Source organism: Rattus norvegicus, chromosome 20, assembly GCF_036323735.1.
Source record: "Rattus norvegicus strain BN/NHsdMcwi chromosome 20, GRCr8, whole genome shotgun sequence".
Taxonomy (NCBI): Eukaryota; Metazoa; Chordata; class Mammalia; order Rodentia; family Muridae; genus Rattus; species Rattus norvegicus.
In genome coordinates, this window is record NC_086038.1 from 31326524 (window position 1) to 31398612 (window position 72089).

General features: G+C 40.5%; 2 protein-coding genes and 1 pseudogene across 13 annotated transcripts in view; 2 read left to right on the top strand and 1 right to left on the bottom strand.

Annotated features, from left to right (window-relative positions):
* Window positions 1–1415: 1415 nt before the first annotated feature.
* Window positions 1416–31565, bottom strand: Zup1 (zinc finger containing ubiquitin peptidase 1). 7 transcript variants are annotated; one of them, NM_001008308.1, is made up of 10 exons: window positions 31427–31500; window positions 29354–29923; window positions 26430–26540; window positions 22961–23082; window positions 17958–18126; window positions 12980–13168; window positions 12647–12812; window positions 10844–10995; window positions 9964–10184; window positions 1416–1633 (listed from the first exon to the last, which is right to left on the bottom strand). In NM_001008308.1, the coding sequence occupies exons 2-10, from the start codon at window positions 29907–29909 to the stop codon at window positions 1586–1588; spliced, it is 1734 nt and encodes a 577-aa protein (NP_001008309.1). In that variant the 5' UTR covers window positions 29910–29923; window positions 31427–31500; the 3' UTR covers window positions 1416–1585. The 7 variants fall into 7 exon arrangements, 6 of the variants coding, with proteins under 6 accessions (NP_001008309.1, XP_038954517.1, XP_038954518.1 ...); XM_039098589.2 differs by lacking the exon at window positions 31427–31500 and adding an exon at window positions 28355–28487 and having other exon boundaries at window positions 29354–29494; XM_039098590.2 differs by lacking the exons at window positions 29354–29923; window positions 31427–31500 and having other exon boundaries at window positions 22961–25423.
* Window positions 31566–39123: 7558 nt separating this feature from the next.
* Window positions 39124–72089, top strand: part of Kpna5 (karyopherin subunit alpha 5) — a 65147-nt gene continuing 32181 nt past the window's right edge. For 2 of the 6 annotated variants that reach the window (XR_010060651.1, XM_039098595.2), the window contains exons 1-8: window positions 39124–39289; window positions 43210–43343; window positions 44845–44946; window positions 45061–45160; window positions 48850–48944; window positions 51479–51610; window positions 53451–53539; window positions 66476–66575. Coding sequence is in view for 3 of the 6 variants with exons in the window: in XM_039098595.2 (XP_038954523.1) it covers window positions 39286–39289; window positions 43210–43343; window positions 44845–44946; window positions 45061–45160; window positions 48850–48944; window positions 51479–51610; window positions 53451–53539; window positions 66476–66575 (756 nt within the window). In the remaining 3 variants the exon portion in view is untranslated. 6 annotated transcript variants of the gene reach the window in all.
* LOC103694427 (heat shock cognate 71 kDa protein pseudogene) overlaps window positions 70325–72089 on the top strand; it is a 2080-nt pseudogene continuing 315 nt past the window's right edge.

Here is a 72089-nt window from a genome sequence, read left to right on the forward strand (position 1 = left end):
TAATCTAGGTGACAGAAACACAACAACAGTAATGTGAAAGAGAAATTGGTTGTCAGTCAGGACAGATGGAAAGGCACCTCCCAATGTTAAGTTTTTGTTCTTAGAATACGAAGTTCAGTCTTCGCTGGATAACTGAACGTCATGTATCTTGGCAGGTTCTTACCCTTTTAGTAAACATCTTTTTAAATTGCTTAATATCCATCTCGTCTCACTTCCTTCTGCTCTGCACCAATCAGATGCACTCTTTGTAAACTGAAATTTGCAACTTCCACCTTGATTATTCTTGCTATGATAACTGATTCAAAATTGCAGCCTCTACTTGACTTGGCTCCAATCCATGTAAAGTAAATTATAGCCCCTTTATCGTCACAATAAACAACACGGAGACTTGGCATTTTTATTAAACGCTTCAGGCACTAAGCTGGGCAGGCTCTGGGCCACTCTAACCCAACTATGCTGGCCTGGCCTACTTCCCAGTCATGTGCCCCATTGCTCACCGTCTTAGTCTTGCCCTGGCTGCTCCTGACCATCGGCGTGCTCATGGTGAACCTCTATCTCTCACCTGAGCACCTTTCTTTCTCCTCTCCTGTCCAGCTAAGTCTGATCACTCTTTACTGACCCATCAGAACATGATGGAAAACAATGCTTTACAAAACACTCAATCAGGAGATGTTCATAGTAATGACAATAACAAAATCCAGACTGCACCAGATCTCCGAGCACAGAGATCGAGATGTAGGCAGTGGGCATATTTAAACAAGAGAACCCTTGATTTTAGAGTTTGTTACGGATTAAAGTGATTACTAAGCAGCGAGAAGGGAATCTCATGACACAGATGATAGAAGTGGCTCCCAAAGCAGCTCATGTGTTCAAAGTCTGGACTCAACTGGATCCAGCTACTGAACTGACTGTTCCTAGTTGTGCCTTAGGCACTGGATGGATTTATCCGCTGCACCTACTGCAGAATCACTTGAGGAAGGAGGTCGCTGTGGTGTGCTCTGAAGGAGCTTGTCCCTGTTCCCTTCCTGCCTCTTCCTCTGCTTTGTGGCCACAGTGAGTGGCTCTGCTCCAGCACCACTATCGCCTTAAGCCATGATATTGTCTTACCAGAGTGAGCCGACCAAGCACTGAAACCTCGAAGCAAAATAAACCTTTCCTCCTCCAAACTGGCTCTCCTGTACCTGTGTCAGCAGTAAAACCCTGGCTAGCCATGGGCTCCATCGTGGAGAACAGTTATATTCTTGGACAAACCACTAATCTCTCAGAGCTTCAGCTTCCTCATGGGGCCTCAAACAACCATTCTGAAATAAACAGATTAACAGCTATTAATACTAAGAGTGGCTCACACAAGTAACTCATGTTAGCGTATCACTATAAAACAAGTTTCTGAGACATGGACGAGAAACCGAAACCAATAATGTAAACAAGGAATTTATTCAACTGATTACCAGACAACGAAATGCTAAGGAGTACAACAGGCATTTATAACTTAAATAATTTATCACCGACTTCAGTGAAGTCAAATTCTTCAACTGTATCAGAGTTCAATATCGGAAACAAAAAGGATAATTACAAAATATCTGGGTCAAGGAATCTTCTCCGCTGTAAACACTTGAGAAGCTTGTTTCCTGGCCTTGAAAAAGAATTGAGAAGACAAAAGGCTATGAATTACAATCTAGAAATTAACTAATTATTGCATATTATCACTTTACAATATTTAATATCATTTATTGTTCTCTCTCTCTCTTTCTCTCTGTGTGTGTGTGTGTGTGTGTGTGTGTGTGCGTGCGCATACATATGCCATGACACATGGGAGCTCAGAGCACGAGTGTGGAGTCGGTTCTCTTTCTGCCGTGTGGATGCTAACGATAAGTACCTTTGACTGCTGAGCCGTCTTGTCAACCATGCATCTCATTTTAACGTGTAAAATAAAACCCAGATGTTTTCCCAACATAACAATGAAAATTCCTAGTGAAAATTATGACCTAAAACTTAAAAAAAATTAGTAAAATATATTTTAAAAGTAGCATCATAAAAAAATTCTAGATAAAGACAGAAAAGAATGAAACAAAATATGTGTCAATGGACTATGTCAAATGTAAAAATGCTGGCTCACAAGGAATGGGAGATGGGAAGGGAGCAAGACATACCAGGAACCAAAGAAGCAGCTAAAAGAAAGACAGAGCAAAGAACCTTTTGAAAACTTGAGTACCTCATTAGTGCCCTAAACATGTCCCTTAAAAATCATTTAATCCTACTACTTGGGAGGCAGAGGCCGATGGATCTCTATGAGTTCAAGGCCAGCCTGGTCTACATAGTGAGTTCCAGGTAACCAGAGCTACAGAGTGAGATCCTGTCTCCAATGAATGAATGAATGAATGAACGAACGAATGAATAATGTCCTTATTTGTTATGAGTCTGTAGTTCAGCTGCCCCCTTCCCTGACTGAAGAGCTCCTCATAGTTGGCTTTGGGGTGAGGAGAGTCAGTTTTCTTTAAGGATGTGGCTCCTGGTGGACTGAGCATGCTCCAGGGGCTGCCTCGTCTCACACCCAGGAGTATATGAATGGCACACACTGGACTCCATGGGTTATAAGAAAAAGAAAAAAAAGACATGATTGGGGTACAGTGGGAGTTGATGGGGGAGGAGTTACGGGGACTAGAAGTAAAAACACATGATCAAAATATATTGTAGGAAATTATTACTGTTTTTATATTTCCGAAGTTTGGTTTACAAACTAAAACATATTAACCTAAGCTGACTAAACAAATTTTGGTTGAATCAAGTTCAAAGTATTGGGATAACACAATGAAAAATTAAGACTGCAGTGAGGGAAATTAACAACCATTATCAAATGTGAAAAGGAGCTGGGCATGGTATTCAATACCAAAAGTCTAGTACTTGGGAGGCTGCGGGAAGAGAAGGAATCCATGGCTAACCTTGGCTACACAGTTCAAGACCAGCTGGGCCACACGAGACCTTGTCTCAAAAGTTAAAAAAAAATTTTTTTTTTAAAAGTAAAACAGGGTGTAACAGAAAAGGCTCAGCTGGCTTACGAATGCTGTCCTTACAAGGATGTATGAGTGGCTTCCAGCACCCACCCGGGCAGCTCACCTGACCTACAGCTCTAGCTACAGGGGCTGCGGCAGCATCAGAAGGAAACCACCCTCGTGGATGCACACAGGGATACACAGAAATACAAAAATAAGATTTTTAAAATTGAGAATATGGCTAATAGCTATGTATTTATTTTTTAATTAATCTTCATTAGAAGATATTTATTCCTTCACTAGAAAGTGTTTAAAGGGGCTGGGGATTTAGCTCAGTGGTAGAGCGCTTACCTAGGAAGCGCAAGGCCCCGGGTTCGGTCCCCAGCTCCGAAAAAAAGAACCAAAAAAAAAAAAAAAAAAAAGAAAGTGTTTAAAAATCCAGACAGGGTCTGGAACAAACAGTAACTAAATGTATTCATGGCAACCATATGACAGTTTGAGGAATAAAAGAAATTGCAAATTCCAACCACTCTGTACATGGTTATTAAAATGGGGACAGTGAATGGTTCAGTGGGAAAAGGCATTTCCTGCCAAGCCTGATGAAGCGAGGTTAAGCCCTGGGACTCATATGGTAAAAGGAAGAGAAACAACTTCTGAATTCTGTCCTCTGACCTACACATACACAAAAGAAAAATCTTTTAAAAATTTAATAACGCAGGCCATGGTGGTCCACACCTTTAATCTCAGCACTTGGGAAGCAGAGGCAGGCTGATCTTTGATTTTTTTTCAACACGCCTGGTTAACATAATGAGTTCTAGTTTACAGGGATGCATTGTAAAACCTGTCTCAAAAATTTTTTTTCTTTTGGAAAAATAATCAGAACTAAGAGTGGGTTGACAGGGGTGGAAGAAAGGCAGAGAAGAGCAGAGGTAGTGAAAACAATCAGAATGTGTTATACGCATGTACGGAGTATTAAAAGAAAAGAATAAGTTAATAAAACTTACTAAAAATATCTAAGCTAGGGCTGGAGAGATGCCTCAGTTCCTTCAGGAGGCACCAGCGGGGCAGAGATCTGGATGGAGCTGCCTGAACTGCGGGTCTGACTCTGCTGCTCTACTCAGTATGATCATCCCCACAAGACTGTAGAGTGACGTAGCTGAAGGGCCCAAGTGAGGACGCCTCAGGCCCTCTTGGGGGGAAGTAGAAAGCAACCACGGTGGGGAGGGAGAGAGGGACAGGGTAGGGAAAGGGGCTGGGGGTTGGGGGAGAGGGGAACATCATCTGGTATTGGGTGGGAGAAAAGGACTAAAGCCCCAAGGGCCAGCAGAAAGAATGGAAACAGGCAACCTTGGGAGGAAGGAGGTTGGGAGGACCCTCTAGAATGTACCAGAAATCTAGGAAGTGAGAGACTCTCAGGACTCAAAGAGGGGGACCTTAGATAAAATGCCCTACAAGTGGGGAGAGGGAACTTACTGAACCCACCTCCAGCAGAAAGACAGGGCATCAAGTGAGGGGTGGGGTTGCTATCCCACAGTCAAAGCTCTGACCCACAATTCTTCCTGTCTGAAAGAACTGCAGTGATGGAAATGGACAGGAACCTGAGGAAAAGAAGGTCAAGCTACAGGCCCAAAGTGGGGTCCAGCTCAAGGGGAGGCCCCAAGACCTGACACCATTACTGAGGCTATGAGTTGCTCACAAAAAGGGACCTATCATGACTGCCCTCCAAGAGACCCAACAAGCAGCTGAAAGAGTTAGATGCAGATATGTGCACCAACCAATGAACAGAAGCTGCTGACCTCTTGGGTTGAATTAGGGAAAAGCTAAAGAAACCTGAGGAGGAGGGCAACCCTGTAGGAGGACCAGCAGTCTCTAACCTGGACCCCCGAGATCTCTCAGACACTGAATCACCAACGTGGCAGCATACACCAGCTGAGATGAGGCCTCCAACACATACACAGCAGAGGATTCTTGGGTTTGGGTTCAGTCAGACAAGATGCACTACCCCACAAGAGACTGGATTCCCCAGGAAGGTTAGAGGTCTGGTGGGGTGGATAGGGTGGGGACATCCTTGTGGAGACATGGGGGAGGAGTATGGGATGTGAAACTGTTGGGGGGGGGGTTGTGGACTGGGAAGGGAATAAAATGTGAAGTGTAAAAATAAATAAAAAAAGAGCGATGTTGTGTACACTGATGTGTGTAAAGTGCTTTAAATAGCTATAATTCTTTTTTTTTTTTTTTTGGTTCTTTTTTTTCGGAGCTGGGGACCGAACCAAGGGCCTTGCGCTTCCTAGGCAAGCGCTCTACCACTGACCTAAATCCCCAACCCCAATAGCTATAATTCTTAAAGGCACAGCTACTGTCTAACACTCCCCCTCACAACAAAGGAACGATGTCAAAAGTAGAGAAAAAACGGTTTAGTATTCTTATAGCAAAGGTGACCCACTTTCCAAAGTGGAAACATTAAAGTCAATCAACCCTTTGTTCACTCAGAACCCATGATGACATCTGATCATCACTGTATTCTCAAAAGTTACTGTGCACTGGTAAGCAAGCATCAGAACACTCAACAATGATTAAAATGAACCCTAACTTCATCTGGCCAGACTGATAACAGGATTGAAAAGCCAGAAATGGAAGATTAAAGGCATTATAGAAAAATCTTTAAAGCATAACTGAATAGAATAGCCTAGTAAACTACCCTTGCTTTTCTATTCCAAGTTGAGAAGCTGTAGCGAGTTCCCATTCACACACTGGTTCTTTCCCCCAATTCTGTTATTTCCCATGTCCCTCTCAGGTATTCTGTTTCATCTTTTAGGGAAACAAATATGAGGCACTCAAACAGTCCTTTTTATTTTCTCATACATCTCCAGACCTTGAGCTGGACAAGTGCTCAATGGTCCTGAGGGCGCAGTGCTCTGGAGAGGGCCCAGCAGCTTAATATATATTTCCATGGGATGCAATGCCCTTTCAAGCTTCTGTGACCAGAGCAGTCACATGCACAATCCCAAATACAGACACACACAAATACATACAATTAAAAGAGAAAATCAAAAAGATAGATAAACCCTTAGCCAGACTAACCAGAGGGCACAGAGAGACAGTATCCAAATTAACAAAATCATAAATGAAAAGGGAGTCATAACAACAGAAACTGAGGAAATTCAAAAAATTATCAGATCCTACTACAAAAGTCTATACTCAACAAAACTGGAAAATCCGATGAAATGGACAATTTTCTAGAAAGATATCAGGTACCAAAGTTAAATCAGGATCAGATAAACCATCTAAACAATCCCAAAACCCCTAAATAGAAGCAGTCATTAAAAGTCTCCCAAACAAAAGAATCACAGGACCATGATGGGTCTAGTGCAGAATTCTATCAGACCTTCATAGAAGACCTAATACCAATACTCTTCAAACTATTTCACAAAATAGAAACAGAAGGAGCACTATCCAATTCATTCTTTGAAGCCACAATTATGCTTATACCTAAACCACACAAAGACCCTATAAAGAAAGAGAACTTCAGACCAATTTCCCTCATGAATATCGATGCAAAATTAAAATAATCATTCACCATGATCAGGTAGGCTTCATCCCAGGGATGCAGGGATGGTTCAATATACGGAAACTCATAATGCAATCCACTATATAAACAAACTCAAGTTAAAAAAACCACATGATCATCTCACCGAGAAAGCATTTGACAAAATTCAACACCTTCATGATAAAAGTCTTAGAAAGATCAGAAATTCAAGGCCCATACATAAATATTGTAAAAGGAATATACGGCAAACCAGTATCCAACATCAAACTAGATGGAGAGAAACTTGAAGCAATCCCACTAAAATCAGAGACTAGACAAGGCTGCCCACTCTCTTCCTACACATTCAATATAGTACTCGAAGTCGTAGCCAGAGCAATCAGACAACAAAAAGAAGTCAAGGGATACAAATTGGAAAAGAAGTCAAAATATCACTATTTGCAGATGATATGATAGTATACTTAACTGACCCCAAAAATTCCGCCAGAGAACTACTACAGCTGATAAACACCTTCAGCAAAGTGGCTGGATATAAAATTAACTCAAATAAATCAGTAGCCTTCTTCTACTCAAAGGATAAACAGGCTCAGAAAGAAATTAGGGAAAAGACACCCTTCACAATAGTCACAAATGACATAAAATATCTTGGTGTGACTCTAACCAAGCAAGTGAAAGATCTGTACGACAAGAACTTCAAGTCTCTGAAGAAAGAAATCAGAAGATCTCAGAAGATGGAAGGACCTCCCATGCTCATGGATTGGCAGGAATAATATAGTAAAAATGGCCATCTTGCTGAAAGCAATCTACAGATTCAGTGCAATCCCTATCAAAATTTCAACTCAATTCTTCACAGAGTTAGAAAGATCAATTTTCAAATTCATTTGGAATAACAAAAAACCCAGGATAGTGAAAACTATCCTCAAAAAATAAAAGAGCTTCTGGGGGAATCACCATCCCTGACCTCAAGCAGTATTATAGAGCAATAGTGATAAAAACTAGATGGTATTGGTACAGAGACAGGCAGGTAGATCAGTGGAATAGAATTGAAGACCCAGAACTGAACCCACACACTCATTTGATCTTTGACAAAAGAGCTAAAACCATCCAATGGTTTTCAACAAACGGTGCTGGTTCAACTGGAGGTGAACATGTAGAAGAATGCAGATCGATCCATTCTTATCACCCTGTACAAAGCTTAAGTCCAAGTGGATCAAGGACCTCCACATCAAACCAGACACACTCAAACTAATAGAAGAAAAAGTGGGGAAGAGACTCAAACACATAGACGCAGGAGAAAATTTCCTGAACAGAAGACCAATGGCTTATGCTCTAAGATCAAGAACCAACAAATGGGACCTCATAAAATTGCAAAACTTCTTTTAGGCAAAGGACACTATCAATAGGACAAAACAGAAACCAATAGGTTGGGAAAAGATCTTTACCAATCACACATCCAATAGATTGCTAATATCTAAAATATACAAAGAACTCAAGAGAATCAAATAATCTTAATTAAAAAAATGGGGTACAGAGATAAACAAAGAATTCTCAACTGAGGAATATCAAATGGCTGAGAAACACCTCAAGAAATGTTCAACATCTTTAGTCATCAGGGAAATGCAAATCAAAACAACCCTGAGATTCCACCTCACACCAGTCAGAATGGCTAAGATCAAAAACTCAGATGACAGCAGATGCTGGCGAGGATGTGGAGAAAGAGAACACTCCTCCATTGTTGGTGGGATTGCAGACTGGTACAACCATTCTGGAAATCAGTCTGGAGGTTCCTCAGAAAATTAGACATAATATTACCTGAGGACCCAGCTATACCTCTCCTGGGCATATACCCAAATGATGCTCTAACATATAACAAGGACACGTGCTCCACTATGTTGGTCGCAGCCTTATTTATAATAGCCAGAAGCTGGAAAGAACCCAGATGCCCTTCAATAGAGGAATGGATACAGAAAATGTGGTACATCTACACAATGGAATATTACTCAGCTATCAAAAACAACGACTTTATGAAATCCGTAGGCAAATGGTTGGAACTGGAAAATATCATCCTGAGTGAAGCAACCCAGTCACAAAAAATATACATAGTATGCGCTCACTGATAAGTGGATATTAGCCCAAAAGCTTGGAATACGTAAGAAAATTCACAGATCATATGAAGCTTATGAAGAAGGAAGAGCAAAATGTAGACGCCCCATTCCTTCTTAGAAGAGAGAACAAAATTCTCAGGGAGGAAATACAGGGAAAAGAGTGGAGCAGGGACTGAAGGAAAGGCCATCCAGAGATTGTCCCACCTGGGGATCCATCCCACATGCTACCACCAAACCCAGACACTATTGCTGATGCCAAGAAGTACTTGCTGACAGGAGCCAGATACGGGTGTCTCCTGAGAAGCTCTGCCAGAGCCCTACTGATACAGAAGAGGATGCTTGCAGCTAAGCAATGAACTGAACAAGGGGACCGCAATGGAGAAGTTAGAGAAAAGACTGAAGGAGCTGAAGGGGTTTGCAACCCCTTAGAAAGAACAATATCAACCAACCAGACCCTACCAGAGCTCTCAGGGACTAAACCACCAACCACTGAGTACACATGGGGGGACCCATGACTCCAGTTGCATGTGTAGCAGAGGACAGCATTGTCCAGCATCAATAGGAGGAAAAGCCCTTGGTCCTGTGAAGGCTCGTTTCCCCAGTGTAGGGGAATGGTGTAGGGGATGGCATGGCACTGAGGTGGGAGTGAGTGTGTGGAAATGGGATCATCCTCAGAGAAACAGGAGGAGGGGTAAGGGGGTATGGGAGAGGGAGGAAAAGGAGATAACATTTAAAATGTAAACACATAAAATATCCAAGAAAAATAAAATTTAAAAAAAGATGAGCTCAATAAGGAAAAAAAAAATTAAAACGTTAGATTGCGGGGCCTTATGTACTTCTAGGCTTGGTGTGCTAGGACATAGCTACAGCTTGTAACCTCAGTGGAGGTCTGCTAATACCTAGAAATTCCTCAGGAAATTGGAACTCATCACTTACCTACAAAGGCTAAAGGCAAGAGTTATTCTAGAACTGAGCATAACTAGAAGGCCAAAGCATAAAATATAGCTTCAGAATCTCATTTTAATAAGACCCATGAGTTAGGCTATGAACTGTTTTTATAACCATGTTATTGTTTTTACCATTCAGTATGGATTTAAATTATAAAATCAAATTTTTTTATGAAGATGAGTTAAAACAACTAAAAGGCGTTTAAGTACCATCTAACTTTAAAAATGTGTATTCCAGAAATTCAGTGATATTAAAGACAACTGTATTTGTCATCTCATGAAATAGAATGAATTGTGAGGAGATAAAAAAAAAGACAACAGTGATTTTTAACTAAACATTTTAAACTCCTTCACTCAATATAGAGAGAGATACTTACAGCTCTCTCCTCTGGGGACAGGATACCCTCCACTGCTACTATCTGGTACTGCTTATGCTTCAGATTTCCCACACATTTCCGGAGCTGCCTGAGACTACCAGCCTCCATGTCTTGCTTTAACAGCTTCTGCATTTCTCGAGAAGGACATCCAGGATCAAATATTAGCAAACATAATGTTCGGTTTTTTCTCTCTTCAATCCCAACAACTGTTCGACTGTGACCTATTTAACACATAAATAACAGTTAAAATGTCACATCTATACACAGAAATTACTGTATATACATTCAACTTCTCTACGTGGCTTCTGTGTGTTTAACGTGCACATGCACACGCACATGCGCGCGCACACACGCACACACACACACACACACACACACACACACACACACACACACACACACACACACATTCAGTTTCTTTTTTTTTTTTTGGTTCTTTTTTTCGGAGCTGGGGACTGAACCCAGGGCCTTGCCCTTGCTAGGCAAGCGCTCTACCACTGAGCTAAATCCCCAACCCCACATATTCACTTTCTAATAAGTGCAGTCTGAAGATATACCATAGTGACAGGTGGAAAAGACTGGAAGAGGATAGGGATGAACAAACAGAGCAGTGAAACTGAGCGCAGGAGGCCCCGGGATGCTGGCGTCCCAAAGAGGGACCAGAATGAAAAGTAGCTCTGATAATCAGCACAACACTTCCCACCTGTCCGTAAGCAGGAGTCATCTGCTATCTTAAAAATACCAGGGGTTGGGGATTTAGCTCAGTGGTAGAGCGCTTGCCTAGGAAGTGCAAGGCCCTGGGTTCGGTCCCCAGCTCCAAAAAAAAGAAAAAAGAAAAAAAGAAAAAAAAATACCACAGTTGTGTATGTGAGCTACTAACCCTGATGCTGGAGATAGACAGGAGGTTTGGATGTACACACGACCTTTGGCGCCCCTTCCGTCTCTGAGGAATAATAGTTCAGTATCCACTCGAATAAGCGAGGGTGTGTGCCTGAAGGACCAGTTGACTTGTGAAAATCAATAATGCGGCACCTGAACAATTGACAAGGCAGATTATTTAGTGAATATTTTACAAATTTTTACATAAATGTAATTATTCTAATAAAAAATCTAGAACAAATTTGTGTTTCTATTACTTCCGTATGAAGAAAAAAAGTAAATATAAATTTTTACTTTAATTTAGAGATCATTTTGTGGGGAAAGTAATTATTCAAATCACCATAGTAATTCAAATTATTCAAATCATTTGTAATAAGACTGACAAATGAGCTAAAAGTTACAAAGATTTCATAACATAAAAAGTATCCCTGAATAGCAAATAGACCATGCTTGACTTTTAAAACTCATAAGCAATAACCTGGGACACTATCACCTTTACTCTAATGTCGCTAGCCCTGATGATAAATAGAAGCTCATGGTTCTGCTGACGAGATGGTTCGGCGGGTAATGGTGTTTGCTGTGCAAGCATGGTGACCTGAGTTCAATCCCTGGAACCCACATCACAAATTTGTCTTCTGCCCTCCACACACTCACTCACACAGTAATAAAAAGTTAGCTGCTTAGAGAAATAGCTTGGTAGCTAAAAGCACATGCTACTGTTGCAAAAGACCCTCATCCAGTCAGACTTGGCTGACAACTCCAGCTCCGGGAGATCCTAAGTCACCTGCACTCGTATCCACAGACATGCAGCTAGATACAACTCAAAAATATAAAATAGTGTTAAAGAAAACTGACTTCTTGCAGGACTGTTCTGTACTCAGCAAATTTATGACAGTGTAAACAGAAAGACAGATCAAAAAAGTCAATCAGTAAGTTTTGTAAATCTTTACTTAAAAGAAAAGATTCTGCATTCTGGTTTTAATCCTCAGTGTAAGTCATTAGTACTAGTGAAAACTATTCTAAATCTTTTCTTCCAGAAAGAAAGGAAGAAAGGAAGAAAGAAAGGAAGAAAGAAAGAAAGAAAGAAAGAAGGGAAGGAAGAAAGCAAGAAAGAGAAAGAAAAAAGGAAGAAAGAAATTCTGAATATGTTCAATTTTCTTCAATTGCATAGTGAAGAGCATAGGAAAACATGTGGAAATTCACATTTCTACACCCATGTCTCTCCTAGTTGGCCCCAGACTATGGTGGAGTCATCTTGAATAAATGAGACTGTTAAGGTAAGCTCACTCATGTGTTACTCCAAAACTATTTTAAAGTATAACCAAAAGCATCTAGTATTTTGACTATTATAAACTTCTGCCCATCCTTGTCTCTCACAGTAATGAGATATACAAACTATTCTAAATGTTACAGTTCTGCTGTAGTTTGAATGTGAAATGCCCCTGATGCTCACGTTACACTTGGTGACTAGCAGTGCTATCTGGGAAGGTTAGGAAAGCAGGAGAAGCCCCTGCTGGCGGGAGCAGGTCCCTGGAGGCAGGTCCTGAACCTTTTCAGCAGGCTTCCATTTCCTACTGAGGCGCTGACTGCCCAGGCTGTGACTGACAGCCAGTCTCCTGCGTCCTGCCACTGTGCGTCCCTGTTTCCCACCATAATGGAAACTGTAAGTCAAAACAAACCCTTCCCCACTGCTTTTGTCAGCATGAAAACATAGCTAAGACAGTTGCTAACTTCAGTCACACTGAACTTAATGCTGGTAACTTGAAGGAACACAGAAATGTCGCTGTAGTCCACAAGTACATACTTGACTTTCAGTGAGGTCAGAAGTGTATAGATCTCACATGCTCCAATCCAGGCCTTGGTCCCCTGCAACTTGTTATTAAGTTGAGAGGCCCCCTGAGGATCAAAACCTTCATTCCACGCATCTTCAATCATGGACTGAATTTTTGGAATACAAGGAACTGACATACCTGAAATTATGTAAGCAAATAAGTCACAAGGCCAGGTACTAATACACTGAACAATAATCTAATGTAACCACAGACTCTACTAGACTAACCCACATGAATGTCTAAGACACTTGTTCCTAATACCTTCTGCATATCGTGAACTCAGATAGCAAGAGTGCTTTACGTACCTTTCAAGCAGTCACTGTACACTTCATTCTGCAGTAATGATGAAAGCAGCATCTGGAAATTTCTATAACCGCAACCCCAACCTTTGTCCCCAAAAGATGAATGAAAGTGATCCACCACTGTAGACAGCCACACACACCTTACATCTGTGGCAATGTTCTGATAATACCTGTGGAGGGCTTCAATAATTCCTAAAATAGAAGATTCGAAACACTTCATTAGAAATCGGACATTAGAAATTAGACATTGACTTGTCATCATTAAATGGCTTTTTATATATCTAACACTGGCCTCAAGGACCAAAGAAAAACCTTCGTGACTCAGCTTTAATTTACCTCTCACTGCTACAATCTTAACTCATACACTGTCCCCACAACCCAAGTTTCCTACGCTAAAATAGTACCCCCTGCATTGAAGCTTTCTCCGTCTTTAGCCCTTCAACTGCAAATCCTGACACACAAGTCAGCTTGCAGAACGATACTCTTTTGTCTCTCCAGCTCTTCCACACACTGCTAGAGCTTGCTCAGTCTCCGTCAGCCTGCTTCCACCTGAAGGACAGTAGCTCCTGACAGCCCACAGGGCTTCATGTTACTCTACAGCCTATTGCAATGTGGCCTCCACCTGACCTTTCAGCATGCTTCTTGACAGAAAATTGTTTGTGAGCCAAAAACCAAATTATGCCTATGGGCTTTAACTTAATGTCAGTATTACACTTTGTATACATAACAGGATAGTGAGTTCTAAGCCATAAAAACATAAATGTGGCAACATCCCTGGAAAATGGCACTGGACTAAATGCTAGAATTTGGTTAAGACAAGTTTCATATGATTCTTCCTTTTATAATATTCTTCAATTTAGAATCCTAAGAATCATTTAAGAACAAACATCATCGTTAACTACCTTTTTCTGACTATCAAGAATAGACACTGCACTTAATGTGTTTTTATGTCCCTTACTTATCTAGTCACATTTTGTCATACGAGGACAGTAGAGGGTTTTTGTTTTCTTTTTTTTTTTTTCCTTTTGGTTCTTTTTTTCTGAGCTGGGGACCGAACCCAGGGCCTTGCGTTTCCTAGGTAAGTGCTCTACCACTGAGCTAAATCCCCAGCCCCGGTTTTTGTTTTTTTTAAAAACTCTGAAGCTACCCACGTCAGTGAAGTGATGTCTGTTATGTAGTTCATGCTTTCTCATAGTATGTGGCACGAACAAAGAAAAGTCATTATATGTATTTTATTTGAATGAAATAAAAAAAATATGTCTTTAGGGAGACAGATAAAAGACAAAAAACAAACATGTAACCAATAACTATGGACATATCCATTACCATAAAAAGCAGAAATTAGTTGTAAATTAAGAAAAAACCAAGTAAGGTCCACATGGGAGAAAAGGAGCAATGGAAACGACTTGTTCCTGAAGTGACATTGAGAGTCTAAGTTCACACACAGATCAAGCACCTGGGAACAGAACGACGAATGTCAACTTGGATGAGATCAAGACTTAAGACAGTCGTGTAAGGACAGGGAACCCTGTAAGTGGTATGTATTTGAGTAGACTCTGCCATGTTACATGTAAGGCAGGAAACCTCATTTCCTGGCAACCTTCATCTTAGCAATAACACAACTACATTAAAGAAAGTTTTTCTTAGAAGTATTTTTAATTCCTAAATTTCCTTAGATGTTTTCTAAATAAGCTACCTATTGTTAAATTATATGTTACTGTTTAAAATACAAGGCTATAAATATAAAAAGGGGTGTTATGTGGATATCCTAATAGACACCTGTATAATTAGCAAAAACATTAACATCTTTGCCACATAGCTGGTGAGATGGCTCAGCAGAAAGAGACATTGGCTACTTTTGCAAAGGACATGAGTTCAGTTCCATACTGGGCAGCTCAAAACCGACACAAACTCTAGGGCATCAGATACCTCTGCAGAAGGAGAACAAACTTAATTAATGGTGTCAGAAAAAAAAAACTATACTAGTCATGTGTAAATGCATACAAATATGACACTGTTATAAATAAGGACAAAACCCTGATCCCTTCTTTCCTTCCAATCTCAGCCCTGCTCTGACCCCATAAACAAAGAAATCAGGTAAATTAAAAATAAAAACACGGGGACCCAGGTTCTAGTCCCAGAACACACTCAGCGGTTAAAAAGAACTCTAAGTCCAGCTCTAAGTCCAGCTCTACAGTATCTGATGCCCAAGTCTGGCCTCCGTGGGCATCAAGCGTGTAAACAGGGCACACATATACACAGGTGAAAATCTAAAACAGCATACTAAGGAATCACCAAGAAATGCACATTTGTGATCTTTGAAAAAAACCCTTCCATCCAAAACACACACAATAAAGACAAAAATCGAGAGGTCTGCTGTGTGTGGTGGCTTATAGACATAAGGCTGCGGCAGAGGTCTGCTGAGACTCTGAAGACAGCGAGGGCTAACCAATCAATTCCAGGTCAACCTGTGCTACCAGGTTTCAAAGTTCCCTCCAAAAAACATGAGATGTTTAGAAAATAAATTCAAATTTAAAACTTTAATCTAAAGATACCATGCACAGGTCTGGTATAGTAGTGCATGGCTTTAAAACATAGCACTTGAGAGGCAGAGGTATGCAGATCTCTGTGAGTTTAAGACCAGCTTAATCTACAAAAGATCATGTCGCTAAAAAAAAAAGTGTGTGTGTATTTATACGATTAAATATTCATTTATACCTTGGATCTGGAGTTACAGACTGTAGTGAGCTACCAGGTGGGTGCTGGGAATTAAACCTGGGCTCCCTCCAAGAGCAACGAGTGCTTTAAACCACTTAGCCACCTTTCCATCCCTGTACGATCATAGCTTAAAAAAAAAAAAAAGATCTAGTCATAAGAATCCAACTGTTTCCACATAAACTGTATTATTACCCTAACAGAGATACAAAAACATAGTTGGAAAAAAACAAGACAAGCAAACAAATAAAACAATAACCAGAAAAAAATGGCATACCATCTTGAATAAGTTAGATCTGATTATTAATAATGGCTAGTTCTATAGCTGGCCAACCATGCAAGTCCTAAGAATATTAAATACACTCTGAGTGTCAAGTACTCCAAATGTTCACTTGGGCCTGAAGAAACACTGTGTATAAAGCTTTTAGAATTCAAAATAAAATAAGTAATGGGGTGGCCATTATATACATGAGGCTATTGAACATTTCAATTGTAGTGTTTCCAGTTGAAATGTCCTGTAAAGTTTAAAATAATAACAGATTTGTAAGATTATACAAAGAATATAAAATACTCCAATTAATAGTTCTTGTGAGGGGAACATAACTACTCTTGATACCGCCAACTTTAGACACTGCGTTTAAATTATTAGATGAGATTTAGACTGCTGACAGTTCAATAAGAGTTTGATAAATTTTACTGCCAAAGCAATACGTTCAGCAGAAACCATACTTTGACTAGTGAAGCGTTACTGCGCTATGGACAGGTATGTAGGAAGTTCTTCAGTGCTTACAGTCAGTCACCACATTAGGAAGGACATCTTGCGATGTTCAGTAGTGTGTGTGTGTGTGTGTGTGTGTGTGTGTGTGTGTGTGTGTATGTGTATGTGTATAAAATGCAATTTCAACTTGTAATATTTTCAACTTACAATGAATTTATCAACACATAATTCACTGTAAATGAAAACGCTTCTGCAATTTTATGCTAATTTTTATTTTCTTTAATGTGGCTTTAATAGATGGAAAATTCATGCAGCTCATGTTTCTGTATTGTATTCAGTTAACCAATAATTGAAGCTAAACGTTTAGCGGCGTGATTGCCGTGGCGTAACCAAGCACTTTCTGCCTAGATTGAGGAGGTCTCTGTAAGAGGGAAGTCTTGTCTGGGAATGTAAATATGGTCAAATCCCCCTGGGTGGGTAATGCATGGGCCCCACAGGAAAGCTACTATAGTGTCACCAAATGGACACGATACGCCTACTAAACTGTCTTCTAAATGTTATATTTAAATCCATCGAGCAGTACTATTGTACATTTTCATCAGAGAAGATTCTTTTGATAGTGAGTGTCGGTAACTACTCAGAGAAGTGAGTGAGATTAAATGACCATTTGATAATCAGCCCTAAATGAGTTGTCCGCATTAATCCCTCCAGGGTCAGGAAATAGCAAGGAAGAGGGCGTTGTTAAACAGCAGAACCCGAGGAAGAGATAAAATGTGCAATGCTGTCTTCTAGGCATGGCATGGCTGCTGGCATTCAAACGCAGCAGTGGTGACAATGCACTAAGCTAGAAACACTTTGTCACAGAGATAGGGGTATTCACAAGGACTCACCCATCTCTGTGGATTTACAGGCACTAAACAGTGATTAAATGAGAACTAATAAGATCCTTCCCCTTCCATAGAAGCTATAGAAAGTTCATGGTTACTGGGGACTGGGTGTGAAGAAACATGTTTTGTAACCCATGCTCCTGTAAATACCTTTCATTCATGTTCTTTTAAGCAACCCTTAACCCAAACCAAATAAACCCAAACAAACAAAAAAATGTGGAACTATGGCTGCGATGGCATCAAGGGGTAATGGTGGGTACTAGCTGGGAAGAGGAAAAGGGAGCAGCAGAAGTTGAGGGACAAAAGAGGGTAGTGGGGTGGTGGTGAATATGACCAAAATATATTACATACATGTATAAAAATATCATATTGAAACATTATTATATAGAATTAATATATGCTAATAAAATGTAAAATTCAAAAGGTTCATTTCCCATTGTTGTGAGTTAATACAATTGAAGACAAATTATTTTAAGTGAATTATTTACTATAAAAATAGAAGTTTAGAAGTTTTAAAATGTTTTGTAAACAATATGTGAACATACAATTTCACCTCAAATTATATAAACTGTTGACTGAAAATGCAGCAAATTCCAGTGGTTTTATTCCTCCAGCGGTACATGCAATATTAAAACTGTGACTTGAATTTTTAAGCACTCACCAGAAGTTTTTGTTTTTCCATCATCAATACCAACAGCGATTGATTCCAACATGTCAGCTTTTCTGCTGTGGAACTCAGATGGATGCATTCGTCCCCTCGTTACTTCTAGCTCCATGTGTCGCAGCTGCTGTTGTTTGTATCCTCCAGAATTATCTAAGCCGTACTGCCGCTGTGAACATAAAACAAGTATCTTATCTTTACGTCCCTGTACTTCGACCACGTGGAAACTTATAACTCTCATTTTTTGGAAATGTATGTTGAAATATTCTGGTTTTTGGATTTTTTCACACAAGTAACTGTAAAGAGTTAATGAAAATTAAAATATACATCCATAACTTAATAATTAGATATTTCTTTAAGCTTCTGTAACCCTTATATAGAATTAGTTGCTTTCCTTATAGTACAAAAATGAAAGACCCAGCTTTTTGTTAAGGTATTAAGAAAAGTAAAATCCCAAAGATACTGATGGTTTCAAAAGAACTTATGGGAACTTGCTATTTGTCCCAACGCTGCTTCAGTAAGGCCTACTTAGTTCACTCACTACTCAAGCATGCTATGTCATAAATGAGCTGTGTTTCTGCAAAATGGACGGAGACTCAAACATCAACCGCCTTTACGGATAAACTTCCTGAGACCTAAACAACTTACAGGGTGACATCATTATCATGGTTAATCTCCATTACCAAGTTGAAATGATTTTAAAATCACACTGAAAACAAATTTTTGGGCATGTCTGTGAGTCTGTGTCTAGACTGGGTTAACAGAGAGAGGAAATCCACCCTAAATATGGCACTATCCCATGGGGTGAGTGGAAAGGATACAGAAGTTCATCCCTCCCTGTTTCCTGGCTATGAACACAATGTGGGCAGGCACAACCATACCCTCTTCCTTTAAGGTGCCTCTGGTCAGTTATTTAATCAACAATGTGTAAGAACGCTTACCAAGGAGTGGGCCTCTACTGACCATGGACTCTTAGGCCTCTGGAACTGGTTTATGAGGAGGATTGTGGATGTTTCAAACTTAAAGCTCAAAAAGCCCTTGAATATTGTGAGCATGGCTTATGGGGGTGGGAGGATGGACAAAAGAGTGGAGAGATGAGAATACCAGGAAGAATGTAACAGTGGCAGCTTGGCTCAGCGGGTGTCAGAGGCAAGGTGGGTTCCCAGCTCCTGCTCCTAGCACCACGTCTCCACACACTCCACCACGGTGAGAAGGAACTAACTCTCTGAAACTGTAAGCAAGCCCTTAGATGCTTCCTTTGTAAGAGTTACCTTGGTGTGGTATCTCTTCACAGCAATAGAATATTAAGATAACTGTAAAAGAAATAAGCACATTAACAGGGAAATGGGCACTGTGCACTGAGATCAAAGGAACCTTTATTCTATCCACTAAAGGCTCCATCTAAAATAAGGGGGCGGGGGAGGGGCGCGGGAGGGGCGTGGCAGGAAACTGAGACTGCCACTGAAGGGTTCTCTAAAAACAAACAAAAACAAACAAACAAAAAACCCTATCATATAGGAAAGTGTTTCCCCATGGTTGACACACTAGGTTAATTACAACTGTGGTCCAAGGGGCAAGGCTCTATCTCCAGATAGTAGCAGAACTTGAATGTTGATGCAGGATTCACTGGGTTTTGCACTATGGCTCTAGAGAGCCACTGAGGCCATGAGTGTGCAGAGTCCTCCCACGGCAGTGTCCCAGCAAGGAGGCCCGGAGAGGTCAGAGAGTAAAGCTGTGAAGGTAAAGCAGAAGTTTGTAAGAGAGATCCTAGGATGCTGGCGATGACAGAGCCATAGGCTGTCTACTGAGGAAAGTAGGTGTAGAGTGAAAATGGCCCCAAAGAAGGCTATTTGAACTACAGGCAGTAGAGCAGGAGAGGCAGGACTACCCAAGCCCTCTGGAGTCCAGTGATTCCATCGCAAGTCCCAGATGCCTAACACGGAGCTACTGGGTTTGGTGCTTGTTCTGCTGCACTGTGCCTTTACACTGGCCTGATATTTCTTTTGCTGTATCATCACTCTTCCTCTTGGAAGCAGAACACCCACTCTGCACCATCGTATAGTAGAAGAACAAAGTGTGTTCTGTAATGTTATACAGGCTAACAGATAGGAGGTAGGTTAAACCTCACTAAGACTCTGACCTTACACTTTCGAACAGTACTGTACTAAAGACCATGAGATCATTTGAAGTCATGTACTTACATGCATAAAACAAGTATATACATTTTTTAAAAAAAAATGTGATGTGTTTGGGTGTCAAGGTAACAAATAGAGTTGCAATAGTACATTTTGACTGTCAACTTGATGGGATTTTCAATAAGCTTGAAGAGCTAGTGGAATGGTTCAATATTGAATCAAATCTCTGAAACCCATAGTAGAAGGGCAGAACTGATTCCCCAATGCTGTTCTCCGATTTCCACATGTGCTCTATGACATTGGAAAAGAAATGCACACAAATGCACAGAAGTAATAGATAAAATAAAAGTCACCATGGAAACAACCCTTGAGAGATGAATATGAGAGAGCTTATAGATTTGGTTAATTGAAATGGGAAACCTAGTTTGAATATGTATTGCACAATCCCATGGACTAGTCTTCCAGACTGAATAGAAAGGGCAAAGTGCACTGAGACCTCTAAATCATTTTATTGCTTCCTTAACTGTGGATGCAGAAAACCCAGCTACCTCCTAATCCTCCTGCCATGCCTTCCTCACTGTGACAGATTGTATCCCCTCAAACTGTAAGCCAGATGAACACTCTCCACTTTATGTTGCTTCTTGTCAGGTATTTGTTTGATCACAGCTACAAGTATCTAACACAATAACAAACTTTTTAAATGTTAGGGACTTTCTGTATTGTTGATATCCAAAAGGCCTTGTATATTTTTACGGTGTTGCGTTTTAAACATGAAACCACAGGCCCTGTTTTGAATACCTGTGTCTCAGACCAAGGTGCTATTTTGGGAGGCTTTTGTAGAACCTGTAGGAAGTTGTGCTTTCCTGGTAAAAAGAGGCCAGTAAAGAGCAGGCCCAATTCCTGTTATACCATTGGCTTCCTGTTTGCTCCACTGTGATGTGAATGGCCTCTCCATGTGGTTCCCACTATGATGGCCTGAAATTGTGAGTCCAAATAAAAATTTCCTCCCTTAAGTTGTTTCTGTAGACAAGTAGGATCACAGTACTGTAAAAAACTAATACGAATGATAAAACACACACACACACACACACACACACACACACACACACACACAATTATGAGGGGCGGGGGAATCCTAAATTAGATCTTCCAAAATATATTTCAAGGAAAAACAGTCATGTGTAAAATGTCTGGGAAAAAAAAAAGAAAATTGTATGTATAATACACAATACTAAAGGCTTTCAGGCAAATATAAATCTGGAAACATTTTTAGATCTGCTCATAAACCCTTTATGGCTTATCCTGTTAACACATACAAATGACATTAAGAACTCTACAGGGGCTGGGGATTTAGCTCAGTGGTAGAGCGCTTACCTAGGAAGCGCAAGGCCCTGGGTTCGGTCCCCAGCTCCGAAAAAAAGAACCAAAAAAAAAAAAGAACTCTACAAGTATTGTCAGTACAAATAACTGTAGTTCACAAATTAGAAATGGAAAGGGAGAAACATTAACATTTTTAAAGCATTAAAATCCCCCACATGCTGCAACTTTAGTCCAATAGATACTACATTCACATAAGGAAAATGCGCCCTCAAAAATCATAAACTACTAAACTCTGAACATCCACTAAAATACAAAATGTCTTCACTGTGTTCTTTAAAGGCACTTAGGACTAAGGAGAGAGAGACACACGACCTTTAAGGAAACAGCTTCTCAGTATAGCGCCCCACCTTCATGTCAGCCGACATTTGCACAGCTTCACCATTGCATAGCCTGACAGGCACACTTCTCTACCTAACAGTTGTCTAATCCAGGGAAAAATCACGAAACACTTTCATTTTTCTTCTTCATTTAAAGACAGAAAATAAGGAAAAACAAACAACAAAACCCTGTGAATTTCCTATAAAGACTTTTACATAATTTATCTGAAATGATTATTCTAATGTCTGAACACTGTTTTAGGGTTTTTTTGTTTCTTTGTAATGTGCCCCAGGTTCGTCTCAAACTCAAGAGATTCATCTTCCTCTGTCTCTCTAGTGCTAGGATTAAAGGCATGGGGCACCGCTTTATTTTTTTATTTTTACTGTGCACAAGGGTGTGTGTGTGTGTGTGTGTGTGTGTGTGTGTGTGTGTGTGTGTGTGTGTGTGTGTGTGTACATACATGCATGAGCATGTGGCTGTGTGGGTAACTGTAGGGCGCCCTCCAGTGATGAACAACAGTACTGCGCATGCGCAGGTTTTGCACCTGGCGTCAGTTGGCCGGTAATATGCTAATGAGGGGGCGGTGCCATGCTAGTGAGGTGATTCATTCTCCGCCAATCCCTGGAGGACAAGTAGCAGGGGTGATAGTGGGGTGATTCGTGCTCCGCCAATCCCTGAAAGACAATTAGCATAGCCCCAGCCTGTTGTGTATATAAGGCGAGCGCTTTTGCCGCTCGAGGTCCCTGTATCAGCAAAGAGGTGGTCCTGCAATAAAGGCTATTGAGAAGAATCAGACCGTCCTTGGCCTTGGCCGAGGTGGGCGCGACAGGTGACAAGTAAGAATGGGGCTGCCTGGAGCTAAATTCCAAGCAGTTAAAAGATGCCTGAAGTAGGGGCTAGAAAATGAGCTCAGGTCCTAGGCCACAGCAGTCTTAACCACTGAGCCATCTCTCCAGCTTCAAAAAATAACTACTTTTAAATGTTTTTCCCCCAATACACTATAAGGTACACAAAAATATTTTTTACAAAACATGGACAGACTAGTACAAGTCTTTTTGACTGTGAATCTTAGCTTTTAATGGCAGAGCCATTATTTCTAAACCTTGTTAGACATCTGACAACGATACTTATAAGAACTCTACTCAATAAAACTGTTACTAATCTTTGTACCTGCAATTTCTGAAACTCTTCCCTTTCTTGTCTTGATTCTTCAGATTTCCTCTTTCTCTCTTCTTCTTGCTGAAGCTGGTGAGCTAATTCTCTGTCACTAGAACACTGGACTCTGTCCATGCCTATTGGAGAGGGACAACCCGAATGAGTCAGTGCTTAGGCTCTAACAAGCATTTCTCATTAACTAGCAATTGTGAACATCCTAACACCTTTAGGGAGAAAAACAAAGGGTGAGCGGTTGAAAGACCCTTATCATTGATATCTCTGAACACAACTAATGGAAAGAAAAAAGTAATAAATAATATAAAATATATATTCACAACCTCCAACTGTTTCATTACATTACAGTTTTTACCCGAACAAGCTGAATAATTTTATAGCATAATGCCATGCTTCCTCTCTCCCACTGAAACTCAGATTCTTTAGTCAATGGCTTGTATTGTATTGTAATGTATTGAGTCTTGTTTCCTAAATTCTTTACTGGTCAGGGTCCTCCAGTAACAGGACTGAGGGCAAGATAAGAAAACACCACACACAGGCGTGTGTGTGTATGTACACACACACACAGAGACAGACAGACAGAAAGATATAGAAAACCTTATTAAATATCACGAATCATACGGGAATAGATCACATAATGATACAAATGAAAAGTTCTTGATAGCCTGAGACACAGAGAAACCAGTAGTGAAAGTTGAAAGTGCCAGAACCAGTTTGGCAAAATCAGATATCCCAGTGTGAGGTCAAAGGCTCAAAATTTCTGGTAGGGATTATCAGAGTTCCAGCATCCAAAAGTCAGACATCCTGGAGTATAACCCAGGGAGCAGCTGCACCCAGGGAGCAGCTGCAGGGAAAGAAAGCCCCATCCAGAAGGAGGAGCCAAAGTGATTCTGCCACTGCTTCGGCTTTCCTGGTCCACCTATAGTACTAGCGACACTGGACACTACTTGCCCACGCTGAATGCACATCTTCTTCATTCTGTTTGCCAACGCACCCATCAGTTATTCTGAAAACATCCTCAGAGATACACCCAGAAGAAACAGTTAGGAGTCTTCTAGGTACTCCTCAATTCAGAGACAGTACAATGCACACACCTGTTGATTAACCCATTTTACACCTTCCCACTGGTTCTAGTTTCCACTCTTGGGCATGTACTGCACAACTGATTTTTAGCATGCCCTGAGACTGTTTCATTGGTTTATAGAATACAATACAAAGCCTATCCCTAAAGTAAGAATTATCAGACATTCTGCTTTGAAAAAATTACCCCTTCCACAGCATCCTCTTACAATCTTACTCAAAGGAAGATAGCTGTGCTGGCTAGTTTTAGGTCAACTTGACACAAGCTAGAGTTTACACTTAGCCAGAGCTACATAGTGAGACTCCATCTCAAAAAACAATACAACAGTAAAGAAAGACCGAGTGCAGGCAAGTCTGTAGTGCGTTCTGTAGTGACTGGTGTTGGAAGGCCCAGTCCTTGTAGGTGATGCCACCCCTGGGCTGATATCCCTGGGTGCTCTAAGAAAGGAGTCTGAACAAGTCAGGGCAAAACAAGCCACTCAGCAGCACTTCATGGCCTTTGCATCAGCTCCTGCCTACAGGTTCCTGCCTTGAGTCCCTTCCCTGAATTCCCTCAGTGGTGAACTGGAAATGTTTGGATAAAATAAACCCTTTCCTGCCCAGGTTACTCTTGTTGGTAGTGTTTTATTACAGCAACAGGAACCCTAAACAACGACAGTGGCATGCCAACTGGGGTAGACAGCAGAAGACCACTGACGTGAAATAATCTTCCATCAATATTCTACTAATTTGGGGTTGGGGATTTAGCTCAGTGGTAGAGCGCTTGCCTAGCGAGTGCAAGGCCCTTGGTTCGGTCCCCAGCTCCGAAAAAAAGAAAAAAAAAGAAAAAGAAAAAAAAGAATATTCTACTAATTTTCCTCTTGTGGTAATGAGCAAAGCAGGTACATGATGCATAGAGATCACGGTTATTGGTGGTAAATCATCGAACGCTAAAATCTCCTACTTTACCAGGAGCTGTCTACATACTCCCAAATACTGACAGAGTAATAAAAATATAAACAACTTCTCTTAGAGGTCACTTTATTTTTCAGTGGCCCTAGGAGACTCATACAAGACCCTATACCTTCGAGAGCTCTATATGAAGTATTTAATATTATTTAAAGAGACAGACAGCAGGCTCAGGAGATAGCTCGGTCAGGAAGAGCTTGCCTCACAGACATAAGGACCTAAGCTCAGTGCCCAGAATCATGTGAAACATGTGTGTATGGTTGTCCATGATTGTAACTCCAGCATTATTAGGGAGGTGGAGATAGAAGCAAACTTGGGAGCTTAACTGGTGTGTTCCAAGATACTAAGAAACTCATCTTAAAGGAGTTGTACGGCCTTCCTGAGGATGACATCGCAGGTCGGGTGTCCACACAGGCACATACCCACTCACAAGTACTTAGACACACATGCAATGTAAAGAGAGAAAACAGAAGAAAAAGTCATTATTACACTGATTATTTTAGGAGACAACCAAGTGGAAACACATTGAGATTTTTAAATTACTATTGTGAAACAATTTCTCTGAGATTGAAACATTTCATCCTGCACAGTAGCTCTTTTAATAGGAATAAACAAAAAAACAACAGCAACAACAAAAAAAAGCTTTGGAAGTCCCTGAAACTTGCTAGATTTACTAGGCTTCTTCCTGTTAGAGTAAGAAGGGAGCCAAGCTACAAGGACTCTCAGACAAGCCTGTTGCCTAGAAGAGATTTAGACCAACCGAGCCCTTGGAAAGAACACTCTCTAACCACCTCACTCTTCAACCACCGGAGGCGATTGCAGGCTGTGCAGTACGCTCCAGGTTTCCCAGGTTTTGTGAGCTATCCCCCATGACTGAGTGGGCCGTGGAGATATGATGTCTCTGAGTAACCCCTCACCCATACTCCTGTAATTGATGCAAATAAAACTCATCAGTTCACCAAAGTGGATTTTGGTAACACCAGTACTTTGGTCTATTGTGGGTTCCTTATCTTAGATGTGTGTGTTGAATCTCCCCAGGAATCATTTTGTCACATTACAGTCTCAAGGTCCACATACATTCAGTTTTTAAACTTGGCAGCTTCTTATTTCAAAAGTTTTGCTGGCTAAATGCTAACTTCGTTACTTTAAACCAATGAAAAACCAGCCTCGACTTGTCAATGAAAACTTTAGAAGGCACATAGCTTAAAAAGTACTGTGTTAAACGAGGATCCCCTCACACGTCGGAGCAATACCCAGGATATATAACCCTTGCTTGGATGCTGTCTCCATAGGTCACACTTCACAAGGAAAGCAGTGCAGCCACATGAGAATTATCTAAAGGACGGATTTACTTTTAAATTGCATGACTTTATTCATGGTTAACCTAAGAGATGTGTATTCTAAGAAGCAGAAAGTGATATAATTTTAGACATAAACATACCTTGTTGAAAGCTGCTTTCTTCTAAATGCAAGTCCACATGTTCTTGGAGAATGTGATAATTTGTACAGACAAGCCCACACATGGGACAGTCATAGAGTGGTTGATGACAGTCTGTATTAGAAACAAAGGTAAGATAGTTTAATTTGCTAGATTTTTAGACTTTTCGCCCCATGCCAAGGACTATCAACTTTATGAGTAAAATGTTTCTGTAGTTAGCATTAAACACATCACCAAGCATAGTGGCACACACTTCTTCTAATCATGGCATGAGGAGGCAAAGACAATCAGATTCCTGTGAGGTAAAGTAAGCCTGGTCCCATATCAATCTGCAGGTCAGCCAAGGCTATACTGAGACCCTGACTCAATAAATAAACCAAACACGACGTCTTTCTACTACTTTCTACCCTTGTTTTAAAATAAAAGCTCTTTATCATTGAACTTAAAAGCTACATCTCTGGGGCCGGTGAGAGTGGTGAGTAGACAAAGGTGCTTGTCATTAGCCTGATGACCTGAGCTTGATGTATGGAACCCATACTGCGACGAAGGCAACTCCCAGTGTCACCCCTGACCTCCATGTATGTGTAAAAATACAACAGATGCAAAATAGAAATAAGCAGCTTTGAGGTTGGTATTTGTACTAACTTCACAATATTGTTTGGACATGGTTGGTGCTTATGCCAGCCTTGGAGGATGAGAACACTGGATGGTGATAGCTAATCTGGGAGACTGAGGGTTTTGGTAATAAAACACAGTATACAGTGATGTGAGTGAGGTGCAATGGGTTAAGGTCTAATTCTTCAAAATGAATAAAATTACTTTTCTGCTTCTGTAGACAAAATACCAACCAGAGCTCCCAGGGATGGCTCCAGCTGCATATGTAGCAGAGGATGGGCTTGTTGGGCACCAATGGGAGGAGAAGCCCTTGGTCCTGCCAAGGCTGGAACCCCCAGTGTAGGGGGAATGTTAGCTTGGGAAGGGGCAGTGGTTGGGGGGGGGATACCGGCATAGAAGAAGGGGGAGGGGAGGGGGAATGAGATAGGGGGTTCATGGTTGGGAAACAGGGAAAGGGGATAACACTTGAAATGTAAATTTTTAAAAAATCCAATAAAAATAAATAAAATAAAACTAGAATTTAAAATAGAATACAATGAGAATGCCTACGGAAATAATAAAAATAGCAAATTCGTAAGGAATATCTGAGTAAATAGGAGCTGGGAGGCCTGAAACCCGACTCCTACAGATACAGTTACATTCCAAATTCTCACGATATACACTGCACACAACATATACAGAACCCGAACATCACAATCTGTAGAAGAATGTAAGTTGATACTTTATGACTTCAAAGGAAAAATGGCCACTGTAGGCGATATATAGAAAAGAAAGACAAATCAAATTTAAACCCTACAAAAATAAAAGGGTATGCAATAGTATTGGATAACCACCTAAGTCAAGGATTACTATTGAAAATGTATGTTCAAAGCAATTGAATAAGATATGTCAACAGATACATGGAGGCAGATATAAAAAAATATAAACATAAGAATGCACAAAAGAAAAAATACAAAAACCATACACATTGCAATAGAGGGAATCAACTAAAATTATTGATAACAATGGAAATGTATATAAAAAGAATACACACTGACTTTAGGCCTTTTCCAAGGCTATTTGCAAATTTTTTTTTCAAAAATTAATTCAAAGAAGTCATAGTTCTAAGTGCAGAATACAAAACTCTTAAAAACTTTTAGAAACTGGCAGTGAGTTTTCAAATACAACCATAAAAGATCTATAAGAAAGAAATGAAAATAAACATTAAAATTAAAATGTTTACTTTGTAAGAAAAATAGTTAAAATAAATACACACGTCATACATACAACAGGGAGAAAATATTTTCAAAGTACCTATCTGATAAGAGACTTACATCTAGACGTGTGTGGTGGCACACATCTTAACAGCAGCACTCCGGAGGCGGAGGCAGGTGAACCTGGTTGAGTTTGAAGCTATCCTGGTCTGCATAGGGAGTTCCAGGCCAGCCAAGGCTACATTGAGAGGCCCTGTATGGAAACAAGTAACAAACCCTTATATCCAAAATACATGAAGCCCCCCAATGCTTAACAATAAGAAAATGACTTAATATCCTCACCCTAGGTAGCCAACAACAGTCTCAAGACACAAGAAGCTGCTGAGATGGCTCAGCGGTTAAGAGTACCTGCTGCTCCCGCAGAGAACCCAGAATCACTTCTGGTTCTGGCCCCTCTGGGGAGCAGTCACATGAGCACATAATGTACTACATATGTGAGTGTGTAAGCAAGGCAACACTCGCGCGCACACAAAAATAAAATCAAAACTGAAAGAGCTGAAAGGAAAAATACACAAAATTATTACAGTTGTAAGTGAGAATTCCACCAGTTTCATAAAACCCACAAAACTACGAGATGGAAAATAACCCCTGGAAAGAGATGTGAACGCCAACAGGATCCAGGTGGTGGGTACCGATCGCTAAGAAAACGGAGCCCATTTTGCAGAGACTCATGAAACATGAACCAAGATAGACCACATCTCCATCTCCAGCTCTAAAATAAGTCTCATCTCAAACAGCACGGAGTGTAAACTATACCCCATTAACACAAACCCAGAGTCTAGGGCAATCGAGATGTCCTAGGCTAGTGTGAGTACAAATGCTCTCCAGAAACTAGACAGTTTCCAAGACTGCTCTCAGTTTAGCTAAAGCATTTTCTAACTGCATCAAAATCCTTATCATTTAATTTTATATTGCAATGATGGCAAATGAAAAGTAGTGTGAACGGAAATTGAATCTTAAAAGCTCACTTGTAGCAGAGAGGAAGCCAACTCTTCGGACATCGCATATTAAGCTGAGACTGCCGCTTTTGTAACAGTTTAAATAAATTGAGCGCCTTACCTTCTAACGGACTTTCTAGAAGGCTGGCATGCTTTGTTTTCACATGAATTTCCATATCTTGACTGTACCTCTCAATTCTCCCACAGAACGGACATTCGGGGGGACTGTATGTTGTTTCATAAATTGATCCTTGGGCCTCAGACAATCCGGACTGCTTTTCTCTGCTTTTCTGGTACTTTCTAGATTCAGCTACGCTCTCTGTATAAAAAGCTTCTTGTTTTAAAGTCCTATCTTTAGAAAGGCTTTCGGACGACTCCTTTGGAAAGTTCGATGCACAAGCTGAATGGATGCCTGAGGTAACTTCCACTGTACTGTGCAGCTTGGTATTACCGAGGTCTGAATTTTCATATTGCACTGCGGCTAGCGTCTCGAAGCTTTTTTCTGGCGTAGTCTGTTCAAAATGAGCGGTTTCAATATGAAAACACATTTCATTGTAATTTATACCCGACAGCTTGCAAAACGGACAGATAATTTCATTTTCCATGTGAACAATTAGGTGAGCCTTCCTATCTGGTTCTGAGGTTACAGTTTCACCACAGATGTCACAGGAAAGCATGGTGGGGCATGGACCTAGAACGGAAGTAAAACAAAACTCTAAGTTTGGAAGTCAGAGCTGAAGAAAAGCACATTTCATAAAAGGATTTGGGACTCTTCCGTGGAATATTTAGGGTTAGATTAGCTTCAGGAAAGAACTATTCAATGAACTTATCATTCCTTAAATACATACGCTTATTTATAAGTCCTTAGAAAGCCTAACTACAGGTTAAGCATTCCTGATCCAAAAATCTAAACTCCATATACTCCAAAATGTGACATGTCACCAGTGGATCTGTGAAACACAGGCACCCTGAAAATATAAATACAAACAGATAAATATATATTAAAATAAAAGCTACACATGACACAAGCAAACTTCATGTTTAGCATTGGATTCCTAAACTTTCTCGATAAAGGATATTGAACCTGTGCCTGAATGTCAAGATCTCAGAGGTAAGAATAAAATGTTTGTGGAAAACATTTCAACAAGGCATGGTGATGCATCCTTCTAATCTCAGCACTCCTGTGGCAGAGGCCAGGTGGATCTCTGGGAGTTGGGGGCCAGCCTGATTGACAGCTGAATTCCAAACTATTCAGGGTTTCACAGTGAGACTCCATCTCAAAAATAGTAATGCAAGGTATTTATCCAAGGAGTAGGGAAAAAAAAGTCTATTTATAAGTTGTCCACGTAAGATAAAGTAAAACAGAAGTCTACTGCTGATCAACTACTTGTATGTTGTATGAGGAGGAGGGTAAATGCACCTTAGTTCACTTCAGAGCTTTAAATGTGTAAAACCCTGGATCAGACAGATCACTATAGCCAGATAATGATGGAAGGCCCAAAGGTAAAAGCTCAAAGTGTTGTAGGAAAACAGCACTTATTGCCAGAGTCTAGGACACTGGGTTATAGACGCTGGGTTCATTATGTTAGCTAACACCTCATTCCTCTGAAGTTCACTATCAAACGAGTTATGAGACTGTAGATTTGATGGGCTAATGGGATATGGACTACTTATAAGCAGATGCGGAAACAAAATAAAACCTTGTAATCACAAACCCGGACCTTCCCCCTAGACTATCACCTGGCTGTCACGTATTTTACTAATAGAAAAGAAAAACGAGGGCAACTATTCCCTTCATCTAAATTCGCTTTACAAAATATCTCTGCATTTCCCTTTTTCTGGTTTCTCGTCAGACAAGTAAAAATAAGTTTGTTTCTAGAAGGAAGTTCTCTTGATACTCAGTTTCGTTTCTTCCAAGGACTGGGGCACCGGAGATAAAGGATACGCTGCAAGTGAGGGAGGACCTTTGAAGGGCTATCCTGGGTACCGGATGGCGAAGGCGGCAAGGTCCGAATCTGACAAAGTTCTGCGCCAACGTCGCACCGGTGCGGCGCAGGGAAACGGACCTGCAGTCCCCCGGAGGCGGCCTGCAGACCCGGATCCACGCGTGGACCGCCGCTCTCCCCCACCGCGGGAACCAGACACCGCCCGCAAGCGCGCCCCACACCGCCCGCCTAATTGCCACGGGCCAGACCTCCCGGGACTCAGCCTTGTCGCGGGCCGCCGAGAGCCCTCCGCAGTACCGCAGTCACAACAGCTCTTCCTCACTGGCCCGGGAGGGGAGAGATCCCAGCATGCTCCGCAGCAGATCTGAGTTGCGATGCATTCTGGGACTTGCGAGGGATTTTTGCAACTTTCGCTAGCGCGTCAGAGCACCGCCGCCGCTCCCATCCTCCGGTCGCATTTTCCACTCCAGATTTGCTAAAACCGTAACTCGGTTCTGAGTACATTTATACGCCTGATCCTGCGGCAAACGCGCATTCCTGTTTACACAGTGTCTGGGCTCTAAATTATGCTCTGCGGGTTAATTAAGGCACGTTCCTTTGTCAATGTTAGAAAGTTGCTTATCCTGTGTAACAGTCTCTTTCTCCTTCTCTGGGGGACTGACCTATGAGGAACTACTGGAGTATTTAAATATGAGGATGATATAACCTGACAAGAATAATATTTTTAAATGATGGGGTGTCGTTGAACGTGGTATATGGAGCAAATACATATTTTTGCTTTGCATTCTACGAAAGGAAAATTAAAAAATTTAGAAGTCATTGGAAGAGTGAAGGTATTCTTACAGAACATTTCAAGCTAGAAGATGAGCACATTAGTAGTCACCAATTAGCTGCGAGGCCAACAACAACAACAACAACAACAAAGTCACTTCTCCAGAGGTAAAAAAATGTTCAGAAAATAGAACTTTGTGGAATGTCTAAACAAGGGGTGACTAAAACTCTACTTCCAGATTTCCTCCATCACAAGCTTCCCGCGTGGACTCATCTTTTCCTCCAACACAGGATTAGTTAATGAAGAAAGGTGAACTGGCCATCTTCTGTAAGCAGGCAAGGCTCCCAGTAGAGGACAGGAATATGAATCCAGCTACAAAACCTGCTACCTACAAGATGTGCTGGAGCAAAGGGTGGCACAGAACTCGAAGGAGTGGCCAACCAATGACTGGTCTAAGTTCAGGCCGAGGCCACTATAGGGAGCACATTTCCGAAACTGCCCGGAGGACCAGGAACCACATGCTGGATAGCCCAGGGACCTAGGATTTAAAAAAGAAGAAAAAAAAATTCTAACGATAGTCTGCTATACTCGCAGATCGGTGCCACGCCCAATCATCATCTGAGAGGCATCCTCTGGCAGCTGATGGGAGCAGATGCAGAGACCCACAACCAAACATTGGGCTGAAACAGAGCCCAAATTGGAAATCTCCATCTGGTCCCTCTCCTTTGAGCAGGTCCTTGGGCCAGAATGGGAGTCCCTTAGAGGTTTCTAGGAAAGGGTAGTGGGAAGGAGATTTTTAAAAACTTTTTCTTGGCCCATGGCTGACTATTTCTAAGGAAACAAGGGAGTGGTGAGATTTTATGAGGGTTTCAATTGCTGTGGGGGGGGGACGGACGAACAAAAGCATTTTAAGGAAAAATGTTTATTTTGGCGTACAACTCTTGGGTCACATTCCTTTACTGATGGAAGTCAGAGGCAGAAACAGAAGCATAAACCGTGGAGTCCTGCTTAGGGCTCCTTGTGGCTTGCTCAATTTGCTTTCTTGTATGACCAAAGACCACCTACCCAGGGGTGGCACCATCCACAATAGGCTGGGACCCACTGTTACAGTAAAATTATAAAAATGGTTTCTTTTATTCCACACTAGATCTCGCACCGTAGGGCCACATGATAGTTTGATATTTTCATCTCAGTCAGCAAAGCGTCTTATCTACTTGGCTCCAACCCTTATCACACTGCCGATGGCGACTCTCTGAGCCCCAAAACAATCTCTCTGCCCATCTAGTTCCCAAGGCAGGTTGCCACCATGCCAGACATACACATACCAATTCCATGGCAGCCCAGCGTCTCCAGTCACCACAAACTCTCTTGAACTCAATTAAATCGCCACATGAAAGAACACACAACACAATAACCTCTGATCCAATTGATAAGATATAATTGCCCACCTAGATAACATATAGTTTGCTCATCTAGATACACAAAACCCTGTACACATCCATCCCTTAAGAATATTCCTACTGGGGATTTAGCTCAGTGGTAGAGCGCTTACCTAGGAAGCTCAAGGCCCTGGGTTCAGTCCCCAGCTCCGAAAAAAAAAGAACAAAAAAAAAAAAAAAAAGTCCCACAGTCTTTGGGCTGGAGAGATGGCTCAGCGGTTAAAAGAGCACCCGACTGCTCTTCCAGAGGTCATGAGTTCAATTCCCAGCAACCACATGGTGGCTCACAACCATCTGTAAAGAGATCTGATGCCCTCTTCTGGTGTATCTGAAGACAGCTACAGTGTACTTATATATAATAAATAAATAAATCTTTAAAAAAAAAAAAAGAATATTCCTAACAACCTGTAAATGTGCAGAGAGGAATCTTAACATCTGCCTCCATGTACTCTCTGCGGCTTCTTCCAGTCTCTTCCGTTCCAATCTCCGCCTCCTCCCTCAAACTTTTCTCCCGCCCATCCTTCCTTCTCGTCCAAGGACAGGCCTCGTTGTATCTTGTACCTGCCTTCTCCTGCATAATGACATCATCCCACAACCCACCTCACACACTTTAATCCTTAACCAAGAAACTGCTCAATGTGTCACAAGCTTGTCCATGGGTCCTTCTGGTGAGGGCATTTTTTCTTTTCTTTTTCTGTATTAAAAATTAAAATAAGGATTGCTTTTATTTTTTATTAATCATTTTATTCATTTACATTTTAAATGATGTCCCCCTTCCTGGTTACCCCTCCACAACCTCCCATCCCATTCCCCTTCTACCCGCTCCCATTTGCCTCTATGAGAGCGCTCCTCCACTCACTCACCCTCTCCTGCCTCACCACTCTAGCATCCACCTACACTGGAGCATTTCTTATCCTCTGCTACATATGTATCTGGAGTCCTGGCTTCCTCTTTGTATATTCTTGGGTTGGTGATTTAGTCTCTGGGAGTTCTGGGTGGTCCAGTTGATACTGTTTGTCTTGTGGGGTTGCAATCCCCTCTGGCTCCCTCAGTTCTTTGCCTAGCTCTTACTTTGGTTGGGATCTTGGCTGTGCGTATCTGCATCTATATTGGTCAGGGGCTGGTAGAACCACTCAGGGAACAGCCATAACAAGGCTCCTGTCAGCAAGCACTTCGTGGCACCAGCAATAGTGTGGGCGTTTCCTGTCTGCAGATGGGATGGATCCCTAGGTGGGGTGATCTCTGGATGGCCTTTCCTTCAGTCTCTGTTCCATTTTTTTTTTTTTTGTCCCCGTCTTTCCTTTGGATAGGAACACTTCTGGGTTAAAGATTTTAAGATACGTGGGTGGCCCCATCCCTCAAGTGGGGGTTGTGCCTAGCTACTGGAAGTGATCTCTACAGGTTGTCTCTCCCCTTTGTTCCATATTTTGAGAAAAGTCATTTACATTGGCTCCTGGGAGCCTCTTGCTTCCCTGGGGTATGGGAATTTCTAGTGGCTACCCCAGTCCTCATGCCCCTCTGCTACATTTCTATTCAATTTTCTGATTCTCTGTACTTCTCTCTCCAGTCCCTTCCAATACCTGGTCCTAACCTCCCTCCCCACCCCCACTGCTATAAACGTAGTGGAGCATGTATCCTTGTTATATTTTGGAACCTCTCTTGGGTGTATGCCCAGGAGTTACCACATATAGCTGGATCCTCAGGTAATACTGTGTCCAATTATCTGAGGAACCTCCAGACTGATTTCCAGAGTGGTTGTACCAGGTTGCAATCCCACCAACAATGGAGGAGTGTTCCTCTTTCTCCACATCCTCGCCAGCATCTGCTGTCTGAGTTTTTGATCTTAGCCATTCTGACTGGCTTGAGGTGGGATCTCAGGGTTGTTTTGATTTGCATTTCCCCGTTGACTAAGGATGATGAACATTTCTTTAAGTGCTTCTCAGCCATTCAATATTCCTCAGCTGAGAATTCTTTGTTTAGCTCTGTACCCCATAATAGGGTTATTTGGTTCTCTGTAGTCTAACTTCTTGGGGTCTTTGTACATTTTGGATACTAGCCCTCTACTGAATGTATTGACAGTGTCTTTTGTCTTACAGAACCTTTGCAATTTTACAAGGTCCCATTTATCAGTTATCTGAGAGCATGAGCCACTGGTGTTTTCTTCAGGAAATTTTCCCCATTGCCATTGTGCTTGAGGTTCTTTCACACGTTCTCTTCTATTAGTTTCAGTTTATCTGGCTTTAATCAAGTGGTCCTTGATTCACTTAGACTAGAGCTTTGCACAAGGAGATAAAAATGGATCAATTTGCTTTCTTTTGCATGTAGACTGTCAGTTGAACCAGCACCATTTGTTGAAAATGCTATCTTTTTTTTTTCCCACTGGATGGTTTTGGCTTCTTTGTCAAAGATTATAGGTGAGTGGGTTTATTTCTGGGTCTTCAATTCTATTCCACAGACCCACCTGCCTGTATCTGTACCAATACAATGTGTTTTTTTCACTATTTCTCTGGAGTACAGTCTGGGCTTAGGGATGGTGATTCCCCAGAAGTTCTATCATTGAGCATAGTTCACTATCCTGTGTTTTTTGTTATTCCAGGTGAATTTGAGAATTGCTTTTTCTATCTCTGTAAAGAACTGAGTTGGACTTGTGATGGGGATTGCATTGAATGTGTAGATTGCTTTTGGCAAGATGGTCATTTTTACTATATTAATCCTACCAATCCATGAGTATGGGAGGTCTTTCCATGTTCTGAGATCGTCTTCAATGTCTTTCTTCAGGGACTCGAAGTTCTTGTCATACAGATCTGTCACTTGCTTGGTTAGAGTCACACGGAGTAATGATTTTATGTTACCTGTGACTATTGTGAAGGATGTTGTTTCCCTAATTTATTCTTTGAGTAGAAGAAGGCTTCTGATTTGTTTGAGTTAATTTTATATCCAGTTACTTTGCTGAAGTTGTCTATCAGCTGTAGCAGTTCTCTGGTGGCATTTTGGGGGTAGCTTGTGTATACTACCATATCATCTGAAATAGTGACATCTTGACTAACCAGAGGAATTAGGCAACAAAAAGAGATCAAAGGATACAAATGCCATTTTTTTCAATTGAAGTTCCTTCTTTCCTAATGACTCTCCCTTGTGTCCAGTTGACATAAAACTAAGTAGGATATTGGTTTAAAGCATGACTTTGGTGGACAATCATTTCTCCTGTTTAGACAGTGTTTTAAGTTCATACAGAGATGGCAGGAATCTAGAGAAGCATGTTACTTGAGTTCTGCAAACCAAACTACTTTAGTTTCTAGAATTGTCACAGTTCAAGCAGAGTGGAGGAACTTTGCCAACTACCGTGGTTCTGGCTACCGATGCATCCCATAACCTCACTATCCCTTCTCATCTTAAGACCTGATGTGTGTCTCCAAGGCAAGAGATTGAAAATTCCTCCCCTGAGAAATAATAAAGGAAGAAGTGAGAAAGCAAGAAAGAAAAGGGAACCAAGATGGGGAGAAAGGGAGGGAAGGTTGTTGCGTGTAATTTTAAAATCCATACTACTGCCATTCCTGGGAGCTCAGCCACATTGGAAAGGAAGATACAGGGAAGCAGGAACCTGTCAAGTTAGTTAATCTCTGGAGTCCCAACTTGAGGTAGCGTTTAAAGACAAGGCAAGAAGTACTCATGACTCAGCAGTCCGGCATGACAGTTTCCTTTGCCTACAAAGACAAGGCAAGAAGTACTCATGACTCAGCAGTCCGGGCATGACAGTTTCCTTTGCCTACAAACATAAGGCAAGAAGTACTCATGACTCAGCAGTCTGGGCATGACAGTTTCCTTTGCCTACAAAGACAAGGCAAGAAGTACTCAGGACTCAGCAGTCCATCCATGACAGGTTCCTTTGCCTACAATTGTATCAACACCAAGTTTGTCCTGAAAAAATGACCTGACAAGCTGTAACTCTTTCTTCAAGACACAGGTTTCTCCCTTGACTTCCCCAAGGGTTTTAGCCATTCCTTTGCCCAACAGGAGACTGCCAGAGAGGTTTTAATTTTATGACAGCTATACTTTTAGTACTGTAGTAGACCAAGAACACAAGAATTTCTTTAGATTATGTTCGTTTGTGGTCAGACTGACTATGGTATTAACATTTGAAAAGCCCTGTTCAGCTTCCTTATGTTAAGCTTCCCTTCTCCATGTGTTCTAGAGTTTGTGACACCTGAGGAAAGATTGTAGACTCTATCGGGCTATGATTAAGAGATTTATTAATTATCTGCTAGAAGGACAAACAACCTCTGAGCCACATTTGAGACTGTCCTTCAGGAGGGATATGGGGAGACGAAGTTTTTTTTTTTTTTTTTTTTTTTTTTCCGGAGCTGAGGACCGAACCCAGGACCTTGTGCTTGCTAGGCAAGCGCTCTACCACTGAGCTAAATCCCCAACCCCGGAAGAAGAAGTTTTAAAGGGAGAAAACCACATGGAGACCTTCGATGATTAAGTAAAACCTATTCTGTTCTGTTCTGCCAAGTTAAGTGATTAAGGCAACTCAAAATCAATTGTTTGAATATTGGCATAAGAAAGTTACAGAAAGGGTTGGGGATTTAGCTCAGCGGTAGAGCGCTTGCCTAGCAAGCGCAAGGCCCTGGGTTCCATCCCCAGCTCTGAAAAAAAGAAAAAAAAAAAAAAGAAAGTTGCAGAAACAAAGAAACAAACGGACACCAGTTAGTTATGGATAACAAGTAGAGAGTCACGACTGTACATTTCTTGGGTGGGTATCATTGTGCCAGGCTTACTGGGAACATCCAGGGGTGTCAGAAACAAATGGCTGGTGGGTAGCAAGATGGATGGATGCCTAAATGCATAAAATGGAGCTTCTTTAGCCATAACAAGTCATGGACAGTCCAAAGAATCACTTTTTAATTTTTATGTTTTACTTAGTGGACATAACATACTTAGCTACTTTTTTTGGTGGCAGGAACTCATGTTGTTTACGTTGTATATTCAGAGCTTAGCATTACACACGGGACTGAATCTGCCTTCACCACTGATTGTAATTCTTTAGAGTGTATTGTGTGAACCTTTTATGAGTTCGCTATAATTTAGACTATTTCATCTGGAGTTAATCCTCGTATTTATAGGAAACTACATTTGTTGAAAATTTTCGGGTGCTATATAAAATTATTTAAAAAATGGAAAACTCAAACAAGCATTCAAGAGGCTGAGGCAGGAGACTTGTAGGTTAATTTTTTCTACATGATGAATCTTAGGCCAGCCAGGGCTACATAGCAAGACTTTGTCTCATGATTAAATTTGAAAGATTATTTTTTAAGGTAGACAAAAAAAATTAAAGAAATAAAGAAAAGCACGTCATTCGAACTTTGTAAAGCTGAAGAAGGCAAAAGACTGTATGTGGCTTTCGTAAGTCCAGTGATTTTTGTTTTGCTTTTTAAAAACCATTTTGGGTTCTAGCTTCCTGATAATAAGTCAGTTCTTGGGTATGCACAGCACTCTCAATTTAATATTGTAGTATAGAATGGTACATAAACGCATAAAAGAGAACTGTGTTTGCAGGCACAGGGAGAACTGACGACAAATCTGGCAGGCAGCTGACTACTCAGGCTTCCTTGGAGCGCAAGCTGCCCAATGCTGTGGGTCCTCCAATGCCACCAGCGGAGCAGCCACGCCCCTCCGCGAGCACGCCTGCTGCCACGCCCCCTCCGCGGCCGCCTGGCCAGCAAGGGCTTCTGGGAGCCGGCTTAGAGTCTGAGGAAAGGAGCGCTGGGAGCCGCCATCTTGGGTTGCTTAGCTGCTCGCCGGGGACAGGCTGGAGTCGGAGAGTCCACCCTGAGCTGTCCGCAGCCGAGGCCACAGCGGGAGACTATAAGGAAGGGCTCGGGAGAGCACCGCGTGGATGGGTAAGTGCGGGGACGCAAGCCAGCCGCGCCAGCGCGGGGCTGGGAGCTCCGGGTGCTGCCGGTGTGTACACCCCTCTCCCTGAGAAGGCTTCGGGACGGAGACGGGAGTCTCACCTCCCAGAGGGCCAAAGCTGCGGAGGCGTGGTAGCGATGACATTGCCCAGCCCAGCTCCCGACCTGCTTACGGTTCCTTGGTAATTTTCCGTAGGTTTTCTGGTCATCCCGGTGTGCTACGGGATGCCCTCCGGATTATCTCAGCGCCTGCAGGAGAGACAGGACAGAGCAGGGCTCCGGTGCCTTCAGATCCAAAGTCAGCAACCCTGGGTTCCACTCTTCCTTCTGTCAGTTGACACCCCTCCCCTGGTTTTCAAAATGAAAATGTAATGCATAATAGTTGTAAGGACTGGGAAGCTGTGAAAGGTCGTAGCGAGCCCCCTCGAATAGGACATTTACATGTGAGCTTATGCCGCACATCGTAAAAGAAGGGGGAAAAAGACGAGACTTGTCTCAGTGTCGGTACTCAACTGCTAATGCTTTGTAGAAAACAAACTTGTTAAAGGTAAGGAACTCGGTATGTTCGGTCGTAGGGGATTAGAGTTTACACTCCTCCCTCTCTGTACAGGTTCGTCATCTTCTAAGAAGCACAGGAAAAATGAAGTCTTTCCTGCTTTGAGAAATTGCATTAGCAAATATCAGAAAGACAAAACTCTTGGCAATTCAGGTTCCAATTATGTGCCTAACTTCATTCAATGAGGTTAAAAAATAAGTTTATGAATGAAAACAAACAAATACCAACCCCACCTTAGTTTGGCAACTTAAAAAAGTCTGAATAGCATTTCTTATCTTTCAAATACTTTTTTGTGAAATATAAATCTTTGAATTCCAGGCCCTAAAAAACTTGTTTTCCAGCAAAACAAATTTCTTTGAGTGAGACAACACAGTGAAGATGTATAGATGCAGAAAGTTAGTATCACTGAAGGAAAAGAAAGGAAATAAATGTGTTCCTGGGACTACATTTTATTTGGATTACAAATTTAAAATGTTTTAGTGAACTTGACGAATGGTCTAAGAAGTATCATGCAAGAGTGTGATGGGGTTGAAGGGCCCAAAGCAAGCCAAGGAAATGTGAGGATAGCAGATTAGAACTTTTATTCTTTTACATTTTTAATTGAGTCCTTGAAGAAAATGGCTGTTCTTGTAATTTTCACAGTGAGGTGAGTGAATTATGACAGTAACACATGTATAAAGATGACTGTTGAAGTGATCAGGGACCTGTGGCTCAGGTTCCACAGTACTTACTAGGTAAGCAGGAGAACCTTTGTAGTCCTCGACACCCACGTGAAGACAGGGCTTGGGCGCAGGGTGGTGCGCGCCTACCTTTAATGCCAACACTTGAGAGGCAGAGTTAGGCATATCTCTCTGTGAGTTTAAGGCCATCCAGGACTATTCAACAAGTTCTGAGCCAGCAATTTCTCAAGGCTATAGCTGTGATGAGACATTATGACTAAAGCAACTTACAGTGAGAAATCACATCTTGAGACAAAGACAGGGGAGACACTAGGCATGGTCTTAAGTCTTTTGAAACCTCAAAGCCTGCCCCTTTCTCCTAATCCTTCCCAATTAGTTTTACCAACTGGGGACCAAGTATTCAAACATCTGAGCCTGTGGTGGCCAATCTCTTTCTAACTACCTTTTAGGCATATAATAAGTTGCTGAAATGCATCAAATATGTTAAAATCGGATTTTGAGTAGCTATAAATGTGTCATACATTCTGTCTAGTACTCTGTCCCTCTACACCTTACCAACTGAATGCTTTTCTTCATTCTTGAGTCCTTAGCCTACTGTGCTGTAATGTAAACTCCAGCAGTAGTTAGCTTTGCTGTGTCACTGTCTTTACCAGTGACTTACGATTACCGAATCTGTACCTGGCTTGCTACTCGCCTTATCTGCCTGATGACTCAATGAAAGAGTAAATAAATGTAGGGTGTGTTGTTAATGCCAGCACAACTGAGGTACTTCTCCAGTTCCTGTTCCTCTTGCTCCCCTCACTCCCTTGATTTGTCTTCCCCTCTTGCTTCTCTCCTTTTGGGTTTCTATTCCTTGCACCTTATTCATGAGTGTGTGAATACTATCCAGAGTTTACCTGGTCACCTTTCTTTCTGTGGCTTTCCATGATGTCGGATGATCAAGTTAGGGCCCTTGTTGTATGTTTTGACCTGTATTTTAACCATCTATATAGTGAAAAACAGTCTTTTAAAGTCCGTATTCATCTATTAAGATGACTGCTGTGAACATAAACAACATTCTTACTGAGACTGCACTTGTTTTCCCCCTTAACGTCTTTAGTTCTGTCCTGTAGGATCAAGTTTGAATTCATCAGTTGATTTGGGAGCTATATTTGTTTTATGTGAATAGCCCCAGCGTCTGTCTCTTTTCCCATGAGTCCTTTGGTGAAGTACATCTTATTTCTTACTGCTCTGACTTCCTCCACATCTTTGTATCTTCGTATGTTCTCTTTGTTTGAAATACTTGTCCTATTTTTTCTTGTCCATTCTTTAACAGAGAGTAACAGTGAAGCCTTTCTGAGCTACCTAAAGTCCAGTTGATTGCTTTACTTTACTGTGCTCTCACAAGACAGAGTGTTTAAATTTTACTGTATTTCGTTGCTTTTACATCTACAAACTAGCATCTTCTATCAGATACGACAGACAGATGAAAGCCTTTTTGTTTATTTTGTAAGCTAGCTGATGACTGTAGTCTCTGGTCAGACCTAGGTACATTCCTCAGCATGGTAAGAGTGCAGTAAGTAACCACTAGTCATCATCTTGTTAACTTACACTGAAGGACTACTACTCAGTCTCCATGTGTGCACCCAGACTATTTACAATATAAGCATAAAATACTCATATCGCCTACCAATTTCATGTTGCCATATTAAAAGGTTTATAACCTCTCTGTGGCCTATAACTCTCAACAGAGATTAAGCTGGCCTTGTGCCCCTGTCTTCCAAGTGTTGGCCTTAAAGGCATGTGCCAAGATACCAGGTTTTGTGTTGCCATTTTAAAATACATTTATAATAGAAATAAAATGTACAAACACTCCATTGCTTTGAAAGAACTCATTATAGTGGGGGACTAAAAACTGATAATATAATCACAACAGAATGACCTTGATGACCTTTGATAAGAGCTTAAGTGAAAGAAGCTAGACTTCAATAAATCCTTGAAGTATGCTGCTTACTGGTGCTAATACCATGTTTTATTGAAACCAGGACTGTATAACACTAGCTCTTTCTTGAATTTTGCCAGCAGTATAATTCAAGAGTTTCTTTTACCCAGACGGTTGATGAGTCTCATGAGGGTGATTAAAAGATATAAGTCCTCCAGAATGTTAACGTACCACAGAGGGCAAAGGTGTTGTATATTGGGCTCTTTTAGACCCATATTTGTTACTCATTTAATATTGCTAAAGCACAGGTTTGATTTGTTCCTGCCAAAATTTGTACCCACATTTTATTGGCAATCTAGAAGCCCTTTCATGGGTTAGCATCTTTGTCCCCCTGTCTCTTCTCCAAATGCCTGCTGGCTTGCCTTTCTGCTTCTCTGCTGTGTATAAATCCACCAGAGGCTTCATTGCAAGTGGGATATCTGCTGGCACCTTCTTGACCTTGATATCTGTGAACTAACGAAATCTCTTTTTAAAGTAAGCTGGTTGGGTCTCAGTGGTCTTAAAGCATCAGGAAATGTGCTGTGACTAAGAAACTATTGCTACAATATTGGTTCATTTTGCTCCAGCATGATAGAGGAGTGAGAGAATGTATTTCTTTGTAAGTTTAAAGTGGTCTTCTTGGTCTGGACAAACAGTGAACTTAAACTTAGTTGCCTAGAGTATGCCTCTTCTGTTGTTTTCTTCCCCTAAGATTCAATGGCTAGTCCTGGTAAGGATAACTACAGAATGAAAAGTTACAAGAACAAAGCCTTAAATCCTCAAGAGATGCGAAGACGAAGAGAAGAAGAAGGAATACAACTTCGAAAACAAAAAAGGGAGGAGCAGGTAGGTGTTCTTAGACACTTAGCTGTGCTTGGCAGCAACAGATCCATCCATCCACTCGCCCAGTCAGTATCCCGTGAGGGTTTGCAACTTTAATCATATTGCTGTGTGTTAGAACATTTTTTTTTTTTTTTTTTTTTTGGTTCTTTTTTTTGGAGCTGGGGACCGAACCCAGGGCCTTGCGCTTCCTAGGCAAGCGCTCTACCACTGAGCTAAATCCCCAACCCCCTTTTTTTTTTTTTTTTTTTTTTTGTGTTAGAACATTTAAGTGCTAAGTTTTTGAGAAAATTGATTTGCTAAATCTATTTTTTAATTAAGTTTCTGGAATAATTTGTAAATTGATTTTTAGAATTCTGTACTATTTACTCACTGACTGGAGAGACTTTTGTGTCCATAATAAACATTTTGTTCCCACTGCTAAAAATATTTACTTTGTGAAATTTAGACCACCTCAGTTGGCAGTATAGAATTGTCCCCAGAAAGCACATTATATATCTGTGGATTTCGTAAGTCTTAAGGTAATTAGTCATCTTTCCATGTCTCATTCTGTGCTTTCTGTATTTCCTAATATATGTCTATATTCCATAGCCTCCATTTATACTTTGCATATGTAACATGAATAATAGAAAGTCATTTAAGAGTACTTGTCAGAATTTTCCATTCCAATATAGATTTGGAAATATTTATAACTAAGTAGTCCTTACAATAACAGATTAAAAACAATATATCAAAGGGACTAGTGAAAAAAGTCCAGAAAGGTTCGTATAGAAATATAATAATTTTGGTTGTAAGTTCCTGTATGCAGTATCTTACAGGACTTAACATCGAAAAAACAAAAAGAAACAAAAACCGCATTGACTAAGCAAGTTTGTACCGGCTGAGAAGTAGCTGGATTGGCCATCAACGCACATGAGGTTTCATTACTTGGATTGTCTTGTCTTTATATTTCTATGAATGACCGAACTAGCAGGTGTAGGGCCATTTTTCCTGAAAATTTTCCCTATTGCTTGTTTTATTTTGTTTTCGTGTCTTTTGTAGCCCAGGCTGACCTAAGATTTTTGTAGTTGAGGATGACCTGGAGGTCTAGATCCTCCTGCAACACCTCAGGCATTAGGACGACAGGCATGCACCACCACGCCCAGCTTCTTTTCTAGCTTGTTGTTTATTCTGTGTGGTTTGCCTTTTAATGAAGGTTTGCCTTTTTTAAGAGTGTTTTTATTTATTTGAATTCTCTGTGTGTGTGAGGGTGTGTGCACATGAGTATGGTTGCTGGAATGTAACTCTGCCTCTCTCCAAGAGCTGTGTGCACTTTTAACCGTAGAATAACTCTAGCCCATAATGAAGATTTCCTTAGAAAAATCCTCAATGATTAGTAATTCAATAAAGAAATCTGCCTTTTCAAATCCTATAAAATACATGTTTTGAATTATAAAAACAATTTCTTTTACTCACGTGATAGAAGGAATCCTATGACTGTTTATAAAATAACTTTTCTTTGTTGCAGTTGTTCAAACGCAGAAATGTCTCTTTGCCCAGAAATGATGACTGTATGCTGGAGAGCCCTATCCAGGACCCAGATGTCAGCTCCACTGTACCCATTCCAGAGGTGTGTTTTACAGAATGTATCGTGGTTTACCTCGTAGTATTCAGAGACAGACTACATCAGATAATATAAATAGTATTCATGCAAAAATACGTGCTAACTTTTTGTTTGTTTTAGGAAGACATGATCACAGCAGATATGATTCAGATGATTTTCTCTAATAACGCTGAACAGCAACTGACTGCAACACAGAAATTTAGAAAACTGCTTTCTAAAGGCAAGAATTATTTTCATTGTCTTATTTGAGCTTATAGATTTTTTATAGTAAAGATTTCTAAATTTTAATTTTTTTGAGACTTTTTTCCCCCTTTTTTCTTTTTCTCTTTTCTTTTTGCCAGAGACAGGTCTTAATTTCTCTTTAATCCATATTATCCTGGTATGGTTGTATACACCTCTGTTTTGTTTTGCTTTTTGTTCTTTGAGGGGGTTCTCTGTATTTAACCTTGGCTGGCCTGGAGCTCACTTGGTAACTCCAGCTGGCCTCTCACTCGTACAGGTAGACCCACCTGCCTGAGCACCCAGCTGGGATGTGTGCACCTTTAATTCCAGACTTAGGAGGAAGCCAGTCTGGTCTACATCCTGAGTTCCAAGCCACCCAGGACTACAAAGTGTCTCCACCCAAACCAAAACAGAACAAAAAAACATTTTAAAGTAAATTGTTAAGTAATTGTAGAAAATTATAAATTGTAGCAGAATTTAAAGAAGCCAATAGAAAAATAATTCTGTTATTAATAAATAACTCCTTATAGAAATAGTTTTACAACTTTTGGCTTCCTCATTTTTGACTTGGAGATGAGGTTTTACAGTGTAGCTAATGGATGAAGAGCCCCAAGCTCTTCATCCTACTGCTGCCCCTGAGTTCAGAGATGCAGCAGTGTGCTCTGCTCTTCCATTATTTACCGAGCATTTGTAATTCCTAGTGGACAGTTCATTTTCCCAGCTTCAATACTGTTTCAGATGTAGAACTTATAGAATTAGGAATTCAAGTTGTAAGGACTTTTAAACTGTTAAGATTTTGCAGATGAGGCCAGCAAGAGTGCTTAGTGGTAAAAAAGTTTACCATCAAACTCTGTGATCTGAGCTTGATGGCCAGAACCTGTATGGTTGAAGAGGAGAATTAACTCTCTGCCCAAAGCTGTCCTCTGTCCTTCACACTGACACAGTGACATACAGTCCTATGTGAATATGTATATACAACCACGTAAAATAAGTGTAAGAACATTTAACAAAAGAAAAAAAATCAAATTTTACTTTTTCATACTTTTCACTTTATTTTAACCATCTTTCAATAGCTCAGCATTTTAAGAAATTTTTACACAATCAAGAAGAGCTTCTTTTTATCTCAGTATTTTCGTATGTGTTTACAGTTGATTTTTATTTTTCCTGATTCAATTTTTTCATTATATTCTCTTTAAAGATTTTTGACAAATGTATAGTATCATATATGATTGATAAGACTTTATACATTATGTTTGAGAATTTTTGTTACTTCCATCATTTTTCTACCACATCTTTATCGTCACTAAATTTATTTTGATTCTTTAAGAAGGTAGTTTGAAAGAGTTTAAAAAAATCTTTCTGTTATCTATGACTTCATTGTCTGAGTTGAGACTGTTTTAGAAAGACTATTTTCTGTTTTTATTACCAAACCATTGTTTCTATGATCCTTTATCGAATCATAAGCAATCATTTTTCAGTTTCTTCTTAATTGTCGGATTTGTTAGCCTATACTGGACATAAAGCAGGAATTATGAATGCTTTCTTGTATTGATTGACATCAGATGTATCAGGGCTAGAGTATTAGAGTACTATATAGAGTATATATAGTGCTCTCTATATAAGTATAGAGAGTACTGTACTTATTGGATCTGTCAGTATAGAGAACCGTATGAAAAACAAGCAGTAAATACAAATACGAGCAAAACCAGCAGGAAACTTGGATTTCTTCACCATTAAGTAGCGTTCTGACTGTCGATACTAGGGAGACAATGTGTGTCCCTGGCTCCTGCATAGACTGCCATTGACTCCAGCATGTCCTGGTGATTCCCGTCAGGTAATCACCGTTTACAGAAACATTCTTCTCTGTCTCCCCGTTATGACTGCTCTTACGATATAAGTTACTTGTCAAACTTTCAATCCCAGTTTTACAGAAATTTCTCCAAAGCTTTTCTGTTTTGTATTATTTTCACTGCTGAAGCATATATTTTCCCATTTTGCTTATGCTTAAATTGCCAAAGTGACTATGAGACTTATTTATGACAGCTTTATAAGTTTTTACAGACTATTTTATTGTGTAATATTAATAACAGTTCATGGGATGTGTTAAATTAGCTGGCAATTCTAGTCACTTTAATTGGTTCCTTTTAAATGGAATGATAAAACGAGTTGCTTTAACTTTGCAAGTGTAGGAGAGACTGCACCGTGCTCTTACTTAAATGACAGATCTGTGTGTGTGCTGACCTGCAGATACTGATGTAGCTCAAGTTCAGTGTCCATTTCTCATGGACTCCTGACCACACGTCCTATTTCTTCTCCTATCTTATCACCTTTGTCCCCAAAAAGAAAAAGCAACATAGAATTTCTGTCCTTTAAATTAAAACAGGAAAGTTTAGAGTTTTCTTTCAGAAAATGGAACCCGGTGAACCTGGTGAATATACTTCTGAGATTCTGAGCTTTTGAAAGGTAGTGGTAAAGGGGGATAAACCTCACTGAGGTTCTGTAACTAGAGCAGTTGTTGAAGGTGGGGGATGGGAGGAACATTTTACAAAGTGTACTTTCATTTAGAATACTTGGAAAAAAATTAATGAATGTAATTTTGTCATCAGTACAGAAGTCAAAGGGGACACTGAGAATCCACTCCTGTGTGACTTGAGCACCTGCTTTTGTGTGAACACAGGACAAAAGAATTGAGTTAAGGATGTCTGTGAAGTTTTATAAGTGATAATGACGAGTGACTAATGACTTTGACAAAATAGGTAAATTTTCTGTGAAGACAATAGAAGACTAGTAGGAACACCAGCCCAGAAACTACTGAACCACTGAAAGCGCTTTTTACTGAGCAGAGGTAGAAGAAAGATTTCCTTGTATTTAGTTGGTCAGTACTTGAAATAAGTTTGTTTAAATTTTATTTAAAAAGGATTTGTGATTTTCAAAATCTGCTTTTTCATGAAAAAATTTAAGATTTTTTGATAGTCTAATAGCACTTTTATAAATAGTAAATAATCTCTAGACAAAATACAGTCTTGATTGAGACATGGGAGTGACTGTTGTTATTGCTAATGAGGAGACAGCCTTAGAGATTGAGGAGAGTGCTGTAAGGAGTGTTAGTGAGGACTTTCTTAGTTGTTACTGTGAACATTGGACCTGCATCCTCTTCATCTTTTAAGAATGGTTTCTTCAGTTTAGGCAATATTTTTTCATTTCTTAACATTGCAATTAGTGAAAAGGTAGAGTTTGCTTTGTAAAATGTATTGTGATCCTAACAACATTTATCTGTTACATCCAGGTAAGAGTTTAGACTTAGATGAGAGAAACCTAGGGAAACTATTTCCTGTGCCATAGGTGTATTATTTGCCTATCTGTTGAACTCTAGAATCACCTGAAGCCTCTGAGCATGCCTGTGAGGGAGTATCTCCATTAACTGAGATGGGAAGACCGCCCACTGCTGTTAGCACCACTCCATGGCTGCAGCCTTGGACTGTGTAAATGAAGAGGGGAACTGATTATAGGCAGGCATTCGTTGTCCTCTGTGGATTCAGTGGACCCACTGGGACTTCTCTATTGTGGCTGTAACTGATTTCTCTCTCAAGGAGAAGGAAAAGGAAGTAAGATACCATGTTGCATGAAGTAGGGATGGGGTCATTTTTTGTGTGTGTGTATGTAACAGCCTTTCTTTTTAAATCTTAGAACCCAATCCACCAATAGATCAAGTTATACAGAAACCAGGAGTTGTACAGAGATTTGTGAAGTTTCTTGAAAGAAATGAAAATTGCACTTTACAAGTGAGTGAAGTTTTCTTTCTTAATCATTTTCTAGAAATGACTGAACTATTAGTGAAAATTACTTCTTACAATGCTAACTATATTGTAAGCATTCATTAAATACGTAATAAAGGAAAAGTAGGTACCGCTCTTGGTGGCTAAGGCACGGCTATAGTGCTAGTTTCTGTTAATAATTAGTTTGCTGAACAGATTCGGAAAGCATAAACTGACAGCTAATACTAATGAAGTTCGATAGTTGTCAACCTTTATTAAACCATTTTCTTTTAGAAAACTGAAACTAAAGTGTTAATCTCATCACTAAACTTATTTCTTTCTGAGACCGGATCTATTTTTGTACCCTTGGCCTTGAACTCACAGAGATCTGCCTGCCCCTAGTAATGTGGAGTTAAAGGCATGAGGCACCATAGCCAACTGTGTTGGCTCATAAATTACTTCCTAAAACATTTTTAGCTGATTGTTTTTCAAAAAGAATTGTTATAACCTACATAAATATGACAAAACTTAGAAATTTTTGTGAAGAGCATTAACTTTCAACCTTGATATGGTTACAGTCTTCCAAATAATTACTGGTAATTTACTGGAATTTGGTAACATTTTAATGTTATAAAGCACTCTTCCATTCTGATACCTGTGTGTACTCTAGAATCAGATTTCAGGAATTAGGGAAGACTCATAGCTATCATCAGTGCTGTAGGCAGTAATGAAAGACGGAGGAGAAACAGTTGTTGAAAGTGCAACTGAGAGTAATGGTCTACTCTTTTCAGCAGTTTGGGAAAGGCTTCCGTTTTAGGCATGCATAATACATGTGAATGTGTGTTTTAGGCATGTGTAATACATGTGAATGTGCGTTTTAGGCATGTGTAATACATGTGAATGTGAAAAATTTTTTTAGAATTTCTAATCAGAGTCTCTGAGGAAAAGGCTATTTTATTCAGGTCAGTTATTTTTGATTTGAAACCATAGGATTTAATTTCTGCTTTTTAAGCTGCGAGTACAAATGAAAACCCTTGGTCTCTGATAATCTATCATTATGTGACTCTTTACTTCCTATGAATAAAAGAATAAATGAGTGGGTATAAATAAATAAAATTATTGAGTGCTCACTTGAAAGCCAGGTATTATATAAGATATAGGTCTAAAATTAAGACATTGTTCTGCTTAGAGAAGTTGGTCAGCTGTCTTGCAGTAGGGAAACATACCAAAAGAAAAGAAGTAACAGTGTGCTTAGCACTTAGAACTAGAAGCAAGTGTTCTGGAAACATAGAAGATGGAAAAAATTGATTCTGTAGGTGAAGTAAGGAATATTCGTGAAGGTATTTTTGATTTTCCAAAGTGAAAACAAAAATTAATTTTAGATTGAGAGCACGGTACGTATACACTGTGTGGTATGCTCAAAAACATTGGGAACGTGAATCTTTATTTGATCCTGATGGAATTTACCAGTGTAGTTTGAGGATAGGGCCATGCTATGGTTGTTACGCAAATGGGTATTAATCTGGTAGTTCAGACCAGTAGTCTAAGTTCAAACTATGTTCCTATGGGACACATTGTTCTGTAAGCAATTTTTGTAAGGCATGCACACATTTTAAAACTCGTGAAGTAGTTATGAGGCTTTTAAAAACTGGAGATTTCAAATGAATATGCTGATATTTTTACATTTTTAACAAATCAAAACAGCTGTCATTACTGCCACATAATATAGTTGTGTATATGTGTGTGGATATTCGCACATGGATGCTAGTGCCCTCAGAGGTCAGAGGTCACATCTGGACTTACTGGCGGTTTGAGCCCCATATTTGGTGTTGGGAATCAAATCCCCTGTAAGAGGATATGTGTTCTTCACCATTGAACAATCACTCTAGATCCTCCTGTCTTGAAAATCATAACTGCATTCCAATTTTCAGCCTGTTGTGGCTTTACTGGTTTTCACTGATGTATTCTCCTAGGGGATAGCAAGGAGAAATTCGTAAACTTGTGTTTATTTATTTCCTTATTTAGAATTAGTGAGGGTTATTGTTTCCATTGATGTTAATTATCCTCAGGTTTGTTTCTCTTCTTAGCCTATCAGAAGTTCTGTTACCTGAAAGATTAGCAAAGTCTATCTCCCACATGTTAATAATAAAACCTCCATGTTGAACAAATACCTCAACCTCTGGCATTCTGATGTTCATGTTAAGTAAGGTTGGGGTGACACGGTCCCCTGGGAAGTCAGTACCACCACGATTCTTTCATTTCCTTTTGAACAGCTTGCTTTAGAGTACTGCTGTGAAATAGTGAACCTTGTCGGATGAGTTAAGTTGTATTTATATATTTTTGGCATTATAAGATATACACCTGTTTGGTTTTTGTTTGTACAATTTGAAGAAGAATCTATATGCTTTCTTAAATAAGGTTCCCCATCTATAAACCTTCTTGTTAATGAGTTTTCAGAATCATAAGTCAGCTTTCCTTTCACATTTGTTTTGGTCTGTGTCTTCTTCCTCCTCCTTGTGAGAGCTCCCCGTGCCTTCATTCTTTTCCCTTTCTCTACCTAGTTCGAGGCTGCCTGGGCGTTAACTAATATAGCATCTGGAACTTTTCTGCATACCAAGGTAGTGATTGAAACCGGGGCTGTGCCAATTTTTATCAGACTTCTCACTTCAGAACATGAAGATGTACAGGAACAGGTAAGTTTCTAACTTGTGCATCATGTTGTATATAGAGATTTTAATTTTCTCCTGAGAGTATTACCTGTAACTTTGACCTCTGCCTCATTTTAATGAATACCTTGCCTAACAAACACATTAGTTTCTTTTCAGTCTCTGATTAGAAGTGGGAAAGATAAGTCACTTTTGGCATGATTCTGGGTTTCTAGTGAGAATACTCTTCAGCACAGGATCCACTGTTTGTATTTATGAAAGAGCACAGTGAGGCGTAAGAGGGATACACCCAAAGTCACTGTGGCTGGCTCAAGGCTTACATCTGGGATGCTCTGATAGTTTAATGTAGGTTGTGGGTCCTGCGCCCACTCTACTACAGTGCACAGCCTCTCTGGGAGAGATGGGATGTGGGAGTTGACAGCGCTTATCCCATGGGCCATAGGGAAGCCTCAGGACATAGCTCCAGGGGTGGGGAAGCACAGTCTGAGGCTCAGGACAGCTGGAGCTGGTTCAGGGGTCCCAGGCACTGCGGTGAGGCTGGGGCTGACTGGTTCTCAGTCTCTTGGACATCTAGGAACCGCTGGAAGCTGGGGAAGAGCTGAGGACAGAGTGGGGACCCCTGGGCTAGACCTAGCCTGGGGTTGGGGAAAAAGGGCTGGTCCTGCAGGGATGAGTCCTTAGCTTGATGGCTACAGGCTTGAGCTTGGCTTAGTAGCAGTTGTGGTGGGCAGAGAGGCCTTCTGTGGGAGATTAGATGGCGGTTCTATAGGCAAAAGCCTTCTCCTTGGTTCCCCACAGCAGATCCTGATGAAAAGAGACAGTCCATGGTTCTAAGACATTTATTGTCATGGCAGAAAGTGGATGTATAAAACCATACTCCACTTCTCAGGGTGGGCCTGAGAGTAAATACCTTTTGTAGGGAGGAGCGCATGGGAAGGAAAGCTTATTGGCTAAGACCTCCAGGCCTTTAAATACCTCATTAAAATGGAGATGTATCTTGAGCCTATTCATGTCCTCTACCTGTGAAGGGACTTGGGGCATTGCCCATACGTGATGGCTACAAATCTATGGGGAGCTACGGCTAGTAACAGGGGCCTGGTACTCGGCAACAGGCAAAGCTCCTACTGTCCCTTCAGTGTCTTTGGGGCTTTTAGCCTTAGCTCAACCAGGGGCCACACTACCTTTCATGGTCCCACAGTTTAAGGCATACATTTTTGTTTCTTCAAACAAATAAATATCGTGTTACTTTGAGTTGAGTCATTTTAATAGAGTTCAGGAGTAAATTTTCAAAGTCTTGTTCTAAGAGGGACCATTTGACAACGTGATTAAACCACAGAAGGAAGCCCGAGTTTGAGGACTTTGTTTTTGCTACTCATGTTCATCTGTTGATCTCCTGTTTCACTTATCATTGAGTTTTATGAAATGTTATATTCACTTATCATTAATATTGCAAAGTTTTCTTATGGCATTACTTTTCCAAAAAATTGTTGCTGCTTATCTAACAAATCTTTTGACATTTTCAACGATTTATTATCTGTTCCTTAATTGTACATTTGCTATTTCTAGCTTACTGGTATTAATAATAGAGTCGTGAACATCATTGTGTATTGGTTTTCATGTGCTTTTGTGTGACCTGGTTATTCTACTAAGGAAAAAGACTGTTCTTCAGTAGAATGCAAGGGAAAGCTTTTAAATGTCCTTAGGTTTTAAAATATAGAATTTCACTTAACATTTTTTTCCCCATTTCCTTGCTTTTGTTTCTTCACATGTTCTTGACACTCACTGTCTTTTTATATTAAAAGTCTCTTACCAGAGAGAGCCTGCGTAGTTAGGAAATCGTCTTAAGAGTCCTTTTCATTTTTCCCAGGCGGTTTGGGCACTTGGTAACATTGCTGGCGACAATGCAGAATGCAGGGATTTTGTTTTGAATTGTGAAATACTTCCACCTCTTTTAGAGTAAGTATTTTGTTTCAGTTTGTCATAATTAAGATAATTTTACATTTGGAGAAGAAAAAATATATACTTGTACATTTCTATATAACAGTTAAATTCCCGAATAATATTTTAAAGTTTTTGCCTATGTTGACCAGGCCTAAAATTACTTGAAAGCAGGTAAAATTGGGAAAAAAAACCATTCAAGGGTTGGGGATTTAGCTCAGTGGTAGACTGCTTGCCTAGCAACCGCAAGGCCCTGGGTTCGGTCCCCAGCTCCGGAAAAAAAAAAAAAAAAAAAAAGAAAGCAGCAAAAAAACCATTCAAATTGTCTTCTTTTAAAAATGTCTTTTATGTTCTTTTAATCTGAACTTACTATAGTTGTAATTTACTCGATGCTGTCAGTGCTAATGGGATTCTAACGGGACATGCACTGCTTTGTAATGACACGGAGGTGTTCTCATAGCGTGAGATCTCTTCTTAGATTAAAAGGTTGAGTATATCGCGTGTGTTCTGCATTGGGATGTGTGCACTTGACTGCAGGTGTTCACAGGGCCTAAGAGGCCGTCAGATGCCCTGAAACTAGAGTTACATGCAACACTGATCCATTCAGACTGTGGGTGCTAAAGTTGGAACTCAGGTCCTCTGTAGGTACAGCCACACAGCTCTGTCTCTACAGAACCTCATAGCACAGAATCTTTAATAAACAAGTTGTGTATTTATGATGTCTACGGAATTTTTTACTTGATTTTGAAATGTCCACATAAGAGGTTTTTCTTTCAGTGCTCGGAATTTACTTTTTACTTAAAGTGATTGAGCAAGAGCCTTCTCCTCTGACTGCTTTACTTATAAAATTTATTTTTTTATTTATGTGCCTGTGTCTGTGCTGGGAATGTGTTCAAGTGAGTGCAGGTACTGAGGAGACCGGAAGAGGGTGTCACAGCTAGAGAACAGTGGCTGACTGACATGAGTACTGGGGTAGGAACTCTGGCCTCTGGAAGATCAGCAAGTGTTTAAACGCTGAGCCTCTTAGCAGCTGCACATTTAAACTACGGTACACTACGGCATAGGGTCCTTAAAGACACAGCAGAACTTTTTTGAAACAGTTTTCTTTATATAGTGTAATTAACGTTCACTGAAAGTACATTTAGCTTAGGTATCAATGACAAGTATTACAAAGAAATAACTAAACAAGAGATGGTTGGAAGGAAAAATAAGTATTACTCTGTGTCATTTTCTATCCTTGTCAGGGTGAGAGTTAAATAGAATAAATGTAAACATTTAGACTATAGTCTGCAACCCTTTGTTCTTTTTTTTTTTTTTTTAAATTGGATATTTTTTATTTACATTTGAAATGTTACTCCCTTTCCTGGTTTCCCATCCATAAGCCCCCTATCCCATCCTCCTTCTCTTCTTCTGTAAGGGTGTTCCCCCTCCCCAAACACCACCCATTCCCCCTCCCCACCCTATTCCCCTACACTGGGGGCTCCAGCCTTGGCAGGACCAAGGGCTTCTCCTCCCACTGGTGCCCAACAAGGCCATCCTTTGCTACATACGCAGCTGGAGCCATGGGTCAGTCCATGTGTACCCTTTGGGTAGTAGTTTAGTCCCTGGGAGCTCTGGTTGGTTGTTATTGTTGTTCTTATGGGGTCACAAGCCCTTTCAGCTCCTTCAATTCTTTCTCTAACTCCTCCAATGGGGACCTTGTTCTCAGTTCAATGGTTTGCTGTTAGCATTCGCCTCTGTATTTGTCACACTCTGGATGAGCCTCTCAGGAGACAGCTATATCAGGCTCCTGTCAGCATGCATTTCTTGACTTTGTCAATATTGTCTAGTTTTTGTGGCTGTATATATATGGACTGTATCCCCAGATGGGGCAGGCTCTGAATGGCCATTCCTTCAGTCTCTGCTCCAAACTTTGTCTCCCTATCCCCTCCTATGAGTATTTTTGTTCCCCCATTTAAGGAGGACTAAAGTATTCCCTCTTTAGTTGTCCTTCTTCTTGAGCTTCATGTGGTCTGTGGATTGTATCTTGGGTAATTCGAGCATTTAGGCTAATATCCACTAATCAGTGAGTGCATACCATGTGTGATTTTTGTGATTGGGTTACCTCACTGAGGATGATATTTTCCAGTTCCATCCATTTGCCTATGAATTTCATGAAGGCATTGTTTGCGATAGCTGAGTAATATTCCATTGTGTAGATGTACCACATTTTCTGTATCCATTCCTCTGTTAAAGGGCATCTGGGTTCTTTCCAGCTTTGGGCTATTATACATAAGGCTGCTATGAACATAATGGAGCATGTGTCTTTGTTATATGTTGGAACATCTTTTGCGTATATGCCCAAGAGAGGTATAGTTGGGTCCTCAGGTAGTGGAATGTCCAATTTTCTGAGGAACCTCCAGACTGATTTCCAGAGTAGTTGCACCAGTTTGAAATCCCACCAACAGTGGACGAGTGTTCCTCTCGCTCCACATCCTCTCCAGCATCTACTGTCACCTGAGTTTTTGATCTTAGCCATTTTGACTGGTGGAATCTCAGGGTTGTTTTGATTTGCATTTCCCTGATGACCAAGGATGCTGAACATTTCTTTAGGTGCTTCTCAGCCATTCGATGTTCCTCTGCTGAGAATTCTTTGCTCTGAACCCCATTTTTTAATAGGGTTATTTGTCTCCCTGAAGTTTAACTTCTTGCGTTCTTTGTATAAATTGGATATTAGCCCTCTATCAGATGTGGGATTGTTAAAGATATTTTCCTAATCTGTTGGGTGGCATGTTGTCCTAATGACAGTGTCCTTTGCCTTACAGAAGCTTTGCAGTTTTATGAGGTCCCATTTGTCGATTCTTGATCTTAGAGCATAAGCCATTGGTGTTCTGTTCAGGAAATCTTCCCAGTGGCCACGTGGTTGAGGCTCTTCCCCACTTTTTCTTCTATTAGTTTGAGTGTATCTGGTTTGATGTGGAGGTCCTTGATCCACTTGGACTTAAGCTTTGTACATGGTGATAAGAATGGATCGATTTGTGTTCTTCTACATGCTGACCTCCATTGTACCAGCATCGTTTGTTGAAAATGCTGTCTGTTTTCTACTGGATGATTTTAGCTCCTTTGTCAAAGATCAAGTGACCATAGGTGTGTGGGTTCATTCTATTACATTGATTTACCTGCCTGTCTCTGTACCAATTCCATACAGTTTTTTATCATGATTGCTCTGTAATACTGCTTGAGGTCAGGGATGGTGATTCCCCCAGAAGTTCTTTTATTGATGAGTATAGTTTTCCCTAACCTGGGTTTTTGTTATTCTAGATGAATTTGCAAAATACTCTTTCTAACTCTGTGAAGAATTGAGTTGGAATTTAGATGGGAATTGCATTGAATGTGTAGATTGCTTTTGGCAAGATGGCCATTTTTACTATATTACTCCTGCCAATCCATGAGCCTGGGAGGTCTTTCCATTTTCTGAGATCTTCTTCAATTTCTTTCTTCAGAGACTTGAAGTTCTTGTCATACAGATCTTTCACTTGCTTGGTTAGAGTCACACGGAGATATTTTATGTTATTTGTGACTATTGTGAAGGGTGTCATTTCCCTAATTTCTTTCTCAGCCTGTTTACCCTTTAGTAGAAGAAGGCTACTGATTTCTTTGAGTTAATTTTATACCCAGCCACTTTACTTTGCTGGTCCTGTACTTTTTTTGGTTGGGAGACTTTTAATAATAGTTTCTATTTCTTTAGGAGTTATGGAACTATTTAGATGGTTTATCTGACCCTCATTAAAGTTTGGTACCTGGTATCTGTCTAGAAAATTATCCATTTCATCCAGATTTTCCAGTTTTGTTGAATATAGGCTTTTGTAGTAGGCTCTGATGATTTTCTGAATTTCTTCAGATTCTGTTGTTATGTCTCCCTTTTCATTTCTGATTTTGTCAATTTGGATACACTCTCTCTGCCCTCCTTTTAGTCTGGCTAAGGGTTTATGTATCTTGTTGATTTTCTCAGAGAACCAGCTGCTGGTTTTGGTGATTCTTTTTTTTTTTTTTTTCTTTTTTCTTTTTTTTCGGAGCTGGGGACTGAACCCAGGGCCTTGCGCTTGCTAGGCAAGCGCTCTACCACTGAGCTAAATCCACAACCCGGTTTTGGTGATTCTTTGTATAGGTCTTTTTGTTTCTACTTGGTTGATTTCACCCTTGAATTTGATTATTTCCTGTCTTCTATTCATCTTGAGTGTATTTGCTTCTTTTCGTTCTAGAGCTTTTAGGTGTGCTGTCAAGGTGTTGACGTATGCTCTCTCCAATTTCTTTTTGGAGGCTCTCAGAGCTATGAGTTTTTCTCTTAGCACTGCTTTCATTGTGTCCCATAAGTTTGTGTATGTTGTGCCTTCATTTTCATTAAATTCTAAGAAGTCTTTAATTTCTTTCTTTATTTCTTCCTTGACCACGTTATCATTGAGTAGAGCATTGTTCAGCTTCCATGTGTATGTGGGCTTTCTGTTGTTATTGTTGTTATTGAAGACCAGACTTAGTCCCTGGTGATCTGATAGGATGCATGGGATTATTTTAATCTTCTTGTATTTGTTGAGGCCTATCTTGTGACTGATTATATGATCAGTTTTGCAGAAGTACTGAAAAGAAGGCATATTCTTTTTTTTTTTTTTTTTAAGAATGAAACGTTTTATAAATATCTGGTAAATCCATTTGGTTCATAACTTCTGTTAGTTCCTCTATGTCTCTGTTTAGTTTCTGTTTCCATGATCTGTCCATTGATGAGAGTGGGATGTTGAAATCTCCCACTATTATTGTGTGAGGTGCAATGTGTGATTTGAGCTTAGTAAGGTTTCTTTTATGAATATTAAGTGCCTTTGCATTTGGAGCAGAGATATTCAGGATTGAGAGTTCATCTTGGTGGATTTTTTTCCTTTGATGAATATCAGGTGTCCGTTCGTATCTTTTTTGAAATCTTTTGGTTGAAAGTCGATCTTATTTGATACTACAATGGCTATTCCAGCTTGTTTCTTGGAACCATTTGCTTGGAAAGTTGTTTTCCAAACTTTTATTCTGAGGTAATGTCTGTCTTTGTCTCTGAGGTGTGTTTCCTGTTTGCAGCAAAGTGCTGGGTCCCCTTTCCGTATCCAGTCTGTTAGTCTATGTCTTTTTATTGGGCAATGAGTCCACTGATGATGAGATATTAAGGAACAGTGACTGTTCCTTCCTGTTACTTTTGTTGTTAGAGGTGGAATTATGTTTGTGTTTCTTTTCTTTTGGTTTCATTGCAAAGACATTACTTTCTTGCCTTTTCTACAGTGTAATTTTACTCTTTGTGTTGGAGTTTCCATCTATTATCCTTTGTAGGACTGGATTTGTGGAAAGATATTGTGTAAATTTGGTTTTGTCATGGAATATCTTGGTTTCTCCATCTATGTTAATTGAGTTATTCTGGATACAGTAACCTGGGCTGGCATTTGTGTTCTCTTAGGGTCTGTATGACATCTGTCCAGGATCTTCTGGCTTTCAGAGTCTCTGGTGAGAAGTCTGGTGTGATTCTGATAGGTCTGCTTTTATATGTTACTTGACCGTTTTCCCTTACTGCTTTTAATACTCTTTCTTTGTTTTGTGCATTCGGTGTTTTAACTATTATGTGACAGGAGGAATTTCTTTTCTGGTCCAATCTATTTGGAGTTCTGAAGGGTTCTTGTATGTTTATGGGCATCTCTTTCTTGAGGTTAGGGAAGTTTTCTTTTATAATTTTGTTGAAGATATTTACTGTCCCTTTAAGTTGGGAGTCTTCGTTTCTATATCTGTTATCCTTAGGTTTGATCTTCTCATTGTGTCCTGGATTTCCTGGATGTTTTGGTTTAGGAGCTTTTTGTGTTTTACATTATCTTTGATGGTTGTAACAATGTTTTCTATGATATCTAATGCCCCAGAGATTCTCTCTTCCATCTCTTGTATTCTGTTCGTGATGTTTGCATCTATGACTCCTGATCTTTTCCCTAGGTTTTCTATCTCCAGGTTGTCTCCTTTTGTGCTTTTTTTATTGTTTCTATTTCCATTTTAAATTCTGGATGGTTTTATTCAATTCCTTCACCTATTTGGTTGTGTGTTCCTGCAATTTAAGAAATTTTTGTGTTTCTTCTTTAAGAGTTTCTACTTGTTCACCTATGTTGTTCTGTATTTCTTTAATGAGTTATTTATGTCCTTCTTAAAGTTCTCTATCATCATCATCTTACTTTTCCAGTGTGTTTGTATATCCAGTATTTGCTTTGGTGGGAGAACTGGGCTCTGATGAAGCCAAGTAGTCTTGGCTTCTGTTACTTAGGTTCCTTTGCTTGCCTCTGGCCATCATGTTGTCTCTGGTGTTAGCTTGTTCTGTGGTCTCTGTAGGCCTGTGTGTCAGCACTCCTGTAGACCTGTGTTCTTTCAGCTGGATCTGGGAGCAGAGAGCTACTCCTATGTCTGTGTGTCCTGAAGCCTCCAGTTGGGTTGCTTGGAGCAGACAAGTTGGTCATACCTCTGCTCTCAGGTGTGTCAGAGCTCCAGGCGTCTGGCTTTTGGCTCCTGTTGCTGGCAGAAACCAGAAGGTTCCTGCTGATGACTGCTCCTAGGTTCTTGTATTCAGTGGGCACTAGGTAGGTTTCTCTTGGGCCAGGAATGTGAGTAGAAGTGGTGGTCTCCCCTGAGCTCTCAGGATTGTCCGCACTTCTGAGAGTCCAGTTCTCTCTCCCACTCAACCCCTTGTCCTAATAGACAATAATATAGAAATAATTTCTTGGCATGACTTAATACTATTAAACTTTATTAAGAACCATTTGGATGCAGGCCACTGAACTATTGCTACAATTTCACTGTTTTGTGCCTTCTTGTGGCCATTGTCCTTTCCATGTGATCTTTCTCTGATCTGATCATTTGATCTGTAGATAAATTAAGCATTTTGTTTCTAGAATATTTTGCTACTTGTTAATTTGCCAGTTTAGCAGTAGTTTATGAAGGAAGTGGTAAGCTTTTGTTAGCCACTGATCTCTTTTCAATGTTCTACAAATGACCTTGTTGGTAATTGAGCAAAGCTAAGTTAATAGAAGATAAAAAGCACAGTACTGTGTATTGCTAGATGTTCACATAATGCATTTTAGAAGGAATGTTAGAAAATAACAGTTTCAATATAAAATTTGAGTATAGAAAGTTGAAAATTTTATTGAAAATTGGAGAAGTGTACCTTGTCCTCTGAGGCAACCTGTAATCCCTATATTGGGGAGGTTTAAGCAGGAAGATCAGGAGTTTAAGATGATTCTCTACTACATGAATCCCAGTCTCAGTTGGGAGGAAGAGGGGAAGAGAACTAAAGGTAATATTGAAAAGTTAAAAAAGAAGTAAAGCAGGCTAGCTACCAGACACTGTCACTTTAAAGGAAGCTGCTAACCTTAAAATAATGATGAATTATCTATCTATTACATGGAAATTCACTCAGCTAATGTTTAAATAAATATATGATTTTTAATAATGTCATATGATTATTTTTGTTTGAAGTTTTATTATTATGACGCTAATGAATTTAACTCTTAGTAAATGTAAGTCTTTTAGTTCCATAGACTATGTTAATACAACTTTATTCACATGTAGTTTAACTTCATAATTTTGTATTGTTGCCCTGTTTTCTTTTGCTCTACTTTGTGTCGGTGGAATTGAAAAATCTAAAAGATTTGCTGAAAAAAACTTGCCAAATCATGGTATATAATATAGACAAAAGAAAACAGGTTTATCATTTTGTTTTAAAATGAAATTATCTTTCGGAGGCTTCATCTGTTAGAGGAAAATCTTTTCAAATACAGATAAAGTAAAACAGCATTCGACGTGTGATGGTGAATATTGAGTGTTAACTTGAGAGGATACAGCATAATCTAGGAGACAGACTTCTGTGAATGTTTGCTCTGGAGTTTCTAAATTGCTGTAGTTGATCCTGGAAACTCAGTTGAGCTATGTGGCACTGTTCTGTCTCTGGAATTCTATTCAGTCCTGGACTGAGTTAAAATGGTAAATAAGCTGAGTGCCAGTATTCACCACCGTCTGCTTCCCGTGGACGGTGGGTTTACTGTGTGCGGTTGCCTTGCACTCATACCGCCGGACCTTCCCCACCATGATGGACTTTACCTTCGAACTTTTGTGTGTTTCCTGGGACGGCCTCATGGCAGTTCTCCTACCTCAGCCTCTTGCTGGGGTTACAGGATGAGTGAGCGCCTGTGCCAGCCCATCTTAGCCATCTTATGTACTTCTGTTCAGTGGCGCCAAGTGTATTTCTTGTGTTAAACAATCATCACTATGGACTTTCTGAATTTTTTTTTCAATTCAGAGAGTTAATGTTCATTAGGCAGTCATATCTCACTTCACCATCACAGTCCTTGGAAACTAAAATCTGGTTTATGTCTTTACCTTTTCTACGTGTCATAAGTTGAATACTATATCATGATCTTTGTGTCTGGGTTGTTTCTCTTACTGTATTGTTTTCAGCCTTCACCTGTTTTGTTTCATGTATTAACACTTCATTTTATGGCTGAATGACATTCTGTTTTTGCAGAAAAAGTAATTGCAAATCTGAATCTGTAGATTGCATTCTCTTTTTTTAGATTGCATAAATCTTTTTTTAAAGATTTATTCATTTATTATATATAAGTACACTGTAGCTGTCTTCAGACACACCAGAAGGAGGACATTGGATCTCTTTTTTTTTTTTTTTTAAAGATTTATTCATTATATGTAAGTACACTGTAGCTGTCTTAAGACACACCAGAAGAGGGCATCAGATCTTATTACAGATGGTTGTGAGCCACCAGGTGGTTGCTGGGAATTGAGCTCAGGACCTCTGGAAGAGCAGTCGGGGCTCTTAACCGCTGAGCCATCTCTCCAGCCCCTGTAGGTTGCATTCTTAACAACATGGGTTGTAATGTAATTTATTTAGGTCTTTAAATGTTTTGTAGTTTTTAGTAAACAAGTCTTACACCTTGATTAAATTTTCTAAGGCAGTCTCCAGTTTACATTGGTTGAACATGTGACTGGTTTGATGGTTTAACACTGAAATACATTTCATAGAAGCTTTTTTGACTTTTGGCCTTTTCCTGGAGTAGCAGTATTCGAGTGATATTCTTGTGATTGCAGAAGTAGTGGCAAACTGCAGCTTCTAGTTAGCCATAAGAGGAGAGCTGATCACATGTAAAGAACCGTGTTGCTATGCTCTATTGTAGGTATGTATATCCCTGGGCCTTTCTATGCCAACTCCAGTTCTGAATAATGGCATGGAGGCTATATTTATTTATAAGCTTTTGGCCTTATAACTAGGCATTGTTTCCTCCTAACTCGTAACTACACTGTCCCATTTATACTAAGCTAAGTTCTGCCACATGGGTGGTTAGTTACTGCTCCTTCTTTCCTGGCCTGCCCTCTCCCTAGCCCCACTCCTTCCCAGATTCCTGTTTTTGGAGTCCCACCTTACTAGTCTGCTTTTTGCTATAGGCCATAGGCCTTTTATTTAACCAATCAGAAGGTGGCGGAGAACACTGTTTACAAAATACTAAGGCAGGAGATGCTGAACACCCCCAAACTGTAGTCAGATGTCTGCTGGGTCAGAGGTCAGCATTTGTTAGTGCAAGCATAATTGCCACACAGGGCAACAAAGACCACTCCATTATTTAGCGTGCTTTCTCTCACTGTGACAAATCTGTAGGGAGGAGAGGCTGGCTTTGACTCACAGGTTTGGAGGCTTCAGTACATGATTACTCGGCAGAGTTACTTTGTGTCCCCACAGAGATCATCATCATTTCAGGGAAGTGTGATAGGGTGCAACTGTCACCTTTCCTTTCAGTGGTCAAGAAACAAAATTAACATGCAGAAAGGGCCAAAGTCTCCAAATCTTGAAGTCATTCCTCTAGTGAGTTAATTAACTTCTACTGTGTATCACATCTCAAAGGTTCTATTATCCTTTGTACCGCTAGCATGATATTTGGGGACTATTTTAGATCCAAACTTAATAGTAAGTTAGATGGTATAAATATATATATATATATATATTTTTTTTTTCTTGCAGTGTTTTCAACTTGTGATAGATTTACTCATATTTAACCCCACCACAACCAAAGGAATATCTTTTTTTTATTGTAAATAAAAGTTTCCTTAATTTAAAAAAGTGTATTTATAGGAAATGTGTGGGAATTTAGTTAATTTGAGATGTTGATCTTATACCTAGTGACTTTGTGAATTTACTACTATAACTAGTAGCTTTCTTTTTGAGATTGGGTCTTAATGTGTGTTTTTGTTTTATAGATTATTAGATTTTTGTATATGAGATATATCATATGTATAGAGGTAGTTTCATTTTCTGTTTTCCAGTTTGGGTGTTGTCTTAGGGTTTTCTTGCTGTAAAGAGACACCATGACCAAGGCAACTTGTATACATAAAACGTTTAATTGGGGCTGGCTTACAGTTCAGAGGTTCATGGAGATTCTGAGAATCAAACCTGGGTCGTATGCAAGAGCAACAAGTACTCTTTTTTAAAGTTTTTTTTTTAAAGGATTATTTATTTTATGTATGTGAGTATACTGTAGCTGTCGTCAGACACAGCAGAAGAGGGCATCAGACCCCATTACAGATGGTTGTGAACCACCACGTGAGGATTATTTATTTTATGTATGTGAGTATACTGTAGCTGTCGTCAGACACAGCAAAAGAGGGCATCAGACCCCATTACAGATGGTTGTGAACCACCACGTGGTTGCTGGGAATTAAACTCAGGTCCTCTGGAAGAGCAATCAGTGCTCTTAACCACTGAGCCATCTCCCCAGCCTGCACCAAGTACTCTTAGTACTCTTGGGGACTGTCCAGTCCTCTAAAAGAGATGTTTTAAAAATTGTTAAGGTGTTACCCATATTAAGGCACTTAGTTAAGTCAGTTACTACTGTGACTCAGTATGTTTATGCTCTGTTTATGCTGAGCCTGAAGGTGGGGCCTTCCCCAGTGTTTTCCTGAGTGTGTACTCTGACCTGAAGATGTGGATGGTTATCTAGATGTCTGATACATGAAGCTTTTCAAATGGCTTACTTCTCCAGGGCATTTCACTCCCCAGTTTTTCCTTCCATGTTTTCAATGTCTTTTGTTTGCTGTATATTTTTTGCCCTAGGTTTCTGCACTTATAAAGAGACATTTAGCTGCTTTTCTACCTCTAGAGCATTCTTAGATGGGCAAAATAAAGACAAACACATATATCCATTTTTCAGAGTCCCCACAAAGCTAGCAACATATGTTTAAGTGCTTCAAACAAGGTATATGTTCTTGTTCTGCTTCTTCTGGAATAGGGGCCAAACAGTTGAATAAATTCATCTGCCAGGCTACAGAGATGGCTTTGAGCAAGGGCAAATTAAAATACCAGAAAAGTTAATGATATATTTCAATCCTTCCAAGGCTGTAACTTGACAACCTTCCAGAATTCTGGGAAAGTTGGTGAGAACAGCAATGGCCAGGCAGCTCTCTCGTTTGCTTATTTGTTAGTTTCCAGCCTAGGCTCTCTATATCTCTAGCAGGTTTATGAAAACCCTTAGCACCTTAATAAACTCCTAGAATTGTACTACCACATGCCTCATTTTGATGTGTGTTCTTTTTGTAAGCTATAAAGAATTATTAGGATGTCCCCAGGGCCCATTTCTCCCTAAAACTTTGTACACACACTTACACTATTTTACGGAGTCTCCTATAATTCATTTCGTGTGTGTTCGTAGGATGGCTGTTGGAGTCAGTTCTCTTCCTCCATTCATTTTGTGTGTGTTCGTAGGATGGCTGTTGGAGTCAGTTCTCTTCCTCCATTCATTTCGTGTGTGTTCATAGGACAGCTGTTGGAGTCAGTTCTCTTCCTCCATTCATTTCGTGTGTGTTCGTAGGACGGCTGTTGGAGTCAGTTCTCTTCCTCCATCGTGAGAATCCTGTGGCTGGAGCTTCAGTTGTCAGCCTTGGTGGCAGCGTCTACTTGTTACGTCACTGTCTTGGAAGTCTCCTATTTAGACATCATTAACTAAAACATAAATGATTGTATGAGTGACTTTGGATTGCTATGATGAAAGACCATGAACTAAGTATCTTACAGAAGAAAGAGTTTCATCGGACTTACAGTGTCAGAGGGTTAAAGTTTATCATGGCAGAGAGAAGGCATGGTGGCTGGAGCAGCAGCTCAGAGGTCATATCCCATGCACAAGCAGGAGAAGGAGAGTGAGCTGTGGATGATGGACGGCTTTTGAAAGCTCAAGTCCATTTCCAGTAATGCACCTCTGCCATCAGGGTCACACCTCCTAATTCTTGCCCAACAGCCACCAGTTGTAGGGAGCCCCGGTATTTAAATAGAAGCCTGTATGGGCCAGTCTCATTCAAACCGTCAGAATAACCATTATATATTCAATACAACATTTTAGGGAATGTGTGGAAGATTGTTAATAACTTTTTAGGGAGCTGAGAGAAAAGACATTCTTGTTTCAGATACTCAGTTTCTTAACATCTATCAGGATTCATCTATCAGGCTTACACACACACACACACACACACACACACACACACACACACACACACACACCACACAGACCACACACACACAGACCACACACACAGAGAGACCACACACACTCACCAAGTAAGACCTGTTAAAATAAAACAGAGAAAATCCTTTACCAGTAAGTGACCTTCACTGGGTTTGACACTGTCCCCGGCTTTCTGATTTATATAAGGTAGCATTTTCATGATCTTAACAAAAGGAATTTTGCACATTTCCTCTGATATCTACCTTCAGTTTGTTAGCAACTTAAATGTTTAGATCTAATATAATCCATTTTAAGTTCTCTTTTTGTTTTATCAGTTTAAGTATTAATTATATCAGAGAAAATTAAAAAATAGTTAAAATAGAAAAGTGAATATAAAATGACAGTTCTTTTCTTTTCTTGGCAGGTTATTAACAAATTCAAACAGACTTACAACCACCAGAAATGCTGTATGGGCCCTCTCAAATTTATGTAGAGGCAAAAACCCTCCTCCAAATTTTAGTAAGGTATGAGCAAAATATACAAGTTAAGAAATCTGCTTCCATAAATTAGTTTATAGTAGATTGTTTTTGAAGTTTGAAGAACTATTTTTGTTACATTCTTTATCAACTAGGCACGATATTTATTTATTCATTTATTTATTTATTTATTTATTTATTTATTTATTTATTTATTTATTTTTACACTCCAGATTTTATTCCCCTCCCGGTCTACCCCCCAACTGTTCTGCATCCCATACCTTCCTCACCCCGCATACCCCCTATCCCCGTCTCCATGAGGTTGTCCCCACCCCACCAGACCTCTGAACTCCCTGGGCCTCCAGTCTCTTGAGGGTTAGGTGCATCTTCTCTGACTGAACTCAGACCTGGCAGTCCTCTGCTGTGTATGTGTTGGAGGCCTCATCTCAGCTGGTGTATGCTGCCTGGTTGGTGATCAGTGTCTGAGAGATCTCGTGGGTCCAGGTTAATTGAGACTGCTGGTCTTCCTACAGTGTTGCCCTCCTCCTCAGCTTCTTCCAACTTTTCCCTAATTCAGCTAGAGGGGTCAGCAGCTTCTGTCATTGGTTAGGTACACATAGCTGTATCTGACTCTTTCAGCTGCTTATTGAATCTTTTGGAGGGCAGTCACGATAGGTCCCTTTTTGTGAACACTCCATAGCCTCAGTAATGGTGTCAGGTCTTGGGGCCTCCCCTTGAGCTGGATCCCCTTTGGGCCTGTTGCTTGGACCTTATTTTCCAAGGCTCCTCAAACAAGGCCACAACCCCTAATCCTTTCCAAAAAAGTCCAGCTCCACAAATTGTGGACCAAATCTTCAAAATATGAGTCTATAGGGGCCATTCTCATTCAAGGTAGCACAGGATCCAAATTCTTTTTATATGACTTACATGTAATAATAATTAGATTAAAAATTTAAACTATGAAAAGTTTAAATATTTACTAATTCATTTATAGAAATAAAAACAAACCAAGTACATTTTGAGAATACTTATTATAAAAACACCTTTCAAAAGAAGAGGGATTTTTATGAGAACATTAGTATTGATTTGCATTTCCTGACCTGAGGGTGTGTTTTGTGTGGGTCTGGTGATTGAACTTATGAACTTTTGTGCTAGACTGCTGAGCGACACCCTCAGCCTTTTGTTGCTGTTGTTCTGAGATGGGTCCACTGTATAGCTAAGGCTGGCATGGCACTTACTATGTAAAAACCAGGCTGGCATGAATCTCACAAAGAGATCCCTCTGTCTCTGCCTCTCAGTTCTGGGAATAAATATGTGTACCAAATGCCCAGCTAGCTTTCTGTTTTTTCTTTATTCTTGAATAGGATCTTACTATGCTGCTTGAGATACCTAGAATTTGCAGCCCTCTTGCTTACGCCTCTAAAGTGCTGGGGTTTCAGGTGTTACCACTGTGTCTCATGTAGCTTTACAAGTCTCATTTCTTCCTATGTACTAATCTGCTGTGCTGTGTGGTCTTCGCTAAGGAATATGATGTGTTTTGATAATCATGAATGGGTGTTCTCTGATACTATGCCAAAACTTGAGAGAGGTATATGCTTTTTTGAGACAGGGTCTCATTGTGTATGTTACGTGTAGTAATATATATCAATACCGCCTTTCCCTGGACTGCGACCGTGCTTCTAGCCCCTCCCTTTTGGTTTTTCTGCTTTTAGCTCTAGGATTGTCTGCTCCAGGAGGGGGTCACACTACCAGCCCACTCCCAAGCCCCTTGAATCCGAGGACAAAAGAAACACACACAGCTTGTTTTGTTACCCTATAACTTCCTTACTAGACACCATTGCCCTTCGCTCCATCTCTGCTCCTGCCCTAAACTTGGTGGCTTGTTCCACCTAGCCCCTGCCTAACATCCTTGGCCATCGCCAGTAGCAGAGGCCTCAGGCCCAAGCTACCCTTGAGGTCTTACATGATTACTGTGTCCTCCTTCTTCCAAAGCATGGCAGAAAAGACCCTTTTCCTTCCTTGTGTCTGTTTTTTCCTCCTGGGACCCAGAAGTTCCACCTGTACCCTTTACCCATCAATTAGCCCTGGCCTTCTTTATGGACAAATGAAGAACCAATTGGGGAACACGGTTAGCATCAGAACCTCCCCTTACATGTATATCCTTAGCTGGGCTGGAAATGTTAAAGCAGGCTGCCCTGAAACTCCACAGAGTTACCTGGGGTAAAGGCCTATGTCACCAAATCCCATCTGAGTGGTAGAGTTCCTCTCATTGAGGTGTTTAAAATTCCACCATTAAACCTTTTCTTGTCAGTCTTACATTGAACTTGGAAGAGTCTTATTCTCCATTTGGAAAATAGGGTTCCGTAAATTATTAGTGGAGCATTATTTTAAAGTGCAGCATACAGTGTCACCATTAGTATTAGGAAGCTATCAGACTCAATAGGAGAGGATGCAAGTTTTCTAAATTTCTAATTTGTGGAATTCCTAAATTATCATTGACAAATACAGCCAGCTATAGTTCTTGAAGCAACAGGCTCACTTTGTAGTTTCTAAAATATCCTCCAGATACTTAAGACTTAATAAAGATTAAATCATCTAAGTAAAAATGGAGTTGAGTGGGGGGAAAGTGGCTAATCCAGTATGCGACTCAATCAGTGTGTGTTCAGACCACCCAAATACTTGTCTGAGTAGAAGTGCTGCTACATAGATGCTCCCATTTCATCTGATGATTACTCATGCAGTGCATGAAGGCAAGGGAGCAGGTCAGTGAAATTTGTGCTTTTTGCTACTAGTTCAATGAGGTTCTTCCCAATGTTCCTTTTTGCTGGAGGTTAAGAATATAATGAATTTTTTTTTTAGCTATTTCTGCCTTGAATTGTGTCCAGGCGCTCACATTTTTACCTATTATCTATTTTTATCCGTTAGTGCAAATGTCACCAAAATAAAAACCACAGTTTATATTTTACCATTGTTAGAAAAGTTTTGAGATCTTGCATCCACTAAAACTGTCTCAGAACGCTCCTCTCCCAGGGCTCCGTTGATCTCCTGTGCTCACTGCTCCACCTTGCCAGATGTTGCCTCCTACAGTGGGTACTTGGCTAACTGTCTTCCTTCAAATCTATATATGTTTTCATTTCTGTGTGTCTAGAGGTTGTCTGGACTAGAAGTCAGTGTGAGAAGTTACAAACAGGGAGCCATCTATGGTACTGCGTAACTCCGTTCCTCTGCCAAATCTTCTGTTCCCGACTCATCTCGGGAGCACCAGGCCGCTTCTCTTGTTGTGTTGCTTCAGAAGTGCCAACTCTGGGAGCACTGCACTGACTAGTGTGCTTTATATTGTAATCCATCAGTATAATAGCCCTGAGTTTTGCTCACTCCATTATTTTACTCTCCTTTCTTTCCTTTTTACATGTTATTTATATTAATTTAAAGTAAATTTCTGTTAAAATGGAAGCTCCACATTGCATTAACTTTTTTATAAGATAAACTCTTATTGACCTCTCTGAAGATTGACAGTTTTCTTTTTAGTGGGGTTCTGGAGAGATGACTCAGTGGTTAAGGGCATTGGCTGCTCTTCCAGAGGTCCTGAGTTCAAATTCCAGGAACCACATGGTGGCTCACAACCATCTGTAATATGATCTGCTGCTGTCTTCTGGCCTGCAGGTGTACATGCACACAGAGTATACATACACATAAAAATAAATAAATTATTGAACACCGAGCCAGCTCCTGGGTCTCTGTGTGGTCTCGTCGTTGTCAGCACAGCTAGGCCTACACGCAAGCAACCATGACCTGCAGTTGGCATTGATCTCAGCACCACCTACTCCTGTGTGGGTGTCTTCCAGCATGGAAAGGTAGAAATAATTGCCAATGACCAGAGTAACCACACCATGCCAAGCTATGTTGCTTTCACCGACACAGAACAATTAATTGGGGATGCAGCCAAGAATCAGGTTGCAACAAACCCCACCAACACAGTTTTTGATGGCAAACGTCTGATCGGACATAGGTTCGACGATGCTGTTGTTCAGTCTGACATGAAGCACTGGCCCTTCATGGTGGTGAACGATGCAGGCAGGCCCACAGACCAAGTTGAATACAAAGGGGAGACAAAAAGTTTCTACCCAGAGGAAATGTCCTCAATGGTTCTGACAAAGATGAAGAAAACTGCAGAAGCTTACCTTGGAAAGACTGTTACCAATGCCGTGGTCACAGTGCCAGCTTACTTCAGTGACTCTCAGCAGCAGGCAACAAGAGATGCTGAACTGGTGCTGGCCTCAGTGTACTCCCAGTTATCAGTGAGCCAACTGCTGCTGCTATTGCCTGTGGCTTAGATAAGGAGGTCGGAGCTGAAAGGACTGTGCTGATTTCTGACTTGGGAGGTGGCACTTTTGATGTGTCAGTCCTCACTATCAAGGATGGAATTTTTGAAGTCATAACATCAGCTGGAGATACCCACTTGGGTGGAGAAGAGTTTGACAACTGAATGGTCAACCATTTCATTGCTGAGTTTAAGCGAAAGCACAAGAAGGATGTCAGTGAGAACAAGAGAGCTGTCCGGCGTCTCTGCACTGCTGTGAGCGGGCAAAGCACACCCTCTCTTCCAGCACCCAGGCCAGTATGGAAATTGATTCTCTCTATGAGGGAATTGACTTCTACACCTCCCATTACCCATGCTCGATTTGAGGAGTTGAATGCTGACCTGTTCCGTGGCACACTGGACCCTGTAGAGAAGGCCCTTCGAGATGCCAAACTAGACAAGTCACAGATCCATGATATTGTCCTGGTGGGTGGTTCTACCAGAATCCCCAAGATCCAGAAACTTCTGCAAGACTTCATCAGTGGAAAAGAACTGAATGAGAGCATTAACCCGATGAAGCCGTTGCCTATGGTGCAGCTGTCCAGGCAGCCATTCTATCTGGAGACAAGTCTGAGAATGTTCAGGATTTGCTGCTCTTGGATGTCACTCCTCTTTCCCTTGGGACTGAAACTGCTGGTGGAGTCATGACTGTCCTCATCAAGCGTAATACCCCCATTCCTACCAAGCAGACCCAGACTCTTACCACCTACTCTGACAACCAGCCAGGTGTACTCATCCAGGTGTATGAAGGTGAAAGGGCCATGACCAAGGACAACAACCTGCTTGGGAAGTTTGAGCTCACAGGCACCTCCAGCACCCTGTGGGGTTCCTCAGAAGGAGGTTACTTTTGACATTGACGCCAATGGCATCCTCAATGTTTCTGCTGTAGATAAGAGCACAGGAAAGGAGAACAGGATCACCATCACCAATGACAAGGGCCACTTGAGTAAGGAGGATATTGAGTGCATGGTCCAAGAAGCTGAGAAGTACAAAGCTGAGGATGAGAAGCAGAGAGAAGGTTTCCTCTAAGAACTCGCTGGAGTCTCATGCCTTCAACATGAAAGCAACTGTTGAAGATGAGAAGCTTCAAGGCAAGGTCAATGATGAGGACAAACAGAAGATTCTTTTTTTTAAATATTTATTTATTTATTTATTTACTTATTTATATGTAAGTACACTGTAGCTGTCTTCAGACACACCAG

Excerpts from the sequence above, each read along its gene's own strand:
- Zup1 (NM_001008308.1), bottom strand. The coding sequence starts at position 29,909 with ATGCTTTCCTGTGACATCTGTGGTGAAACTGTAACCTCAGAACCAGAT. Across the intron at positions 26,541-29,353 it reads TCTAGAAAGTCCGTTAGAAG|ACTGTCATCAACCACTCTAT; the intron begins GTAAGGCGCTCA and ends TTTCTAATACAG. Across the intron at positions 12,813-12,979 it reads GTACAGTGACTGCTTGAAAG|GTATGTCAGTTCCTTGTATT; the intron begins GTACGTAAAGCA and ends ACATAATTTCAG.